Source organism: Solanum pennellii, chromosome 6 (assembly GCF_001406875.1).
Source record: "Solanum pennellii chromosome 6, SPENNV200".
Lineage (NCBI taxonomy): Eukaryota > Viridiplantae > Streptophyta > Magnoliopsida > Solanales > Solanaceae > Solanum > Solanum pennellii.
Window position 1 is genome coordinate 56,449,451 of NC_028642.1, and position 72,089 is coordinate 56,521,539.

General features: G+C 31.9%; 6 protein-coding genes and 1 long non-coding RNA gene across 14 annotated transcripts in view; 4 read left to right on the forward strand and 3 right to left on the reverse strand.

Annotated features, from left to right (window-relative positions):
• The first annotated feature begins 15,773 nt into the window (after positions 1 to 15,773).
• On the forward strand, positions 15,774 to 21,086 carry LOC107023123 (J domain-containing protein spf31-like). Of its 3 annotated transcripts, XR_001457170.2 has the most exons (10): positions 15,775 to 16,024; positions 17,101 to 17,191; positions 17,302 to 17,362; positions 18,897 to 18,974; positions 19,545 to 19,618; positions 20,023 to 20,136; positions 20,213 to 20,320; positions 20,577 to 20,615; positions 20,723 to 20,887; positions 20,965 to 21,086. XR_001457170.2 is itself a non-coding variant. In XM_015223696.2 (9 exons), the coding sequence occupies exons 1-9, from the start codon at positions 15,894 to 15,896 to the stop codon at positions 20,725 to 20,727; spliced, it is 747 nt and encodes a 248-aa protein (XP_015079182.1). In that variant the 5' UTR covers positions 15,774 to 15,893; the 3' UTR covers positions 20,728 to 21,078. The 3 variants fall into 3 exon arrangements, 2 of the variants coding, with proteins under 2 accessions (XP_015079182.1, XP_015079181.1); XM_015223696.2 differs by having other exon boundaries at positions 15,774 to 16,024; positions 20,531 to 20,615; positions 20,723 to 21,078; XM_015223695.2 differs by having other exon boundaries at positions 20,723 to 21,078.
• Positions 21,087 to 21,209: 123 nt separating this feature from the next.
• On the reverse strand, positions 21,210 to 32,991 carry LOC107023122 (serine/threonine-protein phosphatase BSL3). Of its 2 annotated transcripts, XM_015223694.2 has the most exons (22): positions 31,921 to 32,991; positions 31,693 to 31,753; positions 31,522 to 31,600; positions 31,357 to 31,436; positions 31,161 to 31,255; positions 30,981 to 31,080; positions 29,879 to 29,948; positions 28,654 to 28,755; positions 28,485 to 28,566; positions 28,182 to 28,361; positions 25,695 to 25,965; positions 25,351 to 25,591; positions 25,098 to 25,268; positions 24,109 to 24,347; positions 23,524 to 23,608; positions 23,306 to 23,404; positions 23,033 to 23,232; positions 22,881 to 22,956; positions 22,200 to 22,335; positions 21,958 to 22,097; positions 21,813 to 21,876; positions 21,210 to 21,733 (listed from the first exon to the last, which is right to left on the reverse strand). In XM_015223694.2, exons 1-22 carry the CDS (start codon positions 32,324 to 32,326, stop codon positions 21,720 to 21,722), a joined length of 2,991 nt encoding a protein of 996 aa, XP_015079180.1. In that variant the 5' UTR covers positions 32,327 to 32,991; the 3' UTR covers positions 21,210 to 21,719. The 2 variants fall into 2 exon arrangements, with proteins under 2 accessions (XP_015079180.1, XP_015079179.1); XM_015223693.2 differs by having other exon boundaries at positions 21,210 to 21,876.
• A 2,333-nt stretch (positions 32,992 to 35,324) lies between these two features.
• LOC107023648 (glycosyltransferase BC10-like) lies at positions 35,325 to 38,115 on the reverse strand. 2 transcript variants are annotated; one of them, XR_003578956.1, is made up of 3 exons: positions 36,839 to 38,115; positions 36,187 to 36,237; positions 35,325 to 35,926 (listed from the first exon to the last, which is right to left on the reverse strand). XR_003578956.1 is itself a non-coding variant. In XM_015224406.2 (2 exons), exon 1 carries the CDS (start codon positions 37,926 to 37,928, stop codon positions 36,855 to 36,857), a length of 1,074 nt encoding a protein of 357 aa, XP_015079892.1. In that variant the 5' UTR covers positions 37,929 to 38,114; the 3' UTR covers positions 35,325 to 35,926; positions 36,839 to 36,854. The 2 variants fall into 2 exon arrangements, 1 of the variants encoding a protein (XP_015079892.1); XM_015224406.2 differs by lacking the exon at positions 36,187 to 36,237 and having other exon boundaries at positions 36,839 to 38,114.
• Positions 38,116 to 47,616: 9,501 nt separating this feature from the next.
• On the forward strand, positions 47,617 to 50,877 carry LOC107021507 (B3 domain-containing protein REM5-like). Of its 2 annotated transcripts, none has more exons than XM_015222182.2 (5): positions 47,617 to 47,979; positions 48,052 to 48,206; positions 49,225 to 49,531; positions 49,638 to 49,756; positions 50,484 to 50,877. In XM_015222182.2, exons 2-5 carry the CDS (start codon positions 48,081 to 48,083, stop codon positions 50,727 to 50,729), a joined length of 798 nt encoding a protein of 265 aa, XP_015077668.1. In that variant the 5' UTR covers positions 47,617 to 47,979; positions 48,052 to 48,080; the 3' UTR covers positions 50,730 to 50,877. The 2 variants fall into 2 exon arrangements, with proteins under 2 accessions (XP_015077668.1, XP_015077669.1); XM_015222183.2 differs by having other exon boundaries at positions 47,617 to 47,972.
• A 5,582-nt stretch (positions 50,878 to 56,459) lies between these two features.
• On the forward strand, positions 56,460 to 57,706 carry LOC107021638. The gene is made up of 2 exons (XR_001457054.2): positions 56,460 to 56,858; positions 56,978 to 57,706. It is a non-coding gene; the product is annotated as an uncharacterized LOC107021638 (long non-coding RNA).
• A 3,731-nt stretch (positions 57,707 to 61,437) lies between these two features.
• LOC107023907 (probable aspartyl protease At4g16563) lies at positions 61,438 to 63,084 on the reverse strand. The gene has a single exon (XM_015224750.2). The coding sequence runs from the start codon at positions 63,026 to 63,028 to the stop codon at positions 61,643 to 61,645; it is 1,386 nt and encodes a 461-aa protein (XP_015080236.1). The 5' UTR covers positions 63,029 to 63,084; the 3' UTR covers positions 61,438 to 61,642.
• An 8,137-nt stretch (positions 63,085 to 71,221) lies between these two features.
• LOC107023477 (transcription factor E2FB-like) overlaps positions 71,222 to 72,089 on the forward strand; it is a 6,095-nt gene continuing 5,227 nt past the window's right edge. For 2 of the 3 annotated variants that reach the window (XM_027917709.1, XM_027917708.1), the window contains exon 1: positions 71,222 to 71,622. In XM_027917709.1, coding sequence (XP_027773510.1) covers positions 71,479 to 71,622 — 144 coding nt within the window. In that variant the 5' untranslated portion in view covers positions 71,222 to 71,478. The remainder of the gene's footprint in view (positions 71,623 to 72,089) is intronic. The other variant, XM_015224186.2, reaches the window with a different exon arrangement.

Genomic DNA, 72,089 nt, shown 5'->3' on the forward strand with positions numbered 1-72,089 from the left:
AGGAACAATCAAAACAAATATAGTAGGTATAGTAACAATACAATACAATACAATAAATAACAATGATCCAAACATACAGTAAAAGAAAAGATTAAACTAATCAATTTTGAATCATGAAAGTGGAATATTTCATGAGGCAAATAGTATTAAGACACGTGTGCAAGATGAATGAAAATATTATATATATATATTTACAAAACCTAGGCTATAGTGACTTTCACTAACATTTTAATTAATTTCTTAAAAAATGAGTAGAGAGGCTATAAAAAAGTGAGCATAAGGTTCTGTCCACTATAGGTTCCAGCTTTAATAACACAAGTTTCCAACACACGAGGCTCGTTGGTCTGTGATTCCTCAGTCCACTGGCACGCACCACTACAAATGGATAACTAGTTTTATTAATATATACTAAATCGACGATTTATCAAAAATAATTATATATTTCAGCTTCTTACATAAAACTCCCAGCGTCGTTTGTATAGATTCCATGTTCAACAAGTGTGTAAATAATGTACATAGATTATACACTACATACTGGCTAAGTTTTGTGAAAAATAATTATTTATATTTTATTGTTTGTACTGTAAAAATTATCTAATAAAGATATCGTCAAAGCCAGTTGGATTTGGGGTGTTATATTAGTCGACGCGTCATTTTTTGCAGATTCCATATTAACCATTTTAAAAAAATCGGTATTTTAATTGCATATATAGCAAAAGTTTATCTAGAGAAAACTATAGACCAATCAAAAATGAGAAACATGGGTTTCATGAACAATAAAATAATTTTTTTTGTTTGAACGAATTGAATTATAATTTATCATGTAATTTTTAATTTATAATTGATTCAATTCATTTAATTAGTTTAAATTTAATTCAACCAATTGATTTGATAATTTAGTGGCAGACTTAATCTACAGGAAACGTCATTTTAGGAATTAATTAAAGTGTTCCTTACTATATAAGACTATACAGTATGTCGTTAAATTTTTCTCTAACAACATTATTTAATTAATTTGCTTTAACATTTTCATTATTATTATATAACATAATATGATTTAAAAACACAGCCCTATAGATTAGAATAATATTTATAACTGAAAATGACTGATCATATTAGTAATTAAAATTTAGATGTTCTACCTGCTGACTGTAGGATTTCTTCTCCCTTTTGAAATTTCAACTAATGGTCCAAATTGGATGAGGAAAATTAAAATTTTGGACTGTGTCGTTTTGAAAAGAACCACTTTTACAAAGTTTTTTTTTTAAAAAAATATTCTATGTCCGATATTTAGCTTGATTAATTTGAATTCATATCAAAACGTTTTACATTGGAATTAAGTAAAACATTTTTTATTAAAAATACTTTTATATTCAGAGTCGAATTCAAAATTTTACGCTAAAAAAAAAGAGTGATTATCATTTCGAGGGTTACTATTACTAGTTGTGATAAAGCAACTACACAAGCAAAATTCACCAATAGTATGCCCGTTACATGTTAAAAAAGGTAAACACTATAACAAATTTGAACTAACCCTAAGGCCTAAACCTAGCTAACCAAAATCTTTTTGTTCACTTTACATATATATTTTTTTCAATATGTTTGTACCAATGGCAAAGCTTGTTCTTGGCATTTTATGGAATCTACTTGTTTGATCCTTCAACTTTTAACCACCGTCAGCAAATATGTCCATAATTACGTCCATTCTTTTATGGAATAAGGACCACCCCTTTTCTATGTAGGATAAGATTATAAAGCTATATATATACTATACTATATAGGTTTCGTTTTCATTCTCTAATCCTATTTACAGTTTGTTTATCAATCTTCCTTGAATGTGGTCCACTTTTTTATTTCTAGATAAATACCATGGTTAGAGAAGAAGGCATTAGGTTAAAATCAGCGGCTAAATCAAAACTTTTAATGATACATTACTTTTAAAAAGAATATTTTTCGAAAACCAAAACCACATCAATGGCATTCAAAGACTAATTATATATGAATATTAAATTGATCTTATACATATTTTTTCTGTCCACCAATAATTATTCATTACCAACTTGATTCATTCCTTGAGAAACAATAAATAATAGGGATAATATTACTCTCTCCGTTTACTAGTCCACTTTTGAATTGACATATCTATTAAAGAAATAATTGATGACGTAGTGAGTTTATCATTTTATCCCTATTAATTATTATCCGGATGAAAAGTTCTACATTTTTCAAAGGAATTAGTCAATTAACTGAGAGTATAATAGGTAAAAAATATCTTTTCTTGATTTATCAAAATGAACAAGTAATTAGGGATAACTATAAAAGAAAAAATGAACAAGAAATTAAAAATGAAGATAGTATTGTTTTACCTTTTACTTTGTTATAGCAAAGGTAAGATAGAAAGAAAAAATAAATCATATCTTAATTTTTTAAAACAAAAAATTATTATTAAATAACTATTTTTTAATATATAAAAGGTAACGTTCGAATACACCCGAGTTAAAACCAATAGTAAAATTGTACTATAAAATTTATACTGAATTGGAAGTGTAGGACAGCAAGTTATGGATAAAAAGAAGAAAAAAAAGATAATTTTCACATGATCAAAGCTACTAGGCCTTTGGATATTTAGGTAAAATATTCTTGGTATTTGGAACAAGGTTCTCGGATTTCTATCACTTTTTTTTTCATTTTGTGTTGCTTGTATTAATATTAGCAATAATTTTTCTAAATTTAATTTGTCATTCCAAGAAAAATATCTAGTGTTTCAAGTCCCAAGGGAACTGCCACTTCTAATAGTGCTAGCTAGCTAGCTTATTACTCCCTCAGTCCGATTTTATTCGTTATAATTTCTATTTTTGTAGTCAAATTATAAAAATTTCAATTAATATTTTAAGAAATTTTTACATCATATTAATATGAAAAAAATTGTAATTTATAGTATTTTTCATATAATTTTAGAATATATAATTTTTTATTTAAAATATCAAATTAATATAATCTAATTTACCTTTGAAAATTAATCAGATTGACTTTCGATAAACGCAACATGATAAATATTTCTAAACGGAGAGTAATTATTCACAAGAAAATTTGATTAGAATTTGTTAGTAAATTAAAAAAATTATAATATTTTTTATTTAAAATAAATTGATTTTTTTTGTTTTTAATTAAAAGATATTAAATTAAAAGAATAAAAGTATTTACAAAATAAAATAACATGGAAAAAAATTATTCCGATTAAATTCTGACCAAAAATATTTTTTCTAATTATTCCAATAAACACAACAATTGCAATTTTTATAGTAAAAACTTTTGAACAATCAACCCTTATTTTGATAAGATATGTTTTTACATAACTACGAAACACAAGTATTAAAGATATTAGATTTAAATAAGAGTAATTTAGGTAAAACGCGATCTTATTTTTCTAGAAACGAGTAAATTTCATAGAAGAATGTACCTAAGGTAAGAAAATCATATAATGTAGAGAATGAGTGTGTTTATTCTCTCTCTATTTTCCCTTTAATTTTATTTGTGTTGTTTAATATTTCTCTATTAGCTTAAAATACAACAAACTTTAGAAAAATGAGAGGAAAATTATATCAAATGATTTGCAAGCCTTTTCTAGATTAATAGCTACTAAAATTAATATTCTGTTCATACTAGCTAGTTGTTTCAAAAAAAATAAAAAAATATATTGGTCCCTTTTATCTCTATTTTTCACCAAAAAAAAATTGAAAGATTTTCCTCCCCTGTCTATACCAATCTATCTTTACTTAATTGCATCTTCAAAAGGCATCAAATGATAGGCTTATCTTTACTTAGACAATTCATATTCTAACACTTGCATTTGGTAACCAAAAAAATTAAATATAAAAAAATCTCAATAATTTAATTAGCTTTTTGTTCTACCTATCAAAATTTATCCCCCAAAAAGTGAGGAAAAATGATGAAGGAAAGTAGAAGATATTTAAAAGCTTAAATTGTATTTAAAAAAAAAGATGGTCAAACACTATAGTAGTGGGATCATGACCATTTGTATACCCTTTGAGGGTCACTTTAATAAAGTATGATGAATGCATGTGTCTAACAGATCCTCCAATGCATGTTATAACATTTTTTAAAAAAAAAATTCAAGTTTTAACTTTAGTTTTATTTATTTAGAATTATATTTTTTATTATCTTTTTACTTGTCAAATTTTAATTAGTACACCTATAAATAGTATAGTAATTTCACTATTTTGCTCCTATTAATTGATAACATTTCAAAATATATTTATTCAATAAATATTTCAAAGAAATTAACTAAATATTAATAAATTGAAGATATTATAAAGACATGAAAAAAAATTATTCTTCTTTAATTTGTTAAAAATGACGATTAAAAAGGAAAAAAAATTAAATTTATGAAATATTTGATAAATAAACAGAAATGGAGGGAGTATATTCTATTTTATCTTATTATGAATTTATGTGGACCAAAGAATCAAAGAACGTCATCGAAGGCACACTTCTTCATTAAATAAAAATGACAATTTCCCCCTCAATTTAGAAGTTGTTTTATTAGAGCAGAATCAAGGTCATGAAAAATAAAAGAGAAAGTATGGAAAAAAAGGTGATTAAAAAATTAAGAAAGGGGAAAACAGATGTGACCATACACTTACTTGCTTTTTTAAGCTTTTGACACAATGAATTATTCACTCGCATAATGAATAATATAATGATCAATAATTAGTCATAAGAAAATTAATTATTTAGAGCAGGCTCAATGAATAACGGAGATGGAGTAGCGATGAAATAGTAAGTATACCCAATAATATTGATAATATCTTTTGTACGTTATATGCCTACTTATTTTTTTAGGATTAAAAACATAATTTCAAGAATGAAAATTTCAGTAACTAAGACAAAATTAGAAAATCTATATTTTGTTATTCAATGTGCATACCTTTTATATATAGTTATAGGACTAAAGATTTATATATATAAAGAAAAAATATCAAAATAATTTGTATCAAGCCTCGTATCTATTTCACATGCATGAAAATCGACTAATTTTGCTTTACAATAATCTCTGTCATGTGTGCGTATGCCCAATTCATTTTTCTTGATCTTCTCTAGCCTACTAGAAGGATATAGCTCTTTATAAAGTGATACTAATTTCTTCGAATAATATGTTTGTATATAGAGAGAGTAAGTAAGTGAAGAGAAAATGCTAGAATATGTGAAGGAAAAACACATTTCCCTCTTATTTTCGTAATTTTATATGTTAGTCTAATCAAAACTTACTTGAATCAAATGGTTGTACTAAATTGTATCGTATAAATAAATTATGTTTGTGTTAACAAATGACAAAAAGTTCTTTATCGGTGGTTAATAAGATAGGTGGACTCCTTATAAGACTTGGACAATCCTCCTTCCTTTGAGCTAGCTTTTGGAGTATGAGTTATGTCTAAGACCTAATTTAACATGATATCAAAGCAGGCCCGTCTCACCCGATATCGGGGCCCTCAAAATCAAAATTGCTCACGCACCAGATGCTAAGCAAAGAATGAAAAAAGTCTCACATCGGTGGTTAATGAGATGAGTGAACTCCTTATAAGACTTGAGCAATCCTCCTCCCTTAAAATTAACTTTTGAGATGTGTGTTATGCCTAATATCTAATTTAACAGTTTGTATATAATGTTTTTTCCATTTAATAAATTTGATCCAATATGATATGACATGATATAAATACATACTTGATAAAGGTAAATTTAATTTTTTTTTATGAATGAAAGGACCTGAAACCGTTATAATTAACCCTGCTTATAAGTTAGACTCTCCTATTTATCAATTTGCCAACTGAATTTCTGAACTTATCAAAACATAATGAGTCTAAAAATTTAATTGACAAATTAATAAGTAAAAAGGTTTACCTTAGAAATGACGTTAAGTACAAAGATCTTTTAGATTATTGAGCATTTTTCTTGTTTAGGTGTTAATTAGTCTAAACTAAGTAGGATATTGGTGAGAGACATGGAGACAAGTGAATAAGGTTCTCTCACGTTGCAAACAGGTTAATTCGACACGTAGCAACTTTTATAGTTGGGGCAAACATTGGAGCTTTGTCCTTTGATTGTCCTCCTCCAACCCTTTTAACATCAATACTCTCAGTCTTGTTCTCCACTCCACCCTACATTCGTTTTTGGTGACACGTATATTTGAGGGGTGTTGATGTTTTATCATCGATAATTATATTAGAATGAAATAAAAATAACTTATAATCGAAACGAAAACTTACATGAGGTTTTTTAAATCAGAAGCAGTCTTATTTCTACACTAACAACGATCGATATATTTCCTTCGTTTGATTGTATGTCTTATTTTAATCCATTTAAAAAGAATATTATTTTTTGTCGATTCAGTCTTGTTTATTTGTTTTTAAAAATTTGTGTTAAATATACTCGAATGTAATAGCTATTGTTGTTTATATTTCAAAGGTCATATACATAAACAGATTTCTAAACTTATTGAGTTTTTTCTCTCAGGTATCTTAACTATGTTATTTTCCTATTGAGTCATTGAACCACTCATAATTTGTTTCTTTTAAATACCGTTGGTTGATGTGGGACCAGATTTTGTGAGGGGTATTGATAGAAGATATATATGTTCTTTCAAAATTCATTAGTCTAATTGATAGTGAAACTGTTCGAGAATAATTGTATTTTACTTCAATTCATTTGAACAAATTAGAAAACAAATAAGACTAACACACAATAGGATTTTATTTCTTCAATCAAAATCATTACAAATATGAACACAATTGAAGGCATTTATAATAGAAAAGCCGATCAAAATCAGCCAACTGTGTTTAAAAGGAACAAATTATGGGTGATTTAATGATTTAATAAGAAAATAACATAGTTAAGGTACCTGAAGGGAAAAACCCAACAAGTTTAGGGATTAGCTTATGAGTTCGGCCTATTTAAAAACATGTTTGATCTATTATATATCGATATAAAAACATCTTTTGGTACTAAAGATCATAAAAATAAAAATACAATAACACTTAGTAAAAATTGAATGTACAATAAAATCATATCCCATTTTTAGCTTATAATTTCGTCAACAACAACTTTTAAATAAATTATCAATAATTCACTCACTTATTAACTCAATTTATTTGATTCGTTCAAATTCAACTTAATCCATATATTTAAGGTTGTGTATCGATTTCCATGTTGCGCTAGACCAGCGGTTAGATATGATTTTGCTTTTTTAACCATAAGAAGGATTTGATTTTTCGTTGGACTTTTAATTCCCTTGGCTCATCACATCCATCGATCGATCGATCAAACTTTATATTGGTAGACAGCTAACAATTCCAGAACTTTAGTATATTCCTACCAAATATATAACCTCTAAAGTTACATAGCTTAGGGCTCTATAATATGGTACGTGTCGTATTTACATGCGTCCGTTGAAATTTTATTCCAACTTTTCATGCCCTTTTCAGATCTGTATTTACTTTTAATTAAGTGGACATGTGTTTGTGTATATAGACTATAGTCTTTTGAGACTCAAAACGAATAGTATTAATGAAAGATTTTCCTCACGAGGAATTATATTGTACCTATATTTTAAAAGAATATTATTATGTTGTGACTATGAACTACAAACTGAAAATGTTTAGTTAAGTTTTAAGGGAAAGTTAATACTCGAGGTCGAAAATTAAACAAAAGGTGATGAAAAAAATTCTAATGAGGGTAATAAGTAGTTTATATATGTTGTGTGATAATCAATGAAGTACCTAGCTAGCACCAATCGAGGTCATGGTGACTGCTAAGTAGTTCTTCATCGTTAATCAAGAGGTTTCTGGTTCGAGTAAGGCCTGTAATCGTCTTTGTTAGGAAACACAAGTGGGTATCAGACATCGAATGAGAAAAAAAAAGAAATATCTCACACGCTAAACGTTGCTTTTTTCCCCTTTATTTATTACTCCCACTTCTGGTGTGTGTGGTGCTAGCCAGATTTTTGAGGTTTTACTTAGTTTAAAGGAAGATGATTGTCGTAGGTCAATCTGACACAACCCACTATTGTACGATTGGGAGGAGAATTGCATAAGTATATTTTATTCTTTTCAAATCTTACTCGTCAGCATTGAATTTATCATTTGTTGTTGTAATATTCTAGATAAGTTATACTTCAATTGCAATTTTAATTAGATTGTTTTAACGAAAATCTTGTATATTGTGTTTAAAAATACCTGATGGTTTAAATATTTTATTCTAAGCTCAATAAGCTGTCTCTTTTAGAATTAGAATTTAAAAATATAAAATTTTGAATCCGCCTCTAATTATAACGTCAGTTAATACATAAGCTATATCCTTAACAAAATCACATGAACACGATTGATGATACTGTGGAATAATAATAATCGTTTTTTCACTTGAAGAGATTTTTTTATATGATAAATAACGTGTGAGTGAATATAATAAAAACCGTAGAAACTTTATCCTCTATCCTATACTATTTGGTTTTGCGATCCAGAAAAAATGATACCTTGTTTTAATATTTAGTAGATTCTAAAATGACCAGTTAAAATTTCCTAATTAAGTGCATAAATAACAGAATTTTTAAAGTAGTAGCAAAAGACTATTAGTCTAAATGCTATTTATGGAACAACATTCGTTTACCTAAGGAAAAAAACATATGCCTTTGTACCCATGATAAGATAAGGATGCAATTAGGAGGATTCATTTTTTCTTCCTTATATTCTTTTCATTTATTATTTATGAGTAATTACAATTCTTTTGGTTCGTAAGTTACTTGTAAATTTTTATGTTAGATGGTATTTTATCAGGCTTAATATATTTAACCTTTAATTACTTGAAATATTCAGGTTTGATTGTCTTACTTATTTATAATTTTCATAAAATTTTAGAATTATTAATCTTTTTCTTGTTTAATCATCCATGCGTTACGTTTCATTTTGTTTGTGAAAGTTACAAGATTACAAGTTACAAGTGAAAAAAATGAAGAAAATAAATTAACTTTAGGTTGATCGCGAATATCTCGCTCTCTTTAAGGAGATTCAAGTCCCCTGCAACAAATCTTTTCACCAGTTCAATAGTAGTAATCTTGACTCGTCTCCTCCAGAATATAACAAGCTAATCACAAAAAACAACTCAACAAAGTCTGGACAAATATCGAATTCAAAGCTTAAAAAAAAAAATCTTCCTTCAACTAATTAATCAGAATGACTAACTTATTTTATGCACTCTATATTTTCTTGTAGTCAGAATAAAAGAAGAACATGACTATTTACAGCTAAGTAAGTTTTTCTATAATAAATAGGAATATAATAGGACCGTAAAGTAAAATAAATTCTTGGAGAGACTTTTCTTACTAGTCAAGACCTACCTTGGAGAGTGTTTTCAATGAAATTCTTGATTCAAGTAAAACTTGTTTAATATAAGTTTGAAAGATAAAAGAGGATAAAATTATGATAAAAATAAAGAAGAAAGAGAAATGTATTGATAAAACAATAGTAACATAACCAAGGTAAAGAGATCAACTACAAGAACAAAAATTGAGAATATTATTGTTAGAAAAAAGACATAAAGTGATAACCGAAGCTATCTCGAATTTTTAAAAAGAAACTTAAACTATGCAAACATTCTATTCTCCCCCTAAACAATTCTGAACTGATATTATTACATCATTTATTGTCTACCTGGTATGGAGAGTGTATGCACTCTCTTAAAGAGCGTGAACAAACAAAAAAAAACGAATATAATTTTATTTTTGCAAGTATTTTGCTATAAAATACATTTTCTTGTTTTTCTTATTATTTTTTTCTTTTTCTTTCTTCCTTCTTCTTCAAAAAAACATTTTCATCTTAATTGAAGTTCCTCAATTTAAATGTCACTTTTTATCACAACGTCATCTCCCCTTTTTATTACTATTAGTTTAACTATCTCTTTAATTTAAAATTATATCTAAACATTATATTACATTCGAACAATTTGATAAGCACATTAGATTTAATGATGATTAGTAGGTATTATTTATTTTTTTATAATCCAAATTTCAATTAAACTTTTCAAATTTCGGAGAATTATGATTCTTTCAAAATTATCATTTCTAATTTTGAAATTATATGAAAATGAGCTAAATTAATGAGATGATTACGGAGTATCATATAGTTTTTATTTTATCCGATTTCAATTAAATTCTTTCAATTTTCGAAAATTAATTTATTCTTTTAAAATTATGATTCTAATTTTGAATTTAAATGAAAATGAGTAGTTGATGATACTTCAAAATTTTAAATTATTTAGAAAAATAATTAATTTTGTTATCAATAATTTAGTAAAGTATATATAATATTATGAATAGAATTTGACCGTAGAAGAAGAAGAAAAAGAAAAGAAAAGAAAAAAAAATGGGAGTGAAATTCAATTTGACATGAAGGGTGAAAAAAAAGAAAATAAAAAAAGGTGGAAGATGAAATAAAATTTAAAATAAATCAGAATTAAAATTCAAAAAATAAGAGAGAGAGAAACCTAAACAAAAAAGATAAAGGAAAAACTCAAAATGAAAAAAATAATAATACATTTTTAATTAAATTAACACGTATCATGTACTGATTGGTGTGTGAACACACTTTCTTTTTAAAATTTGGGGCTGATAGAAAAATGGTATAATATTACTCGGTCATAATTATTTAGTGGGGTAATAGGACAATCATAAAGATAAAATATTTTTTAAAAATTCGAGACAACTTCAATATTATTTTACGTCTTTTCTCTTATTATTATAAGCTAACTTTTATCTAAGGAGGTTAATTGCCATCTTTACATGATTATCAAATTAACAATTATTATTTTAATTATTTAATAAGTAATCTGATCGTATAAATATTCATCAATTCCGCTACACATACAATTATAACTTTTCAAACAATGAGATGCATCTACTGTTCTTAAATTCCGATTGCTGGCCTTCCGTTAATGAAGGATCTATAATTGATAAAATAAAATAATTAAAAGTGAAGACACTTCCGTACATATTTCTTTTTAAAATTTTCTTTGATTTGATGTATCAACAAATATTCTTCACTGTATTCTCTTTTATTTATTTTTAAAATATATAATTAAAACTTTACAAAAATAGTAATTTTACTGTATTCTCCTTTGTTTGGAGAATTTTATTTTTTTAAATATATTTAACTTTACAAAAAATTAGGAACAAGATGCTTCAATGAAATTACTATTTATTCGGTTGTATTCCAAAATGGGAGAAGCCTTTCAAATCATTAAAGTCGGATAATCAATGGAAAAAGTATGTCTTTTATATTATATTATATAAAAATAATCAACTTTATTAATATAAAAATACATATATCTATATTGTTTATATTTTTTTATTGTCAATATATATGTATATATATATATATATTTTTTTTTGTTGACATTACATATGTATACGTATAGAGCACTACAATGTGCGCGAAACTGGGTACACACATAGAGTTGTAATAGAACTTAAAAAAGTAATCTATTAAGAATTCAACAAGTAAAATAAATATATTGTAATTCAGAGTTTATAAATTTAAAATCTTAATTCTTTGTTTATGTTATTCAGTGCCTATTATATTTCATAATTTGAATAAAATTAATATACATATATATATATAGTTAAATAAATGTAGATAAAATATGAAGCATGTCTTCAAAGAATAAAATTGTGTTGTAAGAGAAAAAAAGATATATGCCAATGGACAAGGAAAAAGTTTAGGACTAATGGTACGTATTAATTAAGCAGTAGGGCACATAAGGAAGCATGACTTGATTTGGTCTGATCTTTGTCTACTAATTATTATTAAGTCTCCAAATATCATATAATATAATGATTACATACTTAAGGAGGATTAACCAAACCAAGCCATTATATAAAGCCATTTTCCAAAATAATATATTTTTTCAAAATTTTACAAAACTAGTATAAACGTATTTCACAGTAACGTTTTAGGATATATTTTTTAAAAAAAAACTAACAACATTAGGTTGATATACGTTACTGTAAGTAACGTTTTACTTCTAAAACGTTACTCATAGTAACGTTTTAGGAGTAAAACGTTACTGAAAATAACGTTTTAGAAGTAAAACGTTACTTACAGTAACGTATATCAACCTAATGTTGTTAGTTTTTTTTTAAAAAATATGTCCTAAAACGTTACCGTGAAATACGTTTATACTAGTTTTGTAAAATTTTAGAAAAATGTATTACTTTGGTAAATTGTTTTATATAATGACTTAATTTGGTTAAAAATTCCATACTTAATTACTCCCTATAATTACTACTAGTTGTTGGGGTACAACACAATAAGAATTGCATGGGATGAGACATCACTTTGTACTTTTTGATTTATCTTTGGCTTACATCACTATCTTTATAATTTAGTAAATTAAACATATACTAGGACTGCATATCGAAAGCTACAAAAAAAATCATATTTTTTTTAGTTTAAAATTTGATTACATTTGAGTGGTCATTTTTAAAAATATTATTTTTGAATAGATGAGAAAAGAAAAAAAATAGTTTTGTTTTCACGTGATAATATTACTAAGCTTCCTATTATTTCAATAATAATAATCTATTTTTCAAATTTTAAATTACACCGTATAATATAACCTTTTCATAAATTAATCGTGAAAATATTTATTCTAATAATGAAACTATTACAGCTAGCCTCGAAAGTCATTCATCTAAAAGTTTTTCCAATCCTTTTTGTTTTAGAGCTTTGTAAACCGCACTGTGCATAAATTTAAGTTTGAGGTTTATATCTAGCTGTTTATAAACCTCATTAAAAGATAGTCAATATCATTGAATTTTACCCCTGAGATTTCAACTTTATAATAACATATGATGCGATTGAAAATATCCCGTGAGCATTATTTCCTATATGTGTTTCTCATAAAGAAATATGGAATAATTGCCAATTTGTATAAAATATTAATATAATGTAACAAATAATATTTGGATCACCATTTGCCCATCAAATTTCTCTCTTTCACTTTTTGGTTCTTATTTCTTCAAGTATAGTAAGTTAAAGCAAAGCCAACGAAACAAAAATTGCAAGTTGTTTGCAACATCTAATTCAAAACAAAAATTCGTGGTTTTGGTTCACAAAGTTTATAAAGTCAAGAAATATTGATGGTCTTTAACAAGAATTTTGTTGTTCGAATTAGAGGGAAAAAATAAATAGTTGGAATTGAATTTGCAGCTTCTTATATGAAGTGTGAGCTTCCTTTCAATGTATTAAATGATTAAAACTAATAAACTATTAATTGAATCATTAAGGGTATCTTAATTTACATTGGTATGTTATTGTTATTGTTATTGCATTAATCGGGGAATAATCAAGTGGTCAAAACCGATAAAGAGAAATTGTTAATAAACCTCCTAAGAGTTGGCATCGAACACTTATTGTGAAGCTACACATTCCTATCTCATTTCGTATACATTTAAAATTTAAATAATAATCCGAGAGCAATGAAAATATTTTAGATTCTTGTAATTGAGAAATTTTTTATACAAGATGTAATTCGGCCCAATAATTTGGGTTGGACTTAAAGCCCACTAAATCAGGCCCGTATTTATCATTGGACAACTTTCACATATAGCAAACAAAAAAGGAAAAATAACTTAAATACACAACTATAAGTTTTATATTCTCTAATTTTTCCTTTTTTTTTAAATATTACATAATTCCCTTTTTTTTTTTAATTTTAGTGTAAGTTTATAGATACATTACATTCTCTCTCCTATAGTACACAATTACCCATTTTAATGCCTATTTTTTCTCCATTAAAACACTCAACCTTTTAAATCAGTTTTTGAATTTTGAATTTTCTCCATTTAAACACTCAACCTTTTAAATCAGTTTTTTAATTTTGAATTATTAATTTTAATTAATTTTAAATAAAAGACCTAATTTTGAAATTTTGAATTTCAAATTTAAAAAATTTCAAATTTCAAGTATGGTGCAGATTGTTGCAGCCTCGGACCAGTTAAAGGGCTCGAGGAGAAAGAGCTACTTGCCCTAGCGGCTAATAAGCACCTATCTTTTGCTTACACACCAAAAACAGAAGAACCAGTGCCTCTTGCCTTAGAAGAAGTTAAGGTGATAAAAACAAGTAGACAATCTTCATCTCATCCCAATACATTCTCCCAGTTACCGCTTCCCCTTCCTCTTCCTCTAGCATCAACTTTGCATAAGGCCAAACAGGACTCAAAGAGTTAAAGTTTGTTAGGCCTACATTGTCTCGGGTTAGTATTTTGGTACTTAAAACTGTTGTTGAAATTAGTAAAAATTTTAAGGAATCTAGTGTGCTTGCCGATACATTGTATATTGTTTTAGATGGTGAATTGATACATGAATTTGTTGTGTATCATAATATTTTATATGTATCATGAAGTTTTGAAAATTGTTATAATGTATCATTCAATAAGTTTAGTAAATGCGTCTTCAACTGTGCTTGATGATACATATAGAATCAGTGTGTACAGTGTTTAGTCAATTCACTGACACATGTAGTAGATATGTATCACATGTTTTGCATATAGTATGAATTTCTGAAAACTGATATCATGGATCAGTAAGGTATTAGTTGTTTAGTTGATGTACTGATACATGTTTTGAAAATTGTTATAATGTATCATTCACTAAGTTTAATAAATGCGTCATCAACTGTACTTGATGATACATATAGAATCAGTGTGTATATTTTTTAGTCGATGTTTCTGATACATGTATTAAATACGAAATTGAATCTCCAACAACGATTCCGTCGATTTTGTAACTTTCATTCTGCAATTCGTTCACCCAAATTCCGGAATGTCTCATCAAAATCAAAGTATTCATCTTGAAAAATCCACTGTAACAACAATAAAATTACTGTAGTTCGAAATTTAACAGATAGTTCAAAAAAATTGTTTTCAAAATAGATGATATAATCTTTGTTTTTCAAAATTTGAAATTAACATCCAATTAAGTGCTGATTTTATGCTGATTAATGATATGTTATCGTAAATTTAGCTGTTTTATTAACAACATTAACTGTACCGTTTTTTCCCCTTTTTTTCTGAACAGTTTAAAATTACCATGTATCATTTACCATGTATCACTAGAGTCTAAAGTATCACGGCTCAACAAATTTAAGGGATTTTTTGTAAATACTAAATTTATCGGGACAGAATGAAATTATTGAATTACACTATGGGATTCCTTAAATTTTCACAACAAAAAATTCATATTTGTATGTTATAGCAAAGTTTGCATAATTGCGCTCCATAGCAAACATAAAACTGTATAATTCGCTATACATATACAATTGTATAATTCGTTGGCCTTTTTCTCTGCAATATTTTGAAGTAAAATGTTTGTAAATTGTATAATTAAGTGTATAACACGAAGATATATATTTTTGCATGTGTATATACATTTCTCTTGCTTTATACAAAACAGAAACAGAATTATACACTTCTGTTTATAAAGCGAGAGAGGTGAGCGAGAATGGAGAGTGGCGAGCAAGATTTCTGGGAGAGAGACGTTGGCAAATTTTAGCTAATGTTTGCTATGGAGCACAATTAAATCAAACCCTAGCTATTCCATTTATTTTAGGTTATTAGTTTGCTATTATATACAACTTTCCCTTTATCATTTGAATAGTAATTTGGCCCAATAATTTGGGTTGGACTTAAAACCCGAATACCCAGTATCAGAACTCTGTGCCCGTTAAGCTGTAAACGTTTTGGGAGTTTTCATCCCCGGTGGCGAAGTGGTTGATACGTATAACAGGAGAGAGATTCGCAGCGGAGCGTGAACTCAACGCTTGATTTGATGGGAGATAACAGCTCTGTCACCGCCGCACCATCTCCGTCGTCGGAAAAAACCTCCGCCATCGAGGACGCACTTCTCAAGCAATTCTTCGCAGAGGTCAGCGAGGTTGAGCGCGACAACGAAGTTATAAGGTTCAGACTCCTTCCCTCCTTATTATATATGCATATACAGATACAAAACAAACAAGACATAGATATAGATGTATGTGTGTGTGTTTACATCTGTTTGTGCCGCGATCCTTTTTGTTTGTGTCAATTATTTGTTCCAAGTTCTTCTCCACTTGTATAGCGCGAATTTTACAACATAATGCTATTCAGGTAACTGTAATTGTATTGTATGATTTATCTGTGAGCTTTGCCGGGAAGAAGATCAATAGTTTCTAACACCTGAAGAGGAAAGTTATATGGGATAAAATGATTTAAAGATTGGTAGGATATTATCTATCCTTTTAGAACTCTCTTTTTTATAAGTTTCGGTCTTTGGAAGGAAAAATCACCTTCTAGACAACTACTTTGGACTATGATTTGTATTTATTGAGGATCGAGCTTAACAACAACTACTACATGCCTAGTGAAATCTACAAGTTGGGTATGGGGAGATTAGAGTGTTACGGAGACCCTAACCCTATGTCGTGGAGGTATAGAGGTTGTTTCTGAAGGACCCTCGGCTCAAGTGCTGCAAATTAGAGTGGTTATGAAAAATGGAAGTGAAGAAAACATAACAAGTAATAAGCAGTCACAGTAAACAGAAAAGGAATAGTAACAACTGCAAAGTAGTGCAATAATTCGGAGGCTAGCCACCACTTCATCCATGCCTCATCAATATGTTGTCTCCAGTCCACACCTCCAACCTAGCATTAACTCCATTGCGTGTCTCATCAATCAGTACTATGTCATCTAACATAAATCATGGCACCTCATCTTGATTATACCACTTTAATTCATCCACTACCAAAACATATAAAAACGGGCTACTTGTTGATTCCTGGTGCAAGTCCATCTTGACTAAGAAGTGCTCCGAGTCTCCTCCCACTGTTCAGTGTTGAGCTTAATAATAGTCATTTATTCTTTTTTGACATGTACTAGTTTCCTTTAGATGTGTATATCTTACCTGTTGATGTTGATAGCTGAATAAATACAAATTCAATATTGTTTATTATTTGCATTATTCTATATTTCATAATTTGGTTCAAACTTAAAATTTACAGGATACTTTCATGCTTCAAGTTGAATCCATTTGAATACCTTAACCTGTCATTTGATTCATCCATTGACGAAGTTAAAAGGCAATATCGTAAGGTATATTTCTTGAAAGTTGAAATTTCCATTGGACTCAAATGATTCCATTTTTTTAATATCAAATTCTCTGACTCAACCCTAATATATTACCATAACTTACATCTATGCAGTTGTCTTTGCTAGTTCACCCTGATAAATGCAAGCATCCACAAGCAAAGGAGGCATTTGGTGGTAAGTAAGCCACTTTATGTTGTTCGTTGTATAAATGAGTATTGTTATTTTAGGTATTTATTGAGCGAAGGACTTCTCTATTCAAACAAAAAATTCATTTCATAATGGATGAACACCAGGTTCGCTTGTTTCTATACTTTGATAAACGGATCTTTGCATTGAGCAGTATTTTGGGAAGGGAGAAGTGGAAAAAAGTGATGAGGGCTCGCTTCAAAGAAGCGCGAAGCGTGATGTGAAGCAGACCTTTTTCAAATAAAGCGGTATTTAGTATAAAAATAAAAAATACTAAATATGTATAGATAAATAATCAAGCGCTGCAGAGGAACAGAAAGAGAAGAAATGAAGAAGAGAAGAGAACTAACCTGTAGCAGCAGTTGCAACAGTCGATCAAGCAGGGAAAATAATTGGAAAGATGTGCTCAAGTATATTTACTGACATTGAAAAAATAATATTACAGAATTTTTTTAAAAAAACCCTAATTAGTGCTTATCTCATTTAAGCGAGCTTCTTCTCGCTTTATAAAAAGCGCGCTTCTCACTTTTGGGACAGAAGCACACACTTTTTCATTATTGTCTCGCTTCAAGGCATTAAAATACAACCCTGTCGCCTCGCTTCGCTTCTCGCTTAACGCGAGCACTTCGGCGTTTTTAACAACACTGGCGTTGAGTATATGGGTTATGCTTTACATGTTATCCCCTGTTCTATTCATTTGGTGGTTTTATGTTAGAAATTGATATCTTTCATCTTTAAGCTATGTTTGATCATTCCATGAAACTTTTAAATTGGAAAGTCACTCAAATTGGATTCTTAATGTCCATGCGGTAGATATATTTGGGAAGTTGTTTTTCTATTGTATTAGATTTGTAGTAGTTATTGACTGCAGTTACTGCCTCTTAGTGACCGGTTTAAAATATTTTGTCTAAGAATGGTTATTCAACTTAGGCAACCCCAGGGCTTTAAAATGGGTACCCTACTGAAGAGAGCAGAAGACTGCAGTTCCTCAGCCATTGATGTGAATCACATAGGTTACTCGCGACATGTATACAGGAAGTATATGTGGAACTACTTGTTATTGTATGCAATTGTAAGACTTTCCATAGATATATCTTGCTTAATGAATGATCTCTTCAGAAATTAGCATATGCCAAGTCTCTGTTGCTATAGCACCAGAAAAAACATATTTTACAACTTCCGAATTCTGGTTTATACTGGGATCTATCTGTTTAACTACCGTACAAAGATTATTTTTACAAGCATCAGTTTTTATTTATTTTGTGTATTGCTTGGAGCGATATTGTTTATGTATATCATTTATGTTGACTCAAAAAGAATTTGAAGAAGCATGGATGAGAGCTGTAAAGGAGCCTAAAAGCATTAATCTCAAAAGATTACTCTTGTAAATGCTTATATGTAGTCTTATTTTGAGATGATTTGTTTTTTTTTTTTTACTGCTCAAGTAAGATTTTATGTTTTATATCTTTCCCCTTCCTGCTCGTGAATTTTATTTTTCAAAATTTTCTCATGTTGTATGCAGCCTTAGCTAAAGCGCAACAGTTATTACTTGATCAACAGGAGAGGGATTACATTCTGAGCCAAGTTGTTGCAGCAAAAGGTCTGTCGCATCCTCGCTATTCATTCTTTTGTTCTCTTTAGTCTTCCTTTCGCCATGTATAGACTGCATTGACATTCTCTCTGTATTTCCAATGGAGCATTTGCACTGTTGCTGCAATTCTTCAGTGTCTGTTTATGATATTCTTTCTTTTTTCAAATGGGACAATTTTGAGAAATGGGGTTTGTTTCAAAATTTGATTTTTTTTGTTTAAGCTGAAGAAGTGCTGAGGAGTTGTTTTTCACCCAAAACTCTTCTTTCACTGAGAAAACACGCATAAATTTTCCCAAACAAATCAGCTTACACAACTTGTTTTTCAAAAACTTCTTCAATATGCTGTCCAAACTAAAGATGATAACATATAGGGTCAAAAAACTTGTTGTTCTGGTATTGTGAGCCGTCTTCTATAACTCAACATGGACGGATGGAGACTGTTCTGTATTTTCATTATGTTGCTCACTCACTGGAACTACTATATCAATTATTCTTCTGGTTTCCTTTATCTCTTTTAATATTTTGTCTCCATATAATACTGAAACTTCTTTGTTTTCCCCTTTTTGTGTATGAGCACAGAAGAATTAAGATCAAAGTGGAAGAAGCAGCTCAAAAAAGATACTGCTAGCAAATTGAAGTCATTAGTTACTGAGGTAAGTCTGCAATTCTCTCAGTTTTTTAAAATTGATCTGAATTTAACTGGAATTATTGCTTCTGGATATTCAGATGGTGAATTTCTTCCTAATGTTGTATCTTCTATTGAGATGACATTATATTTTTACAATGAAACCGTGAACATCTCACATAATCAAAACCACATTAAACCGTGGTTATGTAACTTCATGCGTTTTAGACTTACTCTTGTTTCACCATTCCACTAGTATGTTTTTTATTTAACTCCTTGTGTTTCGTTTTTTGCATGATTATTATTCCACCTTAATGATTTGCGTAGTAAGGAACCTATATGGTTTCAATAGAGCATTTAGGAAAATATATAGCACTATGTAACTTTTGTGTTTCAGATGGTTGATTTCTGTACTCCTGATTGTGCAAACAGGGTAAATATGACCAAGAGCATGAGCAGTCAGAGGAATTCCAGCAGCAGCTGAAGTTAAAGGTTAGAGAAATATTGACAGATCAAGAATGGCGGAGGAGAAAAATGGCAATGAGGGTATGTTCCTTAGCTGTTTTTTTAATATGTCATCTTTTTGGATTTCTTGTTAAACTTACTGTTGGATTTTGCGAAGATATCTGAAGAGGAAGGTCGCTTGAAGAAAGATGAGGAAGAAACAAAAGAGATGTGGAAAAGAAAACGTGAGCATGAGGAGCAGTGGGAAGGAACTAGAGAAAAGAGGGTTAGTTCTCTAGCTCATTTATGGTTATTGTATGTTCAGTGAAGTATGTGATTTATATAACTCGCAGTTGGTGAACTTCTCAGTAGTTTGCCTATTTTTCAGGTTCATAGGATTTATAAAAGATACTGATGGTGTATCCTCAGTTACTATTAACATGTTTATAGCAATAGCAGTACTATAGTTAAATGTTTTCTAAGTTATGATCTACAGGTAGATCTCTTCCTGATAGCTGCTTGCTTTTTCTTCGTCTCATCAGGTGTCCAGTTGGAGGGATTTCATGAAGGGTGGGAAAAAGGTATTTTTGATTTGCTTAGATTGCCGTCAATAACTCTTTTGTGATGTTAAAGAAGGTGTGGATGGCGAACATCTTGTAATGATAAGTTTCATCATGCATTTTTGCAGGCTAAGAAAGGAGAGATTCGGCCTCCAAAGCTTAAGACAGAAGATCCCAACAAATCTTATGTTCAAAGACCAGTTAAAAGAGGTTAACCCATGTACTGTGATGGGTTTTTACTGCTTCCATAGTGCCATGAATCCTCATTGAAAGCTTGAAGTGGCTTCTTGAGTGTAAGCTTCAACCTTGTGTAAAGTTGTATTTGTTAAAAAGCTAATTATTGAGCAGCAAATTACATTTTGCTCTCCAGTGTTGACCAGGTAGTAGAGAGCTTTTGGAATTATGTTCTGTGCACCTTATTAGTTCATCAGACTTCATCGTATGGAATAGAAGAGAGAAAGAGCAGGGCAATTTTACTGCTTTAGAGAATGACTGGATCTGGTATTTCAACACCTAAAACAAAGGGTGAAGCGGTACTGCACCATAGCTTTCTTCAAATGAACTCATCACACATTCTACGCAAAAAAAAGTTTTTAAAAAAGGAGCTTCATGTAATCAACAAGAACCGTTAACTGATCTTTAAAATAGCTTATCTGCAACTTACATAGTAAACAACACACTACAATTTTTGTTGTCTCATTTTCTTGTTCAGGAGGTAGTATATTTTACAAGGCAGCGATACACAAAGCAACGACATCTATGATACATGAATTACAACAGCTCAGGACTATCTATCTCAGCAATCCGCAGACAAAAATGATGATACACCTAAACGATGAAAAGAATATGTAGGGACTAAACAAAGAAAAAAAAATTCAATGAAAACCCAGCACTACACGCCCATGACAATGATCAAAACTCCGTCTACCTGCTTGCGGCTCAATGTACACCTCTATCGAAAACCCCATCTGCTCTGTATCATGATGAAACAGAACTCACGAATTGCCACCTCCAATATCTAATCTGATTTTCTGAAGACCCTTCCATGGAAGAATAACAACGTGGCTCAAGCCTTAAACTTTTCGCGAGGATAAGTATCTCCATTGAACTCTGATTGGTGATCGGCTATGTACATATCACTGGAAATCCGACATGTTAGCATGAGCCTGGAAGTATAGCAAGACAATTGCACTATAATTTAAGTCCAAGCAACAGAACCTCGATCATTGGCTACTTGAGGACGTCCTCTGGTTGGTGTCGGTGGTCTGTTGGCATTTAGTTCCTATCCCAAAAATAACGAGCAAGATCAAAAACACATCAAAGAGAAAAAGAAAAAAAAAGAGAGATCTGGTAAATAACAAACCTGCATCCAAGTGTCTTCTATATGCCGCTCAGGTGAAGTTTCAGGAGAGGAAATTGCTGGCGGCAGTGGGTGAATAAGTTTTGGAACCACAACAAGATCTCTACCCAATACCAAGATAGCACCAGCATTATTGGCAGTACCTGTAGAAAGGATGAGAAAAGAACAAAAAGAATTTGCATAAAGATAAAAGACGTTCCAAGAAATAGAAAACCTCTAAACATCCAAAATTTGCGACATCTTACCACAATAATTTGTGGCTGAGAAAAGTGTTATTAAATGTCCCTGAGCAAATCGTTCAAATCCATCCATCACACATTCATGCGCTCGGACAATCAGTTGAAGATCATTATTGTTGCAGAATTCCATCACACGATCGGGCTGCATGTATGCAAGTGTTAACATTAGTTAAACGAGAAATGCAAGGGAAACTATAACCAACCAAATACCCTGGAGACCAGGATAGCTAGGAGATATCTAATACTGAAGCACCACATAAACTGAAGTACTAAGACTCCAGTCCAGCAAACAGACAATAAATGTCCCAAATAACTGGAAACTTTAAGTAGTGAAAGCCCAACTGGTGAATCAAATAAGTGACTTCAAAGAATCGTGAGTTTAGTATCTTATAAAAGGTCCAAGCTACAAAGATGGAAAAGCTGCAATTGCACAAAGCGAACTCAAGAAAATGACAGCCCATAGAATGTCAAAGTGAAGCAGGGCGGACAAAGCAATCTGGACTTTTTTGTTTGAATTATCATCTCTTTCCATACTGGGTGGGCCCTTTTAAAGAACTCCAGTGAACTGATAAGAATATGCAGCTTCCCAAAATAACAGACAATAGGTTGAGCCAGCATCCATAGTATCGGACATTGCATTTGGAGAGAAAAATATCTCAAAATTGACACGAAATGTAAATTACTCACCCCAAAAGTGACCAACCCAGGGCCTCTTGCATTGGGTCTTAATCCTTCAACACTATCATTTTCTGTAGGGTCAGACCTACAAGCACGCGCCAGCGTGAGAAAGTATGAGGATGTTAAAGTTAATGAAGGAAGCATAGGAGAAGGAGACTAACCACAATAAATCCATAAGAACAATTGAGCCAGCATCCATAGCAATAGGGCGTTGGATATTTTCTATTTGTTCAACATGATTAATTGACCTTCCAATACCACCATGCATACAGATTATCTTTTTCTCGATTAATGCTGCCAGAGGAAGCCAGTTGAACAACCTGTTAAATCGATGCCAAGCCCAAATTCCATCTCGCTCACCCTGTTGCATATATAGACATCAGTGTCTAGCTTGAAAAGCAATTACAAGCTTTAGCCAGTAAATCATAACATACCATGCGTTCAATGCACTCAATTCGAAAGCCGAAAAGCGCATTAATATCAGCAGCTTCATGGTTCCCACGAATTAGATGTACATTGAGGGGATACTCAACCTAAAGCATCAATTTATGTCATCAAAATCACAGGGTAACTAAGAATGTGAAAGCAAAGCAAACATCAAAATATAAGAGGTGCCTTTAAAGCAAGAAGAAGAGTTAGAAACAAGAGGTACCTTTAAAGCGAGAAGAAGGGTCATTGTTTCCAAACTGTGCTGGCCCCTATCAACATAATCTCCTAAGAAGAGGTAGTCAATATACCTGATGGTCACTTATCGAAATTAGTATCAAGACTAAAAGGACAAATATCGACTCCACAAATCAGATCAATCAAAAAATTGGTGCAAGTCTGCAGGAGTCAGAACTACAGGAGAGACAGCAAAGAGACACCAACAAAATATTGTGACACATTTTCTCTGTACTCCTTCAAGGAGTTAGTTTGGTTCTTGTTTTGGTAACAATTACCAAGAAGCTCTCACAAGGGCTTAATTTAGAGAAAGAAAAAAGAAAACATTCCCTTCCATTTCCATAATAGTGTTGCCCCACAAAATCAAAAACAGTATTCTGATAGCCTACTGAGACACCTGACAGTTACAGCAACGAGCTGTGATACACGCAATGTCAATCAAAATATCCATTTCAAAACAAAAATGAGGATTAAGATAGAAATAATACTACAACCCAGGGAACTAAAGACTGTCAAAAGGACAGCTGGAACAGAAAATAAACTAACAGAAGCAAGATTGAGCCAAAGCACTTACGATATATCCCCAGCGGTCGATGGGGAACCATACTCATCGAAAAGACGCATAAGATCCCCAAATTGCCCATGCAAGTCACCAAATATCTTAATAGGAGCCCTAAGCTGTATAACACTAGGTTCACTCGCAAATATCCTTTCAGCACTGTCACAAAGATCAGCTATCTCATTGCAGTCCAAGAAAAACTGTCGCCGAACAGGCGGTTTCCAGCCACGAGGCTTCAGAAGATGGGATATCACCTGAGATAGCAAGGAAAGAAAAATAATATAACTAATATATTGCAGTTATTTGTCTTTACACGATATAAAAGCTTAAGCTATAAAGTTGATCACAGTTACATTTTTTGCAGAGTGGAAGTCTTTGCTCGGGTGTACAGAAAAGTTAGGGGCCTGATTGAATTAAGACAGACAGTCCAGCTCTCATCACATCCCCCCCCCCCAGCTCACCCTAGAACAAGGCCACAACATATACACAAGGAAATATAAATATTATTCTCTCTTTCTTCCCTCCAAAGTACTGTTGCACACTTTTACTCCCCAGTTCTTTATTGAACTTCTTAAAGACCTATAGTTCTATGTTTAAAAAGCACTCTTGAGAAACACTTGCCAAAATCAAGAGGAGAAGAGATAGTTAGAACATATAACCTAGAACGGCAAATGGAAACAGTCAATAAAACACCTATCTTCCTAGTGCAATAGAGCAATGCCAGGAGCAGAACAACCGAATCGGCCATCTTACTATCTAGCTGCTACTCAATGGCCCTTCAAATGGATATGCCAAAAAATAGAGACAAGCCAAATATATTGGATTTAATTAATTCAGCTACTTATTTAGCAAGACTTATGCACTGTTTCCACCATGGGATTTTGAAGTTTCGGTGCAAGCAGTTTACCCTTTTAACTTTCATGAATAACAAATCCGATAAAAATAGTAAGCCATATTGTGGCACTTAATCTGGTAATTCATCTGGAGACAAATCATTGTAGTACCTTTTTAGGAACACTGTTGATGGACATTTGACGATCCAATAGTTTCCTTGCTGCTGTTGCATTTTCTGGTGTTCCATAACTAACTCGCCTGCCTTCATTTTCAAACTGATCAATCGAAAGCTGCCGCACCATGCCACCTAGAGCACCACCAGTCTCTGCAGCTATAACCACCTTCAATGCATTAAGGCACATCATCAGTCAACTTATGAGCAAACTAAGACAAACACATGGTATTAAGGATCTGAACACTGACAGCACGATGATGCAGCCGGACTCCAGCTGGGACAGAATTATTTGATAAGGCAGAGTCAGGCTTGATCACAGTAGACGCCTGTTTTCCACTTGGTGTTGCCTCCGCTCCACGGTCCCTATCTGGAAGTTCAACTTCTCCATTCCCTTGTTGACGAGCTTTTGCAGCTGCTAGTGTAGCAGTAATAGCCTCAGCTTCTGCAGCAGAAGCCTCCACTAAATATTCAACACCTTTAATGAGTCTCCTGCAAACGAAACAAACCGCAAGATATATTTTTAAAAAACTAATCATGCATTAACAAACCAGAGATAGCAGATATTGTTGTTCCTATGCAACTGCAAACTCACCGAGGTCCTTGAAGTGTCGCATTTTCAGTGCTTATATCAGAATACATATCACCATTTACAGGGGGGGCGACAGGAGTTCCCAGTACGACTGAGCCATCATTAACTGCTTCAGGGTCTGTTTGCCTCGTTCTTTCATCACCAAAACCATACCTTCCTGTTAATCTACCCGCTTGTATATTAACTGCAGCTGCAGCTGCTGCATGTGAAGCTGCACTAGTTGTTTCAGCAGCAGCCAAGTCTTCAGCAACAAGTAAGTCATCTAGCAATACCCCTGCAACCAAAAAAACAACAGGATTAAACTTGTTGAAGAAACAAGTGATCTAACTTCTGAGTAACTTCCAAGGTATATTTCATTACACTATTCATATTATTTATAGTTGGAAACATGCCACAGATACATTTGATGTTATCTTTTGACTTTCACATTTGACGGAGTATTTTGCTGCTTATACTTTGAAAATTAAATGAATGCATTGCATGAAGAATAAGGATGTCTACTTGTCCATAATTAAAGAGCTAGGGCAGGGCAGGTTTGAAGTAGCTGACTTGGTTGTTGTGTCATTTTTAAGATGCTGAAGTGTCTGAAGAACGGAGGTGGAGTACTATGATCCCATTGTATAAGAGATATTCAAAACTACGTTAACGAAAGGGGTATCAAGTTGTTAAGCCACACTATGCAAGTTTGTGAGAGAGTGGTGGAGATGAGGGTGAGGAGGTTGTGTCTTTATCCAAGAACCAACTCGAATTCATGTCGGGGCTATCAACTAGAGAGGTCATTCATTCCATGAGGTAGAGCAATATAGGGAAATAAAGAGGGACTTACATATGGTGTTTATTGACCTTGAAAAGGCTTAAGACAAAGTCACAAGGGAGGTTCTATAGGGATGCATGAAGGCTTGAGGTGTACTAATGACTTGGCCCAATTGGAGGTGCAACCCCATCACTAAGGACAAGAGGAGGGTACTAAGAGCACTTGGTAGATAGAGTTGCACCAGGGATCAGCTCTTAGCCCATTTCTATTTGCCTAAGTGATGGAGAAATTGTCGAGCATATCCAAGGCAGGGTGTTATGGTGTATGATATTTGCAAATGACATAGCTAGGCTAGAGGTTTGGGACAAACACAGGAGTCCAAAGGCTTCAGGTTGAGCAAGACCAAGACAAAATACTTGGGAGTGCAAATTCAATGATGTTAAGACATGGGTTGGTGTGGAAGACTTGATACAGTGATCATCCCCACGAGAGGATTTAATCTAAGGAAATGGGGAGATCAATGATGATGTCACATCGTACTGGTGTGGGATAGACGAAATAGAGACATGTGTAATAAGGAAGTGCCACCGAAATTCAAAAGGTATGTTCTACGTAGTAGTGGTTAGTTGTATGGGCATACAAGGAGAAATAAGATTAGAAATGTAGATATCCATGACAAGGTAGGAATGGTCTCGATGGTGGACAAAATGAGGGAGGCAAGGCCAAGATGGTTTGGACATCTAAAGAGGAAATGCATAGATATCCTAATGATGATGAGCGAGAGGTTGGTTATGGTGGGTCCAAGGAGAGGTAGATGTAGGCGAAAGAAGTACTGGGGGAGGTGATTAGATTGGACATGCGCATCTTCAGCTTACCAATGGCATAATTGTAGATATGAAGGTATGGAATTCGCAAACTAGGATAGAGGGTTAGTAGATATGATGGTAGTTGGAGGACCGAATCTATGGTATATGTTCAATTTTTACGGTAGTATTAGCAATAATATCATAGTTTCTTGTCTTCGATTTTTTGTTACCATTGGTGTTTCTTGTGCTTCGATTATCACATTATTTCGTTGTTGTTACTGTTCCTTTTTATTTCTCTTTCAAACTGCTTTGAAATGCTTTACTTGAAGCTACGGTGTCTAGCGCAAACAGTCTCTTTACCTTCCCGAGGTACACCCTACCCTATATGTTCAATTTTTACGGTAGTATTAGCACTAATCTCATAGTTTCTTGTCTTCGATTTTTTGTTACCGTTGGTGTTTCTTGTGCTTCGATTATCACATTGTTTCATTGTTGTTACTGTTCCTTTTTTTTCCTCTTTCAAACTGCTTTGAAATGCTTTACTTGAAACTACGGTGTGTAGCACAAACAGTCTCTTTACCTTCCCGAGGTAGGGGTAAGGATTGTGTACACCCTACCCTACCCTCCCAAGACTTCGCTTGTGGGAGTACACTGGGTATGCTGTGGTTGTTTGCTATATGCATACTAGAGATGGGATTCAAATAGTGAAGACCACTTATGAATGCCTAAAACAAAGCACATCCAGCACCACCCCGGAGACGAAGAAAGATGATAGAAGATACTTTTAGTTACTTTACGGATTCATTTTTCACAGTTCTGATCAGCTAGTTACTTTACAATTCCAAAGAAAAGTAAAAATGGTTGTCATCTGAAAATCAAACTGGAAAGCAAATATAAGAACATTCATTGATGTCTATCTTATAGTCTTACCGCCACGCAGACCACCATAAATAAATATCAAGTCACCAACAGCAACAGCTGCATGTCTACAACGCCTAGTCAATTCAACTGCAGCATCACCGCCAGCTGCATCTGCACTAAATCTGCCAGTTCTAGGACTAGTGACAACAGAAGTTGTGTCACACCACACTCCTGCAGCTGTATCAAGAACTGCCAAAAGGGGGAAAGTAACCATGAGAGTGAGGAATGAACATAACAGTTAACCGGAAGTAAAAATAAAGGAGTTAAACAAACAGCGGCTCCATTGAGTATCATCAGAAGTAAATAAAATACCTGCTATACTGGAGGAGTCCTCCACCATGCGACCACCACCAAGTGCCCCTCCAGATACATGGAGCCGAGCATTAACAAAAACCTATAATACCAGAACATAACAGAAAAATATTATAAGAAGATTTATCTGAAAGATGCAGTTGATAAAAGGCATGAAACAAACACTTACAGCGGCATGTTGATATCTAGAGGATGGTGACACACCAGGAGCAATGGCCCATTCCCAGCGCCCATCTCTATGCTTGGCAAGTCCATATGCGCTGGCTAGTGGCTGTGGATTATCAAGGCATTGGAAGAAGTATAAGTACAATCAACCAATGAGCACAAGGGCACACGAGAACGAAGTAACAGCTCAGATTCCCAAGACAAACCAATTACACCAAGAGAAAGAGGGAAAAAAACAGAAAAAAAAAACAGAACTCTTGAATTCATCACATATGTTACATGGATCATCATATCTGTTCTTGACGAACCCATGTCGAACAGGTGTAGCACTGCATAGGTGTGTGCACGTCATGGTTCTTCAAAATATACCCACATTACAATCACTTGTGCAACCCATATCAGATACATAATCATATACTCGCTACAAAAAAAAATCCACGTATTTGCACTAGACTTACTGACCATTTTGAGAAATCTGAAAAATTATGAGAGCACTCGGTCAATTTTAATTTTTTTAAAGTCGATTTCAGTGAAACTGTCAATGTACACTCTATGTAAATCTGGCCAAAGCTAATGCAGAAGTCATCAAGGTTTACAGTCATAGGCAATAAAATGCACATCCAACTAAACTACAGTTTTCTGAAGTACCGTCCAGCCAAGCTGCATATATTTTTTAACTTCAAGCCCCAGATATCCATTGTTCATTTATCACTAATCAGCTGCATATATCATTGTTATGTTTAAGTGGATGAAGTTCAACACAGCGTCATCTTTCACTGACAGTTTCTTGGGCATAGAGGTCCAGAAAAGACAGTTGTAAGTCTATTATTTTTAAGTTAGTGCACAAAAGCCGAAGTATCTAAAAGACATGATCTGTTAAAAAGATATCATGTTAAAATAAGAATGTTTAAACACAATTCGCCAAGATACAAAAGTGAATGAACAAAAGAGCCCCTTATCTAGCAGTAAAACTTTTTAAGTTGGAGGTGATTTTCATATAAAATATGACAACGACTCTACGTGCGGAAATGGGAATAGAAGAGGAGTTAATGACAAAGATAGGGCTGAGAAAAATAGAGCACCATTTGTTCTAGAAAGAGAGCAAACGTTCTGGCGAGCTACCCTTCTAAGTGCAAGTAAAAAAATGGTAACGACAAACCAAGGAACAAGTAAATCAGCATAAAAAACATCCTTTTTTCTAATTGCATAAAAATATTTGCTTCACTCACCACACTATTGGCATCCCTCCCTCCACAAAGCAGAAGGAGACCATCCGATCTCGCACTTGCAGTTGCGTACCTATCCAAGTAACAAGAGCAGATTAGGATTTAATAACTTTACTGGACGGTTGGACCAGATTAAGACCACAAGAATTTATCTTCAGCTGGACATTATAAGAGGAAACTAGAAGCTCGGCCTCAAAACAGAAAATTAAGAAATTGTTGAAGATTAAAAAGTGTAGAACATTTTCACCAAACACTTGTACAGCTTCAGTTCAATAAACAGTACAGCCTAAAAAAACTTTGCTCAAGAAGATGCAGAAACTCTGAAAATATAAGAGACTAATATATGCTCAATCTGCAATTATTCATCATATAACCATCTTCTAGATAAGAAAAGAATGCATTTCCCACTTCTTGAGCAAATGTTTGTCATTTTTTTTATATATATACAAGTGGTGGTATACGGGCCACCGAACATGCACCTCAGCTAATCCACGACAGCCAGTTATGCAAGCACACATGATGACTCTTCCTTTTATTTCATTGTACCCTATTTTTTCCTCCAAGCCTGCAGACGTTTCAAGAGCTTCTAGGTCTTTGAAACAACTTTCTTCAATGTTAATCTGGAGGTCCACGTAGGATATAACTAAACCAGCTCAAGTGACCTTCTCACATAATGCAATTGTAACTATAACAACCCCAATACTTCTTTTTAGAAGTCAAAGGATCTCATTGCAACTTCCCAAGTTCATGTCCTACCCAACAGTAACTCTTTCCAGTTTCCCCCCCTTGGTGACTCGAAACTCCAACCATATGGTTGGAGAAAAGGGTTTTACCAGCAGGCCATCCCCCCATAGTCAAGGATCAGATTCATTCTTCTAACAGATAAATAGTGACCAAACAGTCATTAAAGATTGCCACTATTTATCACATGCTACTTCTTCAATTGACATGCACAAACAAAATTTTAAGTTCTTCACCATGTAATGAAGCACATAAAGTTCAGAAAAGCAAAATGAATACAGTTGAAGCAAGGACAAAATAGTGAACGTCATGTACAGTGAGGAGTTAAAGTAAACATCTTCAAGAAAGAGATCATGAAATTTACATGCAAGGAGGTGGGCCTTCACCCTCAGGCTCCAATTTGCGCCATTCATATGGCTTGGCAGCTGTGTCCAAAGCCCAAACATCAGCTAGAGGTCGCTTACCTGAAAACAATGGATTAAATTATTAATTCTTTGTATATTATTGCTTAAATTAAATGGAAAGACCTCTTCACGAGACTGACCATCATTTCCACCGATAGCCATGAGATATCTTTGCCCTACCAAAGCCATGACGTGGCCATAACGTGGCCCTGGACCAGGTCCTTGAACGACAACCCTAAAAAGAACAAAATTATTTCAGTAGCTGATCAGCGCACTTCACCAGCGAACACTATGTTCATCGAAACTAAGTTCCTACTTGAACTGCTAGGTGCTAACCTGTGCCATCGTGGGCGTTGTTGTGTAAGGTCCAGAACATGAAGATCCTCAGCTGACAATCCAGCTGGACCAATTCCACCCTGGATGAATAAGATTGAACATATTAACTAGCTGAAGTATATAATCATGCACGATGCAAATGAAATGCTTTCAGTTTCTACCAACCTGAATAACAACCATAGTTCCAACTGCAGTAGCAACATGAGCAGCCCGTGGTGTGGGTGGCTCTCCTATTGGGGTCATCCTGTAATTATTAATAAACAGGCGCATACTTTATCCATTCTAAGTAAACAACAAATTAGATTGTAGCCTACAGTGACACCAATAGCCACTTACCTAGACCATTTATTTGTCAAAACATCATAGCAGTGCACATCAGCAGTAGCCCCAGCTAAACCTGCAATTAAGACCTCTTCTATTAATTGGTCACTTCATTCATTGCTTTTAATCTACACAACTGGAAAGTAAACCATATTCTAATCAAATTCAAAAATTGTCCATGGATTGCCCAAAAAAGAGGTGGTCTGTCAAGTTGGATAATTAGGAGAATTGGAGGAAACATACGAATTCCAGCACTTCCAGCAGAAGAAGGAGTTCCTGAACCAGCAGAATTCCCTTCAAGAGCAGTTGCCCCACCAAAGAGAATAAGCCTAGGACCAATGTAATTGGGGCTACCTTCCTCTCCAACAGCCGGTACAGCCGTTAATGTATGCCCACACCTTGGCCCTGGACCATCCTCCTTCTTCTCCATAACTGCGTGCACCACAGAATATGTAGGAGCACACCTCGGCCCCGCAACCAGAGTACTGCCTTGCTGCTGCTGAGGCTGAGAAGTGGCTGGCTGTTGCTCATCCTTAGGAGTCTCCGGCAGAGATCCCCCGGCTGATGACTGGCCGTTTAGCTGCTCCGGCGCCACGCCTTTATCCTGATCGTGATCGGATTCGGATGACATCGTTGAATCCACATCCATATCCCTCACCTCGAAACCCTAGATTCCTAAGCTTATTGGAGCTACAATCCTCAATCATATCCACTTTGGATCACCATTTCCAATCCAATTCAAACCACAAATGTCGAAAATCACAATTCCCAGTCCCTAGATCCTCTGATTCAAATAAATCCAACTTTTTCGAAAATATTACAGACCAAAAGGAGAAAATTCTAGGTTTCTCTTCTCTCTCTTATTCTCATGAAAAAAAAAAAACTTCAAGACGGTCTTCGAGGAATACAATAGCAGGATCAATCCTAACACTTTCTCTCTCTAAAAGTCCTTCTCTGTCCAATCCTCCATCACTCGTTTTCTCTCTCTATAAGTATTTATATGTATCTATAGATTCATACGTATTTTTCTGCGGATAGTATCTCTGTCTCTCTCATCTGATGTGAATGGTTTAGAAGATATGTGACTACGGTGGACTTCATTCTTTACCCCTCAAGGTACAAGTCCTGATGCATGATGTACCCTTTGTTTTCCCAAATAGTACAAGCATTAATGCATGAGGTACATCAGATTTGTGCCGTCGTCAGATTTTCGCTTTTGTAAAATAACCGGTTCCGATTTCAACGGGAGAAGTGCCCTTGTTGATTGGGTGAAAAAGAAGAACTCCGTCAGACGCGCAGGGGAGGCGCGTGTAGCGCGTGTATGAAACTGATTCAGCCTGACAAATACATATGGGATGAGAGCTGGCTTTGGCTTAAGATGATGCTATTCATGATTGGTTAAGATTTATTCATATTATTTTATTTTATTTTTTAATCGTTTTATTATATATTTTTGTTCCTTTAATTTATCATACATTGTACTTGTATCGAAATGCCAGATCATGAATTGTGAAATCTTCATTGTAGGGATTAAAATGTATGCATATTTGATTATTTTTTAAAAAATTTAGAGCAAATATACTAAATATCAATTATATACGCATACTTGGTTATCTCTTAAAACATCTAAAGCAAAAATATCAAATATCAATTATGTAATGAATTGAAATAATAGTATTTAGAGTATTTCTGTCATTTACGTGCACTAATATATTCATTTGATAAAAGAAGACTGTTATTCTTAAAAACCATGCAAACTCTAAAAATAACGTTAAAAAAACATTTCAATTTTATCGACATCTATTAATTGGAAAATAAGTTTTAGTTTACCATCAGGTTGATTTTCAACCTATTAATATTGTATCCAGAATTATTATCTTATCTAAGATTTATATGGCGATAATATAACAAAATGATAATGACATGAATTTGTACTATTATTATTTATTTTTATTTAACATGACGACGAAATATATCTGAATTTGCTAAGAAATATAACAAAAAGTTGTGATATATAACAATACTCAAAAGAATAATTATGCTTTTAAAATTATAATATTAACTTTTATTTTATATTAAGAATAAAATAATAAATTTAAAATAAATAATTTTACAATAAATTATTTTGCGATAACTTAATTCAAATCGAAGAAGATGTCGGTAGGACATGTTATATGACATGGACAGTGGACACAGTTATCCATTTGGCAAACAGTGATGTAAGAATAAACTTTGAACTACACATGTCGACCCTACAAGTTTTTATGTTTATCGAATACTCCATCATTAAGTTTGTGTTTTGGACCATCGATGTAAAATTATATGTCAAATCATTGTTTAGTATATTGATTTGAAATTGAAATTAAGAAAAATCATAATCCAAAAAAAAAAGGATTTAAAATTTCAAATATCATGCAAATGTGAACTTAATTTAAAAGAAGATTCATGATTTATTTTTTTAATAAAAGAATCATATATAGTAAGAAGAGATTATTTATATTGTGTAAAGATAATATTAAAAATTAACTAACTATAATTATGATTGATATGTGATATTTTTATAAAAATTTGTGTATTGGTCTGTAATTACATATTTTTTTTTTTGTTTAGAAAAGAACATAAAGATGTACTACAATTTATTAATGTGATTCCTTCGAATATTTCAATATCTTGTTTATAAATTATACTTTACTCGTGATAAAACTGAACTTGTTAAATTTCTATATTAATAAAACAAATAAAACTTAAGAAATTTAAATTGCATACTCGATTAAAACATCAAACTTTATATTAATTTAATTTTCTTATGTTATCTGCAAACGGAAGTAGCTACAAAGCTTCAGTTCACATTGAATGTTTACCGTAATTCCATAAATGCATAACATCTTCTCATATACTGTTATACTTGAATTTAAAAGTATAATTAATATAAGTTTTGCCTTAAATTATCACTTGTCCGTAATAAATAAATAAATATAATTTAATGTAACAACGAACTTTAATAAAAAAAATTCCTTTATTGATCCCTCACATGGCGCTTTTCTTTTCTAAATCTTTTTGCAGTCGTGAAGCATGTCTATTAGGGCAAAGATATCATGCTTCAGTTTAGACATTTGGTTTGTTCGTGTACTCTATAATTTGACTTCATTCAATTAGTTAACAAAGTGCAACTCCCACTTATCTCGAACCATAACCTTTTTTTCCGAAATGACATTTCCAACAAAATTTTCTTTATACTAAAAAACTTGAATCAAAACTCTATAATTCAAGATCGTTATTAGTAGCTCAAACTTTAAAAGTTATTTGAACCTTAACTTTGAAAGCTCGCTTCTTTTAGAAGTCATAGAACATATGTACCATTTAATCCGACTTCCAACTTCGGGCATGGGTACACAAATAAAATTAACCAGATAAACACATGTATCTTACGTAACATAATACACTTTTATGTGAATTGCTCCAGGTAATTAATCATACTCGACATTATCAGGGTTGTTTATTTGCTATTGCTTGCTATTATAGTTTAGTTTGGGGAAAAATATTACCTAAAATTATCAACTAGCAAAAAAGAAAACATTCTACAAGTTATAACCAAAGTAAAGAAAATGCTGTATTGAGTGCAAAAGGAGGGAAAAAGAGGCTAAATATGACAGAAAGTAACTTGGAGAAAAAGACTTAGATTTAGCTTTTTCTTTATATGCTTATGACTCAGTTCATCATTGAACATTCACAACAACAACCCTCTAATCATCCACTCATGATTCACCCAAATTTTCTTACTACATATGCACAAGAGAAACAGACACTACACATCAAAGGGAAGGAGCCTAACGGCATCCTCTCCTTGAACCTCGTTGTAGTACATATGCTACAACAAGAAATTTAACCAGATTGGACTCGAGCTCGAGTAGAGATCGATCAGCTTGGTAGAGCTTGGTAAGGAGCGCTTTAACTCCTTCTTAGTCTACCAAATGGAATACTGAACACCTAAATAAAAGTAAAAAAAGAACTTAACCAGATTACACCTCAACAGTACCTTTTGACTATTGATTGTTTTCGGTTGCTTTCTTTGAAAGCTCATCCATAGTTTGTAGTAGTTATATTTAATTTTAGGGTTACTTAGGCTGAGGGCATTCTTTTTGACAAACCCTTCAAGACCTCATTCCCACATGATACTCCTTCTAATATTTGTCTTTTGTCTTCACAACATCAAAATTTGCATTAGAGTTCTCCTCCTCTTCGTCATAAGCTGTAACCAAAAAATAAATGAAAAAGGGAAATGGTTCAGTTCAAATAGCATCAGATCCTAACTCAACAATCACCAATTCGCCAACACATTCGTTATATCTCTAGCTTCATTGATACTTTGGTTTTAATGTTTTAAACCAAAAATCCAACACCTTTTATAAGAAAATTGGCCATAGTTTGTTTCATAGTGATGATTGAGACATCTGGTCTAACTTTCCCAGTCCAAATCCACAATATTCAACAGCAGATGCCATAACTTACCTACTATCTTCTTTATATAAGACATAATCTCCTTCTTGTTCTTTCTTTGTCCTGTGGGAGTTTTTCCATTCAGCCGCCCAAAAGATACCAAAGAAGACTAAAAAGTTGTGTCCAAATTTAACAATTAAATACTAATACAATGGGGGGAACTTTTTCTTTAGGTTGTTAATTGTTATTCAAGACTTGTGAGCGTATGAGTATGCGACAAAGCAAGAAAGAATAAAATTTTCAAGATTTTCTACAATATCTAAGCATTGATTCATAGAATGTTTATAGAAATGGTTACACATGACAGTTCACAATTACTAGTTTAAGAGAAGTTCACATAAAGTTGGTGAAAACATAACTATCTTCACATATTGAACAGCTCCAATTCACCTAATATGCTCAGCAATTTAAAATATCTAGTCTAGATAGATTCTAAAAATGTCTCATCACCATAAAAGGGAAAAAAGAAAGCACCTTGAAAAGATTCACCACTCAAATTGTTCACACTTCGAGTATCTTCAAGCTAACTTTAGTTTAGTGATATTACTAGTAATACTTTCTAAAACACTATAACAGCCGTCAATCTCAAATCACCAATTCTACCAAGTAAATTCACCAAAACTTAACTGAAAAAAATCACAAAAAGGGAAAGAAGAGAACTTACCAAGAAAAAGAAGTTTTTAGTCCTTAAAAATGACGGAATCCGCCATTGCCATCAACAATTTCAAGCTATCCGGAGAGAATTTTCTTGCAAACATGTAAGGATAAGTTGAATTCGACTCTCGGAGCTTGAAAATCAGCTCAGGGGAAACTTCAGGTGGCTGATAAGTATGGGGATGTCCACCAACTGAGTCGGTCCAATTCACCCGAGTCAATGTGTGACGAGTACAGCCATTAGGATCCTCCATTGATAACAAAGTAGGAAAATAGTGTTCTTCAGGATAACAAGACTGGATTTTGACACAAGGTTTCTTAAATTTCCTCCATAGCTTACTATCCTTAATCACCATCAATGAATGTTTTCTTGTAATAACAAAAAACTGTGACCCAACACGGAATTTATCAAAACTCACTTCTGGTTCCATCACATTTTCCCCTCTAGCATTATACCTATCTAATAACGAAGGAGATTCCGTAAGAATCTCTATATAACTAGGGAACTCCATCTTCCTAGATAATTTCTGGGTATCCAACAGAAAATTGTAAAAGTAATTAAACGAGTGCAAAGGTATACAATGCTGAGAGATAAGAGCAAAATAAACATTATCTGGGTCATCAAGCAAAGCGTGAGCTAGAAGGCGACGCGTGGCTGAGATAAGTGTCGGTGATGAGCGTTGAGTTCTCTTGGCATGTATAAATCTGTCGGCGAAAACACCCACCGGAGGATTAATCTTCACTGTAGGATCAGCGTGAATGTAGATATTATAGAGATGTGGATCAGACGCATAGAAGAACTTGTGCCACAAGGGTTCAAAGTGTAAATCTGAATTCGTTAAAAAGAGAAAAGCGATTTTAGGGCGGCGAACGGTGGTGGACCCGAGACGGAATTTGTTGGAAGGGTGTTTCCGGGATGGTTTTTTGAGAAAAGTAGCATCGGCGGCGATGGCTTTGTGAAAAAGGGAAAGATCGTCGAGTTCATCAGGGAGAGAAATGGGTATTTGTCGTTGAGGAAGAATTGATGGTGCTAAGTAAAAGATGATTGGGATAGAGATGAGAAGTGTAAGAGATGGGACAAGGATGTAGTATTTGAACATTGTGCACAAAAGGGGAAATGGGTTTAGAGTGAAAGTACCATTGAAAGGAGCTTAAAAATGGGGAGAAGAAGAAAGGGGGTTTGGGGATTAGGGTTTGGGGGAGAGATTAGAGGTGAAGATGAAGAAGTGAGCATTTGGATTGAGATTTGAGAAGAGAGAGATGTAGGAGATAATGGTGAAATAGCTTTGCTTGAATAGAGTTAAGTAGAGAAGTTGGGGGGGGGAGGTTAGGTATGGTGGGTTTGGGTGGGGGTGGGGTGTACTGTGGGTCCTTTCTTATTTATTTTTCCGGTTATTTGACGTAAAGGACTATATCATTTACACAAAGTTGATATTAATAAATACTATGGTATATGGTCCATAGCTACTAATTTTAATTTTACTATAATATTTAATTTAATTATATGAAATTTTTTATGGTAGTCCAAATTAGCCATTAAATTTTTAAATAATTATTTTTAGAACTTACGTAAGATAAAAAGGTATATCTAGGCTATTTATAAAGGGAAAATTGTATATAATAGTAAACTAATAACCTAAAATAAATGGAGTAGCTAGGGTTTGATTTAATTGTGCTCCATAGCAAACGTTTTGCAAAAAAATTGTCAGACGCCTCACTCCCAAATATCTCGCTCGCCACTCTCCTCCAAACTCTCGCTCGCGTCCTCACTTTTAATACAAACACAAGTGTATAAAAATTGTTTCTAATTGTATAAAACAAAGAAAATTGTATAAATACATATATTTTTGTTCCCTTCTCTCCCCTCTTCCAGATCTCGCTCGCCACCCTCGCCTCAAACAGAAGCGAAATGCGTTTCTGTTTGTATAAAGCGTGAAAAAATTGTATATACACATGCAAGTACATGTATTTTCGTCCTACACACTTATAATTATACAATAAAATACTCTCCTGCCCAGTTTCTTTTGCCTTTCTCTCTTTCTCGTTTTATACAATTTTCAAATTGTATCTAATTTATCTCTTTCTCGTTTTATACAATTCGATTCAATTGTATATTCCTTGTCAAGTCTCTTTTGTCTTTCTCTCTTTCTCATTTTATACAAATTCAAATTGTATATAATCGTTCTATACACTTATAATAATACAATTCGCTTTATACACTTTGTTTTTATACAATTCTCTGCCCAAGTGTCTTTCTCTTTCTTGTTTTATACACTTCGTTTTATACAATTTACTTCAACGCTATATGTATAGCGAATTATACAGTTTCTATGTTTGCTATGGAGCGCAATCATGCAAACTTTGCTATAGCATACAAATATGAATTTTTTATTTGATATATGTGAAAGTTGCCCATTTATAAAATACTAAAGATATATGTCGATCATTTTTTAAGGTCAAATTAAAGAAATCACATATTTTTTAAGATAAAATTACAATCTATCGTTTAAAAGTTTATAAGTATTGAAATCCCTCAAACGGATACAATAATATAAGTGTTAATATATTAAAAGGAGGTCGGATAAATTAATGGTCATAAAATCAAAGCGCTGATACATTAAAAAAAGGGTCAGATACATTAATTGAGGGTCCAGATAAATTAATGGACAAAAAATCACAGCATTCATACTTTAAAAAGAGGGTCAAATACTTTAATAACATTTTTGACTTAAGAGAAAAATAAAAGATTTTGTAAATTTGTAAAACTTATAAGGAATAATGGTAATAAGTAAATTAAAAGATAAAAACTTTATTTTTCTCGGAAAGTATTCTATTTTTAGGAATTTAAGAATGAACTCACACTTACGTGAAACTATTCATTCTCCTCTACCTAAATACAAACTTGTCTACAATCGAATATATTACATGAATATTTAGGACATTTTATGCTACTTTTATTCTTTAAATCTTTGATAATTTTTTTATATGAGTTAAACTGTAAAGGAGTTTGTAAGGCTAGTAAACTACTTTACCTTGTTAAGCATTGAAATAAAAGAGATTCAAATTTAATGTGAATATCGAGTATTGAATGAAAAATAAAATAAATATAAATAAAATAACACAATAAATAAAAACTTATATAAATGATCTTAATAATTGTACAATTGAGACTTAATTCTCGTTGTTATATAAATGTTACATTAAAAAAGGTTAAAATTAAAATACACCGTTAAAAAAATTCAATAAAACAGTAATTCTTTTAATTTGTCGGAATGTAATTACTTCTTTAGTATTATGCTGATTGAAATTAAGAAATACTTTAAATTAGACAAGATCTTGCAGCATGGTTTAATATTATATTTTATATTTGATCAATTATAAAGTATAAATCAGGAATAACGCATCATTACATGCTATTATTATTTTAATCCATGGCAATTAAATTTCCATTTTCATGTCTTGTAAGGTATGTGATGACAAACTTAATTAATATAGTATAGTATTAGGTCATCCAATAAGCAATCTTCAAGTTGTTTAATGTTAATTATTATTAAAGAAGGCATTACTTAAAGCTTTAGTAGTAGGTTCATTGTGTAAATAATTGTAACTAAGAGGGCTATTCATTAAAGAAGTTGTTAAAGTTAGTTAGAAGTTGGTTTATTATTTTTGTATATATGTTCAAGTTGTGTGTACAGAATGGGCATTAGAAAATATATACAGAAGAGAGGTTCACGTTTTTCTCTCATCTTCTTCCTCACTACATCTTCTTCCTCACTACTTCTTCTTCCTAACTCTCTATCTCTTCTCTGTTTCTTCACTTCTACTTCTTCTCTACAAGAAGATTAACATGGTATCAAAGCCTACACAGTAGAGCTTCAAGATCTCAGCCAAAAACCATGGCAACTGTCGATAATGAGTTGCCTGAGAAGCTGAGCCATAATCATCCATTGTTCTTACATTCAATAGATAATTCAGGTGTATTACTTAGTTCAATTCAACTAACAGGAGCTGATAATTTTTCAGTATGGAGTCGAGCTATGAAAATTGCAATTATAGGTCGAAACAAACTTGGATTCATTGATGGATCATGCAGAAAAGAGTTATATGGTCCTAACTTGACAAATCTGTGGGAAAGATGCAATGCGATAGTACTTTCGTGGATTATGAACTGTGTTTCGAAGGAGTTACTTGCAGGCATTGTTTATTCTACTAATGCAGCAGCTGTGTGGAAGGACTTGTGTGAAAGATATGACAAGATTGATGGATCACGTATTTTTCAACTACACAAAGAGATTGCTACAGTTAGCCAAGGTACAAGCTCAATCTCAACCTATTTCTCTAAGCTACGTGAGTTGTGGGTAGAATATGATAGTTTGGCACCTGTTCCTAGTTGTGAGTGTGTGAATTCAAGGGAATTTGTAGTGTTCATGCATAATCAGAAGTTACTACAGTTTCTCATGGGATTAAATGACTCATATGAACAAGCTAGAAGCCAAATACTAATGATGGTACCTTTGCCTACTATAAACAAGGCATACTCACTGCTTATTGAAAGAGAAAGCCAACGTATCATGTCACAGACCTCTCACAGTTCAAATTCATCAGATCTAAATGCCCTGTTTACTGCTCAATCATCAGTTCCCAAACCAAGGTTTAATACAGGTTCAAGCTATGATCCAAATGCATTTTGTGATTATTGTAAAAGAACAGGACACATGCAAGCTGTGTGTTACAAACTTCATGGATATCCACCTGGTTATGAGAGAAAGAAGAGAGGTTCTACTGGTCCTACTTACAATCAAGGTAGAGGAAGATCAAGTAATGATAGGAGGTCATATCCATCTGCTAACAATGCAATTAGTGATACTGATCATGCTGAGTTTAATAGAGTTGAGAATCCAAGAAGTCAAGGTTATGGCAGAGATGATAGACAAGATTCTGGTGACTATCACAAAGGGTTGAATGCATTGCAGGAACAATATAATCAAATACTGCAGATACTTGGACAATCAAATAAGCAAAACACCACTGAAAGAGACTCAACTTCACATTCCAGTGCAAATCTAGCTCAAGAGAACTATCCTGCATCAGGTAATGTTACTGCTCTTTCAGCTAGTATAGCACATACAGGATGGATTATAGACTCTGGTGCAACAAATCACATGACTCCTCACTCACAATTATTGATTAATAAACATCCATTGCCTATTGATGCACCTAGAAGTGTACAACTACCAAATGGAGATAGTACAGTGATCACACATACAGGTTCTAGTAGTATGACCTCACAAGACATTATCAATAATGTGCTTCTTATCCCTGACTTTAAGTTCAGTCTGTTGTCAGTCTCAAAAATTACAAAGGATCTACAATGTGCAGTATGTTTCTATCCTGATTTTGTGACTATTCAGGATCTCTCCAGTGGGCAGGTGAAGGTGATTGGTAGAGAACAAGCTGGACTTTATCTCATTCCTCATCCTTCATCTTCTGCAGATAATACTCAAACATACTCTCATTTGGTTCATGATGGTTCTCCAAGCTCACAAACTGTGTCAAGCTCACAAACTGTCCTATGGCACCAAAGACTTGGTCATACTTCATCTAATGTTTTAGCTAAAACTCTCAATTTTCCAGTTACAAAGTGTTCAAATGAGGTTCACAACTGTACAATATGTCCTCTAGCTAAACAACCAAGACTTCCTTTTCCAAATAGCTCTACTATATCTTCTAGTCCATTCCAGTTGATACATATAGATGTTTGGGGTCCATTTCATACTCCTACATATGATGGTAATAGATTCTTTGTCACTATAGTGGATGATTGTACTAGAATGTTGTGGCTGTTTCTAATAAAGTTGAAGAGTGATGTTTGTGTTGTATTGAAGAACTTCTTTACTCTAGTCAAAACTCAGTTCAACTTATTAGTTAAAAGCATTCGTACTGATAATGGTTCTGAGTTTGTTAACACTGAGTGTACACATTTGTATACAAGCTTGGGTATTGTTCATCAAAGAACCTGCATACACACTCCTCAACAGAATGGTATAGCTGAAAGAAAACACAGACATATACTTGAGGTTGCAAGAGCTATCAAATTCCAAGGTCACATTCCTATTAGATTTTGGGGACACTGCATTCTTAATGCTGTATATATTATAAACAGATTGCCTACAACTGTTTTGCATGGTCAATCTCCATATGAAGTGTTTCACAAGTGCAAACCTTCCTTACAGCATATGAGGGTGATAGGCTGTCTTTGTTTTGCTAAGAATATGCACATTAAGGACAAATTTCATCCTAGGAGTGTCATTGCTGTACACATGGGATATAGCACACATACAAAGGGATATATGTTGTACAATATCAAGGACAAAACATTCTTCATCAGCAGAGATGTACTATTTAGAGAAACTATATTTCCATTTGCTTCTCCTTCATCTACTGCATGGCAAATGTTTCCTAAGGTTGATGAATCTTCAGAGGTTGCACCTTTGTTCCAGCCTAATCCAACCACAGCTGTACATACAGATGTAGCTCCAGCACAAGCTACTCCTTCTGTAAGAAGATCACAAAGAAGTACAAAAGCTCCTATATGGCTACAGGATTATGTGGCATCTGCTCAGCTTCAATCCAATAGACCTTTGTATTCCATTGATAAGTACATTGGCTATGACAACTTGTCTTCTTCTTATCAAGCCTTCCTTACTTCATTTGGTACTGTAGTTGAACCTACTTCTTTTGAGGAAGCCTGTAAGGATCCAAGGTGGGTTGAAGCAATGCAAGCTGAAATATCAGCTTTGGAGTCTAATCAAACATGGCAGGTGGTTCCTTTACCTCACAACAAGAAGGCTATTGGGTGCAAATGGATTTTTAAAATCAAGTATCATGCCTCAGGTGAGATTGACAGGTTTAAGGCACGTCTAGTGGCAAAAGGATTTAATCAAAGAGAGGGGCTGGATTATCAGGAGACCTTTTCTCCAGTGGTGAAAATGGTGACTGTTAGAAGTGTGCTGTCCTTAGCTGCTAAAGAACATTGGCATGTTCATCAGATGGATGTGTCTAATGCATTTCTTCAGGGAGATTTACATGATGAGGTTTATATGGTTCTTCCTTTTGGTTTTAAGCTTCCAAAGGGCTTTAGTGTGCAGGGGGAGAAACCAGTGTGTAGGCTCACTAAATCCCTTTATGGATTGAAACAAGCACCTAGGCAATGGAATGCAAAACTCACTGAAGTTCTTGTCAAATTGGGATTTGTACAAAGTCATCTTGATTACTCACTATTCATCAAGAAAACTAGTACATCTCTGGTTATACTTTTAGTATATGTAGATGACTTGATGATCACTGGAAGTGATATCAATCTCATTCAAGAAACCAAAAGCACCCTACAAGAAAACTTCAAAATGAAAGATCTAGGGAATCTCAGGTATTTCCTTGGAATTGAATTTGCAAGATCACAAGAGGGAATTGTAATGCATCAAAGGAAATATTCACTGGAGATCATTTCTGAGGCAGGTCTCAGTGCTGCAAAACCTGCTGCTACTCCACTAGATCCCTATGTACAATTAACTACTAAAGAGTATGATGAGATAAATGGAATAAACAAAGATGATATGTTGTTGACAGAGCCATCAGTGTACAGAAGATTAGTTGGAAAACTAATATATCTAAATGTCACTAGACCAGACATTGCATTTGCTACACAGACACTAAGTCAGTTTCTACATCAGCCTAAACAATCTCATCTAAATGCTGCTCTCAAAGTGGTGAGATATATCAAAAAGGAAGCTGGACTGGGAGTTCTATTATCAAGTGCAAAGAGTAAAGAACTTCAAGTTTACTGTGATTCAGACTGGGGTAGCTGTTTACATACAAGGAGATCAGTTACAGGTTTCATGGTTAAGTTGGGAGGTTCACTAATATCATGGAAGTCTAAGAAACAAGCAACCATCTCTCGAAGCTCAACTGAAGCTGAGTACAGGAGTATGGCAAGTGCAGTGGCTGAAGTTGTGTGGTTAGTGAAGCTGTTCAAGGAGCTTGGAGTGGAAGTACAAACTCCAGTAACTATATATAGTGACAGCAAGTCAGCTATCCAAATAGCTGCTAATCCTGTGCTGCATGAAAGGACAAAGCATATAGAATTGGATTGCCATTTTATAAGAGAAAAGATACAGAATGGTTTAGTGCAAACTCAATACTTGAGCACCAAAGAACAAGAAGCAGACATGTTAACAAAAGGCTTGGGAAGAACTCAACATGAACATCTACTATCCAAGTTTGGTGTATTGAATCTATTCATACCTACAAACTTGAGGGGGAGTATTAAAGAAGGCATTACTTAAAGCTTTAGTAGTAGGTTCATTGTGTAAATAATTGTAACTAAGAGGGCTATTCATTAAAGAAGTTGTTAAAGTTAGTTAGAAGTTGTTAAAGTTAGTTAGAAGTTGGTTTATTATTTTTGTATATATGTTCAAGTTGTGTGTACAGAATGGGCATTAGAAAATATATACAGAAGAGAGGTTCACGTTTTTCTCTCATCTTCTTCCTCACTCTCTATCTCTTCTCTGTTTCTTCACTTCTACTTCTTCTCTACAAGAAGATTAACAATTATCATAAATTAAAGATGTTTCATTGACATAACCTAATTAATAATCCTATATAAAGATTAGTGCAGACGCCACGGGTTTACCCTTATCTAACCAAAAACCCACCAACCCTAATCCCCTATTTAAAAGAAATAGAGATGCCAAATTATGTGCATCACCTATAAGTACTACATATTTGTATTTTTTTAATCGATGATTATGATAGAGTGATAAAAATATTTTCGTTTTTAACTAGATACTCATGTTCGAATATTAAATATAAAATATATCTTATAAGAAATGTTTTACTTTTAACATTATTATTATTATGATAAAAATTACGATTAATTGAACCTGAATGAAATTTTATTAAAATATATTCTTGGTTACATTCTTATCATTTTTATTATTTTATAATTTTATTTTTGTTTGGTTAGGATGGGGCTAACAAAAGTGAGCAAGGAAAAGTAAAAGAAGGATGCTCTTTTATGAAATTAGAACCCTACATTTTAAGCTAAAGAGTGCTATTAAAAAACCCAACAAACCCATTAATTTCTTTTTCAACTAAGCAAAATCCTAGCTTTTACTTTTGGTTTATTTATTAATAATAAGTAAAATAAAACTTATGATGTAACGTTTTTTGAAAATAAATCTACATTTAAAAGTGGTTTAGGTATCCCAACCACCTTTCCAAAATACAAAAAATAAAGATAGGTGACTAATGTATGCATCAAGTAATAAAGCGGGGACGCCATCGATATAATATTGATGATCTTATAAAATAAAATAATATAATCAAGTAAAAGTAAATTTAACTCATTCTCCTTTCTATTGCGAATTTATGAGTTAATTTTACGTAAATATTGCTTTCTTAGATCATCATTTAGGTCTCGACCTCACCTAAGTGATGGTAGTTTATCACGTATATAATCTCTTTAATTTTATAAGATAAAAGAATAAGATATTTATACATAGCACTCTATCTATTGTTATTATTTAAAATTTTAAGAAAATTGATAAATAGATATTTTTTCAAAAATTCTTCCGAATGATGTTAAATTTGAGTTTAGTTGGCTCATATATTTGTCATCTAAAATACTGTTAAGTTACAATTGTTTATTAAATAGTTATTTAATAAATAAGGTCAAAATGATAAAATTAAATATTATTTTGCTTATCGTGTATATTTAAAATTTATGTTTTTACAATCTATTATAAAATTATTTTTGTTATTAAAAGTAACTAAATAAAATAATTATAATTACATTTAAAATTCTAAAATATAACTAAATAAAAACATTTCAATTAAATAATCTATAATAAAGTATTATTTATTGGTAAGGTTTGCATACACTTCATTATGTAAAAAATAATATGTTGAGATGAGGTTTACATGCATTCTATCATATTTGATATTACGAAGTAGGGGTAAGATTGAAACACTTTATTAAACTCGATATTTAATTTATTTGTTCTATTGTTTTTAGAGAACATCACACGGTTAAACAAATTTAAACTATTTACATAGTCATCATATCTATAGTTTGCTATAATTACCATTCGCGACTACCACTGAATGTTAATTCCACGAGTTGGGTTCGAGTTTATATAATTCACAACTAACAATTCTCGTTTGATTTGTATTTATATACAATGAGTTGTATTTGTATATGACATTGATTTCCTTTCATTTTTTCAGTTTTATCGTCAGATACATTTAATTGTTTTTGTATATAACCTTTTAATGTATGTATAAACGTGTAGTTTTCAGATTTTCTATAACTGTTTAAAGTTTAAATGTTTGTGTTTGTAAAAATTTAGTATTTCGAGTTTTATAATATTTGTATAATTTCAAAATTTATATTACTCAATCATATAAATACACACGAATTATACAAACGTATCCGTGCATTATACAATAAATAAATTATTGCTTTCTTTCGCTCGCATCTCTCCTCCCTCTTCCAGTCTCGTTTGATCACTCCTTCCTATCTCATTCTCGCTCACTTCTCTCCTTCCCTAACATATGGCTACGAATAGTGATTATCCAGTTATAACTATAGAACCTAATTAAATTATTCAAATGACTCTATGCGAAAACTTCCTTATTTTTAAATCATTTTTTTAAAAAAACATCTCTTTTTAAAATGTCATAGTAATATTTATATTTTGATTTTCTTAAATTTGATGCCAAACCATTCAAAAACTGCATTTCATTTATTTTGGGTAAAACTTAACTCAACGATAAATTCTGGTTATCTTCTCTTCCTTTCCCCTTTCATGAAATGCCGTCGCTGTCGTCCGGTCTCGTCACCGGCGGATTCTCCGCCGCCTCTGTCAGTTATCTCTATTTCCTTTGTCATGTTTAGTCTTCTCCATTGTTTATTCTTCACCTTTTTCTCACATCCCATTTTTGTGAAACCCAAAATCCCCCCTACCCAATGCTTCTACCTCGTGAAGAAAAAGAAGGCGATTCGGGTCTCAAAATGGGTCGACCCCATCTCCTTCCTCTATAAATCTGAGCAATAATGAAAGCTACAATACAAAGAGTGAACTACGGTAACAAGTATGATTCCTTTTGTTTTTGCTGCTCATATATATTCTCCATTTTCTTACTTTTTTGTCTATTGTTTTGTAGATTGAGCTAATCATTTTAGGTTTATAAGTATGAGATTTAGGCAGAGAAAGAAAGTGAACAACAAAATGGTGACCCCAGTGGAGCATGTATCTATCCCTCATGACCTCCCTGAGTTCTTTAAGATTTTTCACCCTGAAATATGCTACCCCCAACTGGTAATCTCTTCTTTCCCTTCTGCTAATTGTGGAAAAAAAACTAATGATTCATGTAATAATGTCAAAGTTTTCATGTATAGAGAGAATCAGTCTTGCAGGAATTTGTACTTAACTACTCATTTGATTGATTGAATCTCTGGGAATATGCTTTTGGAGAAATAACTAACAAAGGAGCTTTTTCCTCCTTCCTATAATGCCCATCTTTCGGGATGATACACATTAGTGCATTTGGTTGTATCGTGTGGCGGAACCAAGATTTTCACTGTTTGGTTCAAAATATGAAAAGTAATCACACAAAGAAGCTAAAGGGTTCAACATATACTATATATACATAAAAAAAAAGAAGACAATTTTAACCATGTATAAACGATGTAAGTTCCCATGGAAGGGGTTCATCCCTTGGCTCTACCTGGCTGTCTGCTATTGACTTGTATTAAGATAATTTGGATGAAATTAAGGAGCATTCCACTAGTTGAACTTTAACTTACTCCAACTTTCCCGTCTGTTCTTAATCTCTTATGTAAGAGATAAATCTATATATCATGCAGCTATGTTCTCTTATAGCTTTTGGTTCTTGTTTGCATGTTCACAGTTCATAATGGATCCTTTAAGATGATTGAGGTGTATTGAGTTTTAATTGAAAGCGTTGAGGAAAGTAATGTTCAAAACTTGCAATAAGTATCTCGTATTTAGACCGGTGTTTATCATCATACTAAGCAATGTATATTCGTATAGTTGTGTAAAAATTACACTTTATGCATCTGCCAAGGGAATGTCAATTAGATACTTCCTTACTGACTTCAGAGTGGACGAATGGAATAATAAACGATCTAATGGTGGTTAAGGTTCTAGATTTAGAAGACTATATTGGACATAATCTGGCCATCCATTTAGAAATTAGCTCTGGACTTAGAATTTCTATTTGTGTTGAAAGCTTTTCTGTCTTATTGTATTGTTTATATTGCATTAACTTTATTTCACCGGAAATTAAGCGAAGTTTTGTGTCTCCGTCTCTTAGAGAATTCCACCTGCCTTTATCAAGTTTTTCAATGGAGATATTCCTTCAATATGTGTGCTTGAAGATCTAGCTGCGAGAACTTGGAAGGTGGTTGTAGAAAAGAACGACAGTGATTTCTTTTTCATGGAAAGTTGGCCAGACTTTGTGTTGTATAATAATTTGGAATATGGAGATTTTCTAACATTTTCATATGCTGGAAACTCGAAGTTTTATGTTAAGATATATGGGAAAAACGGTTGCCTAAAGGAGGATGTAACAGCTCTCAAAGAGCCTGAGCTGCTTCCATTGGTAGAAGAAAAAGCACGGGGTAAGTTTCTTTGGAGATCTTCAATTTGTAGCTAGTTTGGTGTCAACACATTTGTCTCCATGTTTAACCTATAATGGTCAACTTACAAAGTTTGGAACCGATGCAGGAAAAAGCATTGTAGCTGAGCCTGCTGATCAAACAGATAATGGGTCAGGAGACATGGCTTCTTCAGTCACTTCATTTGAAATTGTCATTAAGGCATCCCACTTGAACAGAGCACGCTTGGTAAGTTTATTAGTCACAAAAATATTTTGTGTATGCATAAATCATTAAACACAACCTATTCTTGAAAATGTCATTAATCAAAACAGCTTTACCGTCCAAAAGGTGAACAATTTTGAGCTTTCCAAGGAAATGCTGGTAGGAATTTCAAGCCAGTTTTGCACTCTTAACAGTGAAGTGGGTGTTTGGCCATAAAAAAACCAAATGTTTTCCGGAAAAAAAGTGAATTTCTCATGGCTAAATGCGTCCTAACTATCTGCGACTCACTAAAATCTCTTCTTAACTGAATGTTCCAACCTCTAACATCATCTGAGTCTTCAGTAACACAATTGACTTTTGTATAGTTGTTATTGAAGATGTAATTATGTCAAGTTGTGCAACATCTTCTCTGCGTATGATATACAGATGATGATTACAGGGCGTTTAACTGTATAGTTGTTACTGAAGGTTTAATTGTGTCAATTGTTGTGCGATATCTTCTCTGCGTATGATATGCAAAAGATGATAACAGGGCGTCTAACTATTGTATAGCTGTACTTTGTGTGTCTTCACAATAACATCAGATAGGTAAAATCATAGTGGTCAAATGGTATTGCTTGAATTAGTTAAATATACTTTGATGGGAAATTGTATGTAGAACTTTTTAATTCATAGCATTTGTTACTAACCACTAGATTATTAAATGTATATTGGTGTCTGTACATGTTTTTGAATGTATATACTTGTGCAGAATTTTCCAGCTCCATTTGGCAATTGTTACTTAAAGAGGAAGAAGCGGCCACTTATGGCTACTCTTCGAACTGATAGTGGTAGCTGGACGATTGTTCCTCAATATTATGATAGATTGGAACTTCGGGAAGGGATGCAGAAATTTATAGACGACAATGCTTTGCGCGTAAATGATGTTTGCCGATTTAAGCTGATTGATGATGAGAAGTTAATACTGAAAGTTCGCATTAAGCGTCAGCCCAAGTAAATTAGTCAAATCTACAAGCAATATCTCGTTTTTGGACCAAATGTTTCTGCCTGAGAAAGGCATTAGTTGATGTTTTAGAGCTTTTATGTCGATGAATTTACAACGTTCTATGGTATGGTATTAAAACTATTAACTATTCCCTCCGTCCCATTTTATATGTCACTTTTTATCGGATGAAATTATTTGTAGTTGAGTATTAAACGGAAAAAGGCTAAAAATACTCATAACGTGTGGAAAACAGCGAACTAATATGTTTGATTTACCTGTTGGTTAAAAAATACCCTTTATTGAAACAGGTCGTTTGCCCAACCTTGGGCGAACTGTAATTTCTGTTGAATAATTAAACGGAAAATGGCAACTATTAAAACTGATAGAGCTAGCTGACATTAAAAATAGAGGCAATTCCCTTTAATTATTCAGCTTAGTATTTGGTTCAAATATTTGTACTACTAAACATTTTATGGGAATAGAAGGTCTTTGCAAATTCAAACTTAACTATTTTTTAAGTCTCATATTTAGAGTAGAGCTGTCAATACGAGCTTGCTCACTAGATCAACTCAACCCGTTCTATACGTGATTTGATAGGATTAAGTTATAATTTTTGGAGCTAATTTAAAATTGAGTCTTTCAGCCTGGTACAAGTAAGCTCACTAACATGTGAGGTTTGAACAAGGTAGGGTTGGTCAGCTTGTAAACAGGGGTGTAGCTATCTTTTTTTGGTGAAAAATTATATTATTTATACATCGTTAAAATAAGTTTATATGTATATATAGTAGATGTGAATCCCCTTCGGCTACCTACTTCTACAGATTTTGAACCCCCTTATTAAATTCTTGCTCTGCCTCTGCTTGTAAACCAAATAAATATAATAATACATAAAATGATATAGAGCACTTAGAGGGCGTTTGATCATAAAAATTGTGAAGTTATAAGTTTTTTGCATTGTTAGTGGACACACTTCTGACATTGGATTATTTTTTCTGAAATAGTAAAGTCAAACAAATTTTGCTGCCTTCTTTTCAAAGTGGAAGTTGATAAACCTAAATTAGCTACCAATTAATCATATTGCAAAGGTCAACTTAAATTAATTTTAATTGCTTAATAATGAAAGTTAATAAAGGGCATTGTTTGAGTTTGAACTTTGGTTTGAATTTAAGATTGTGTACTTGGACATTTGAAATGGGATACTAATCTTTTCAAGATGATGGTATGTTTTAGTACCACAAAAGTATACTTCGATAAAAATACGTGAAAATTCTATCAAAAAATTATGATGGGATGAATATGATTTTTCTATCCTTAATCGCCAAATAATGAATTCGATTAACAACAATCATGAATGAAAGGTTTTTTGGTGGGGAACACTTATCGTTAAGTAAACCTTACGTGAGAAATCTGAATTAGTCAAACCCAAAGAAACAGAAACGAATTTGGTGTTTTGGTGTCTAACATTTAATCCCAAACATTATGTGATTCTAATTAATACAATTACACGTTAGGAAGACAAGGCTTTAACATTTAAGCAGGTACATATATTTGATGTCAAGGACTTGATCTGTTGTGTAAATGTTCAATTTGGAGTAGTAATTAGGAAATAAGAGATGTTTTCAAAGATGATTTGGTGAGGAAAAAGATATATATCTGCCATTTATATTTCTAAGATTAGTTTTCCTTGGAATTTTTATTTTGAAGTGTGTGATTTAATGACTTTGGATTGTGACCTTTAAATCAAAATATAGTCAAATACTTGGTGAAGGATTATTATTATTCTAGAGGTGAAGTCCATGAAGTAAAAATATCATTCTGGTCCAAAAAAATTTTTTCCACAAAATATTTTATCATTGAAGTAGGGATGGTAATTTCAATTCATACAAGTGAAATAAAATTACTTTGTCCATATTAAATTAAATGGATCATTCTTTTTTTTTTTTTTCTTAAATGGGTTAATATGATCTTCAACCTATTTAAATTCATACAAACATGAACAAAATGAGTTAACATGAGAATTGAAATTCAGCCCATATTAAGCCCATATAAATGAGAAATGAAATACTTTTCTTTTTCTTTTTGGAAACAAAAAAATTTAGGAGTCGGTCGATGAAAAATGAGGGCCACGGGGGTTGTAGGGGGAGGGAGGAAGGGGGTAAATTTTTTTTTTTTGAAAAAATAGATTTTCTTTTGTTTCGAAAATAAAATTTTTTTAGGGGTAGGTCTGGAAGGTCGCGGGTAGGTGCCTGTAGGAGGAATAATTTTTTTTTTTGAAAAATAAATTTTATTTAAATGGATTAGAACCACTTTGTCCAAATTATATTTTGATGGATTGTAATCCAAATCATTTTTTCTCAATTCATATTCAACCCATTCAAATTCGGTCCAATCCAACTATTTAATATCTCCTTGAAATACAATTTTTCGACACAAATATAAATTGACCAACTTCAAAATAAATATCAAAACGGCTGCGAAAAAAAAAAGAAAAAAAAAGAGGAGGTAATACGTACTGTGTTACCTAAATATTTCCAAACTGGCCTAGCAAAAATTTCCCATTATTAATGAATATGATTTGAACATTTAATGTTATTAAATTTGGACCGCTCGTAGTACAGCACTTGCAGAGTTATTATATCATCTTGGCATAATCGTATATGTGCAACACACCATTTTTTAGATGGATAAGGCTGCATTAATTATTAATACAAGGGAAAATATATATTAAAAAAAAAAACTTAAATTTGGTAGCAAAATTCATTTTAGTACTTAAATTATACGGACGTTTAAATACCTCTCTTATCATCTTTGAAGTGATTATTTTGCCACTCTGAGACTGTAACACCACTCTCACTCGCCACATCATATTCATGTAAGTGCCACATCATAACCATGTAGTTACCACGTCATTAATTTTTAGTTCTTTCTTACTTATTCACTATTTTCTATTTAAACACTTTTAATATTAATTATATCAATTAATTAATTTATAAATGCATACCTTCACCCCCTCTATTTCATCTTCCTTGTTGTTCACCATTTCAACTTTCAATACTTACTTTTCTTCTACACTATTCAACATTTTTTTAAATAACTAGAATGAAAATTATTCACTATAATATTCACGTTATCTTCTTCGAATCCACCCCACACATTTACCCTTTTGGAGGAAGATTTTTTTTTTGAAAGCCAAGACTTTATTGTTAACTCAAATAAGAAATGAAGATTACATAAAGAAAGTTGATAAAACTATGGAGGAGGAGGTGTTTCAATAAAGAAAAAAGTGTATTAGGGAAGACAACAAAATGAAAAGAAAAAAATTAAAGAAATTAAAAGGGACCCACTATTCTATATATCTCTAAATAATTTTTTTACATATTTTTAGAGAGTTAATGTATCAAGAATAAGTATTTAAAATATTAATTATATATCGACCAATAAAAAAAGGCCATGTGTAGGACTTCAAAAGATTTAATTTTTTTTTCTTTTTTCACGCGCTTTAAGGAGAGTACACTCACTTTCCCTGCCATGTCATCCCTAAGGGGGTGTTTAAATCACTTGAAAAATGTTAAGAGGATATTTTAACGTCCGTATAATTTAAGGGTTGAAGTAAATTCTGCTGTTAAGTTTAAGAGGGTTTTTATGTATTTTCCCTAAATACTATGATCTTTTTTTTAAATTTTATAGAGAACTAATTTTCGACTGATAAATTCTTTTCCTTTCATCACGAACACATTCATATTTACAAGAACTTCTTGAGAGACTATAATATTAATTTATCAAATTAATAATGCTTATAAGTTGAGTCTTTCATTAATTATAACTTGTAAACACTTAATTTTGTAAGGACTTTTGGTGTGCCCTAAACGTGTAAATGCTTATTATTTACTTCTTTGGCTTACATGAATTTTGTTTAAATATACAAACACATTATAATAATAACAATATCTTAATTCTGTGTAAGTTAGAAACCAGCTATATAAATTCTTACCGTATTATTTCTTTCTTTAAGATAAAATATAATCTAATACAAGACATAAAAACTAAAACTGGGGTCAGTATAACAATGGCTAAAAAACAAATCTGAGAAGTACGTACAAGCTATATATAGTACTAATCAGCATTCAATAAAAAGTTGATGAAAAAACATTTAATGTTGTAGTAGATTTAACGACACAAAGTTAATAAATTATTTCACCAGAGCCTACAAAATGTTTGTTTAATATATAGTTTTGTTACAGGTTTATTGGTAAAACTATTCAAAGTTTACTGAGAAGAATTAAATACGGAAACATATCAGGAGTTAGGATAAAAAATAACACTCTCTTTCTAAGTGTTATTTTTAATTTGAAATAATCTCATACTCAATCATATTTCAAATTCGAGCCTAGAGAGAAAATTTTATTAGAAACGTCACCTCAAATAAGCTATACAATGTTCAATTTAAATTTTATCAAAAATTCAATACGTATAACAAACGCCAAACAAAAAATCTAAGAAGAAGAACTTAAATGTCTTAAAAAGGATAGTTCTTTAAATAAGGCTAAAAAGAAACATGAGACTACTTTCTTAACTTTATAATAACAATAACATATTTAGTAAAATTTAAAAAAGACAAATTGTATACAAATTTTACTATTATCTCATGAAGATAGAGCAATCGTTTCCGACTAATTGATTTTGGAAGGAGTAAAAGAATTCAAAAATAGGTAAAAACATTAAATGATGTGAGCAGCTAACATTAGTATATTAGCTTTAACTAGGTTAGGTTTCAGAGCAAAATTAACTGTACCTCAGGCAACAACTACAGTTGGTCGTGTTGGACCCCTTCTTGAAAATAATCGTTATATCAATTTAAAGATATTCTTAATACAATATATGATATAATAATAATTTTAACGAAATTTCCTCTTTAATTTAGCGAACCTTATAGAAAAAACTGAATAGACTGTTGGTGGGAGAAGCATAGATTTGAAAAGGAATAATTAGTTATCTTTTTTATTTCCTAAACTGAATATTATTCTTGACCTAATTTATTTGACTAAAATGAGGTTTAAAACCAATGTAACGGCGGTAGTATTAACTTTGGTTGTATAGGGGGTTAAATAAGTTATTAATATTCAATAATGTTAGTTTGACAACTAAAAGATATAAATGAAATCTCAAGAACAGTTGTAAAATATTTATGCTAAATTAAACACGGTGCTTAAAAGATATAAATATGTAATATATATTTCATATTTTTCGTATAATTTTTAAATATTTAAATTCTAATTTTTAAAATATTGCATTAACTTAATCTAATTGAGTTATAAAATATACTCAAATTGACTCTTATAATACACAACATGAAAAATAATATCCTTTCGTCTAAAAAATAAGTGTTACCTTAGAAATTAAGGATAATGCTAAATAGCCAGAACTAGGCCAGAAATTTTAAAAAAATTATAATATTTATTTATTTATTAAGATTTTTTTTTTAATTAAAAAATATTAAAGTTAAAAGAGTAAAAATGTTCAAAATGATAAAATATCATTCTAGCCAAAATGATTTTTCTGTCTAATAATCTACCTATTGCATTTATTGAATTTTTAATGAACGTACATTTTTCACTAAAAATAATACTTATTTTGAAATAAAGAAATCATGAGTTATTTTTTTAGGTGAAACTTTTCGATATGAATTATTATTAGATTTAATGAGAATTGTCTTATGCTTCATGAAATTAAATTTGGTTAGCCGTTAGATTTTTATGAGGATTTTTAGTTCTCTAATCTTAGTACTACACCTAGATTTTTTACTTGTAAAAGAATACTAGGAGAAATATATCCAACAATAAAGCATTGATTGATAGCTTTCTCATCACTTTTTAGTTGAAGCTATTTACTATATTCTCAAAGTTCCATCAAACTTTATTCAATGCAATATATTAAATTCAAGAAACTAACTCTATTTTTCAGGCTTCAAATTAACTCCTCTCATCTAATTCTACACCAAATTCTTCTCTATTTTTTCCCCCTGTTATAATCACACAATTAATTCTGCACTTAATTTCCCTTTCTCCTACACATTATATAAATCTTGTCAAACTTTTTCATTTTCTCCAAACAACTCCCTTTTGCCTATACAAAAAAATTCAGGTAATTTTTTTTATCTAATTACTTTCATGATTAGACTTTTTCTTTTTAATATTGTTTTTCTTTTCCTTCTAAAAATGACTTTTTCTAACTATTTTTGCTCTGTTTTACTATAAATACAGGGGATTATTGTCTTGTTGATAAAAAAAAAAATGAACTACAGGAGGGAGAGTAGTCATGATCCAAAGCTTGATTTGAAGCTGAATTTATCACCCCCTAGGGAAAATAATAATAATAATATCTTTCCAATATTATCACCAAGCAGATCATCGACTTCGTATACTTCTTCAATGGAGAGATCACCAGCAAGTTCATGTGTTTCAAGGGAACCAACTCCAGATCATCAAGAATTTTTTGGTAGCCCTGAAGCAACAACAACTTCTATGATGTTAGTAGGATGTCCAAGATGTTTAATGTATGTTATGTTATCAGTGGAAGATCCAAAATGCCCCAAATGTAAGAGCTCTGTTTTGCTTGATTTTTTCCGCGAGGATCGAATCAATAATCCAAAGAATTGATGATGATCATGAAGAGATGCGAGGAATTTTAGTAGTTCAGTTGATTGACTTTCTGAATTATCATCTTGCTGGTGACTATTTGACTGAACTGTCACCTTATATAACCAATTAGGTTTTAGTAGTATTAAATTTCTTTATATATGTTGTAATCCCTTTTGTCCTTTTTTTTTTTGAGAGTTTGTTGAGGTAATTGAATGGATTTGATGAAAATCTTGAGTGTAACCAAAGAGGCTAGTATGGTTGATATTATGTTCATCATATTAATTCATTCATGTTTTAGTAGCTCTAAGTTGCTATCTTTACTAAATGCATGCAATTAATATGTTGTTGTAACCACCTTGTTATATTTCGGTTTAATTAGTCATATAATATTCACAAATCATTAACTGGATTGATTTAAATTTGTATCAAATCAAAGTACTATAAATTAAGCGAAACGCTTCGTATTAACTTCATTCATAGAACTCTAAGGTCGAATTTCTTGTCATTAAGTGTACATGCAAGTTACAACACATGTTAGGTGTTCATAATAATTGCTTGGGAGACCTTTCACATGGTTTTAGGTGCAATTCGAAGAAATTATGCGATTTAATTAGGTTAAATTAAAGCATTTATTTAGAAATTTACTCAATGTTCAAACATAAAATTGAATACGAATTTGAGGAGGGGAGAAGAAGCAAAGCATCATCGACATTAACTTGCGGTATTCATTTAAAAGTTTGATTAATTCAATTTTTTATCAAAAAAATCTCATTCTTGAAAGTAAAATGTTCTATATCTAAAGTCAAAATTTAAAATTTCTAATAAAATAAAAAAATACTATTCGCCGCGATCTTTAATGATTGAACTGCCGTCCTCGTGCCCAAAAGGATCATCATTAATTAGATTAATACTTACTTAAAATTTACGTAGTTTTAAAATAAAGATAAATTACACACATTCCACAAACAATATCAATTAAGTATCAAGTATTCATATTTCAAATTTTAAAACATTTTAAACATCATTTTGAATGTCACTAGTGGGGTTATAAATTAATTGGGACATTATTACGTAAAATATGAGTCAATTAATTTTAATTGATGAAAGTGACACAAACAGGTTCATATAGTAATCGTAGTCTTAATTACTTGCGTGGACAAGTTTTAAACTTCAACTTATAATTAATTAGCAATTGTCAAAAGGGCGGCGAAATTGTGTTAATAACATCTTTATCAATTCATGAACAATAAACGGTGGGTGAGCTAATTAGCTACATTACCATGTATTGTCATTTAATGAAAAGCTACCATTTTTGGATTGTTCACATGTGACACTTCGAAAACTTCCACAGTTGGATTTATTTCCTAATTTAATTTTAAGACTTGTATTTCTTCACCTATATAGTTATCTATATATTATTCTTATTAGCTGGTTCTTCGTGAAGCTTGTTGAGTCTAAGTTTTTAGGCGTAACTCACACCCCAAAAGATAACTCAAAGAGAGGAGGATTGTCCGAGCCTTATAAGAATTTCACCCTATTTTATTAACCATTGATGTAGGACTTTTGTCATTCTTTAACACCTCACCTCACGCCCAGTGCTTAACATTTGGTGCGGGGACAATTTTGATTTTTGGAGACCTTAACATCGGATGAGACGGACCCTGCTCTGATACCATGTGAAATTAGGTCTTAGGCCTAACTCACGCCCCAAAAGCTAATTCAAAGGGAGGAGGATTGTCCAAGCCTTATGAGGAGTCCACCCATCTCATTAAGATATAAAATAACGTAATTAATTTAATTTAACTCGTAAAACACACCCAAGCAATGTCTAGCCTTGATATTTGTTTATCTAACTCAAATAAAATGAATAACCATGGCCTATCCTTTTAAATTCGCAGGAATAGCACTAGGTAGTGGATTATAATGATATCATTAAAAACATAGCCGTTTATTTAAAGTTGAATTAATATTAATAAATTCACCTTCAATTTATTAAATCTGAATTTAACTATTTTGCATTTAAATCCTTTTTAAAATCATAAAATTTATATATACTTGACTCTTCTTAAAATAGAGCTCATAAAACGGCTATTTTTTCAAGTTGTCCCTTCAACGGCAAGTATAGCAGCTTAAACTTTTTAAAAGCCCATTACAGTTCTTATCACGGCCCAACAAAGAATACACTATCCCCTGGGCTTCTTAGTTGGACTTGGATTAAGTAGACAAAAGGAAAAATTACTTTAATAAATAATTATCGATTTTAACGATATTTTTTATTTTTATCATCATTTATAGCAATAATATGTTAAATCTGTAATATGTATTAAAATGAATTATGTATGCAATAAATATGTATTATAACTATTTTTAAAAATATATTATGCTTGTCTTCTAAGGAATTGACACATTGTATTATAAGTGTATTAAAATGTGCGACACATGTATTAATCATCAATAAAATTTGTATTATATGTGAATAATAAATTATTCTTTGTAATATGTATTAAATTTGTATTATAAATATACTAAAAGTGATCAAGTGAAAAAAACGTTATTGCTATAAATGGTAAATATTTTCTTAATATATTATATTTATGCAAGTTTCCTTTGTATATTATATGCATATATTTATCTGTAATAGTTAAGTCAAACTAGATGTTTTTTATGATTAAAAAAAAAAGAAACTAAGCGATATCGAAATATTTGATCTCTTCGATTCAAAATTTTGAAATGCTTCTTGATTTTAGTGGTAAATTCATAAATTGTTATACTAACTTACTCAAAAGTGTTTGGAAAAGGAAAAAAAAAAAAAACTATATGAACACTATATAATTAAAGGTGCAAGATAAATTAGCCCACGAAATATAATCCACCCAAATAGGTTGATTATTTATCTGTCTATCTATTAAGTTAATATCCCTTTTGTCTTTTCGTATGATTTTGCTTAGCTCAATCAATGAAAAAGTAAGCAACGTAACTCAAATTAGTCGATGAGAAATCTTATTAAAATATTTTAAGATATTTATTTTATCAAATACGATAAAGGTATAAATAAACAACCAAGACAATAAAAACCAATAAAAATTTAAATAGATTGAAATATGATCCGCATTTAAACTTATTTCAACGTAGTTTATTTTAGTCCAAATAATTTATTAATACAAATTTATATTAATCCGCTCAAATTTAACTAATTGTGATCACCACTATCATATTGATGCAATGCAGCTGGAGGAAGACTTGCGCCTCCTAAAAGCACTAAGAATTTTAATTCTAGACTTTAAAACATGATTAACAATTGCAACAACCTATAAACACTGCAATTTTTTTAAAAAAATTATTATATCAAAGGAAGCACAAGTCCATAATTTTTGACCAGAAAATGCACATGGGAAGGGAAGAAGTAGTAGAAGTTGTCAAAATTGTATTGGCAACTGTCAAGCAAGTGTCATGATTCATGAACTATATTTATTATGTTACAATCATGTCCTACAAAAGCACAAAAGATTACTGCTTTTAGTGGGCAAAATATCATATGCCAACCATATTATTAAATGTTACTATCATTCTACAACTATTACAAGAAAGCCTACATAATATTACTATTACCGCCCATTAGATATGGAATCACTTTTATCGAGCAGCGTTTTATTTTAATATGAGATTTTTTATATTATTCGTGTATTTTATATATAACGTGGGACTTTTACTCATTCTAACACCCACATCACATTCATGCCTGACTAGTACGTGGACCTGGAGCCCAAACGACCACTCTAACATCCCATCACATTCAGACCTGACTTGTGCGTGGACTTGAAACCCAAACGAAAATGAATCTAATATGACATTTAGATCTAATTCAACCTAAAAAATTAGCTCATGAGGGGAGGATTGTCCAAGTCCATCTAAGGAGATCAACAGTCCATTCTCCAATCAATGTGAGACTTTTACCTACTATAACGACAAAAGAAAGAGAAATGTTACAACCATGAACCAACAAGTACAACTCTTCTTTAGTCAAATTCATCTTAAGCTACTGAGGATATATTCCTTACCTAAGATTAACATACAATATCTCATAAATATAAATGTTGGTTCTTGTTATATATGATTAAGCATAGAAAATAAGTAACATTTATTTTCATTAGACAAGTAAAAAGTTAACATTCCTCTTAATGTTATCATCTACTACCCCCATTGGCCACTAGACCATAGGCCTCAAAAGGGCAAATCTTTGAGTGATTAGCCTCAATTATGTAGAGCAAAACTACAAGAAAAAAAAGGTCATTTGCACATTTGCTGCTTGAATCCAAACTTTTCATTTTTGAGATCAAATTCAACTAAGTAATTCTGCATCTGAAAATTGCCCAGAATTATCGATGGACCGGTAGATAATTCAGGGCCAAAAGCACTATCTGTAACCATTGTTAAGCAAATGACATCAGTTTCACCTGCAAATGAGAAGTAATTTGCTATTGGCAATGTCATCTCTGCACCACCTTTGTAATGAAACTTTAGCTCTGGTAAAGACACTGTTTCTTGCCTGGAAATATTGAAACATGGCTTTAAACCTGTTATTATCTCAATACTCTCACTTCTTGGAATACCCTTTACTTGTTTCACAAATGCATCAAGTACTGGTTCAAAAACACCGCGATTCATGAATGTGAAAGTCGTGCCTGAATCCACAATACTCCCACCATTTCCATTGGAATCTGGTGTTAAATACTTGTATGGAATCTTCACTTTCTTCCCTCCAACTGTAATTTTCCTCAAACTAACATAGTAATACACTGACAATGCATTTTTTTCAGACGCCACTGGATTTTTCAGCAACGGGGTATAGCTTAAACCTGCAGTTTTTTCACCACTAGCATTGAAATCCAAAACAAGATTGCTACTTTTACCAGTATCATCAAATTTATGTGAAACAAGGCAATAAGAGAACTTCTTGACACCTAATTGATTTGGTAATGATGCAAGTCCCCGGCCTAAACCAGCAATTCCAGCAGGCTGTTTTGATGAAAACAGAGAACAACCAACGAGAAAATTGGGAACTTTCTTGTTAGACAGATCAAGTGTGTCAACAAGAGCAAGACCCCCTGTTGAGCCTGAACCATAAAGTATAATATATGGTGGACAGACCTGTTTACAATTAGTAGTCGATTCGCAATCTTGGCAACGAGAATTTGGATTATTGCTATGAATCCAACCACATTTTGGATTCAAACAGCCAACAACTCGTGCGGAGGATGAAGATTTGGGAATGAAGGTAGGAATGGACTGTGAAGTAGCTGAAGAAACAGAGCAATTGGTACATAAGTACCTTGTAGTACATGGGAACCAAACAAAGCTACTGCCAGTGTCCATAATGAAAGGGATTTTCTGTGGAGGTGTACCAAAGCTAAGAGTAATGGAGTAGCCTCCATAGCTTTGAGGATACAAAGGGGTTGTGGAAACAGGGGAATCTTGAGATTTCTTGATGTAATTTGCTCTTGCTAAGGATATGGAAGCTAAATGTGTGAGCTTTTCATATAAATCTTGAGATGGGTGTTTTGTGTTGAAAAGTGAAAGTGGAACGGTAGAAGTGGTAGAGTTTGATGAAGAAATGAAGGAAAAGAGGAGAGAAAGCAAAGAGAAAAACAGAGCAAAAGAAAGTGAAGAAGGCATTGTGTTAGTTTTTTGGGAAATGTGCCTTTGGACCCAAATTAAATAGCTCAAGTAGCATTAGTAAAGACAAAGCATCAACATGATTGCAGTGGAATGTCAGTATTAGAGATTTTTGGTTCGAATTTTCTTAGAGAAAAAGTTATTTTTATCAAAAAAATGTTTTATTTTAATGTGGAGTTTTTAATTTGTACGATTATAAATTTAGTTAAATTTTAATATAAATGCGATGATAGATAGAAAAGAATATGAATTTGGAGCCAGTTTTGCGTCTAACGTGACTCTACTTTCACTGTGACATGTGATTCTTGCACTTTATTGTAGATATCATATGAGCAATAAGTTTCCACAAAGTGTATATAATAAGGGTCGGTGGGGGACTTTTTGGGCCAAGTTGTTCAAAACTGTAGGTAGTAACCGTTGCACAGTATTACTTATTTTTATATGTTATTAAAAGTTTTGAGTTCGAGCTTTAAATATGGAGCTATCAATAGAGAAGCGTTTTATCTATAAAATTAGATTTTACAACGTAAATATGAATTAGTGAAATCAAAATAGAAGGAGAACGGCATAAACTAAAATAATGGATAATTTCCTGACATAAATCTACTATAGTGAAATATATATTGAGTGAGAAATCTAAGAAAAGTACGAGAGAAGAAAAGGAGAGACGAAAAAATTTACAAAGTGAAAAATCAAAACTACCAAGATAAAATATTAGTAAATGAACTACTTATATAATATCAATATATATAACTTAAATTCACTCTTTTTACCCATCACTTCATTAAGTAATCAGGTTGAACCAAAAGTTCATTTTTATTTATATTTAGGTAGAAGATTGGGTCATGATTCAACCACCCCATACGATTGGGTAGAGAGATGTGATGATTCTTGATCTGATTATAAAGTAATAATAAGCATTTGTACTAGTTGAAAAAGGGTAAATATTCTTAAAAACTAGGCCTACATTGCAATAAGATATTTATTTTACTTGACATGATGTAGGGTACAATGGCATCATTTCTTTGAGAAATTGCCAAATAGAAATCATCATGGTTTTCCTCCATCACTCAACAATAATCATGTTCTCTTGCATTAGAGCTTGAAATATTTAATAATAAAGGATGTTGAAGTTTGTTTAATGGTATTTGGTGGGAGATAGTTGTGATATAAAAAAAAAAGTTATCCTTTTGAAAAAAATGAAAGAAATAATTAATTTATACTTAATTTCTAATTTATATTCTTAATAGTATTATTAACTATAATCATTTACTAAAATATTAAATTTACTAATTAGTATATAAAAAAGGTGATATATTCAATCTATCATTATATTAATAAAAAGACGTATCAAAATTAAATATGGACAAATAAAAATGAAACGAGGAAGTAATGTAAAAAGCCAAAAGTAATTATTTTGTATTCTTGGAAGCTAAAAAGTAACTTTTTCCATATATACTTTGAAATCTCCATCAAACACAAATTTAATATAATCTTTTTTAAGATATAAATTCCAACCATATAACATGTGAGTCTTTTGTGAAATTAGGTCTTAGGGTCCACCCATCTCATTAATCACCAATGTAGAATTTTTTGTCATTCTTTAACACCACACCTCACGCCCAGTGCTTAGCATCTGGTGCGTGGGCAGGGATACCATGTGAAATTAGGTCTTAGGCGTAACTTACACCCCAAAAGCTAGCTCAAAGGGAGGAGGATTGCCCAAGCCTTATAAAGAGTCCACCCATCTCATTAATCATGTGGGACTTTTTGTCATTCTTTAACATCTTTCACATGCATGGTGTGCAAAGTTTTAGATGAATCGACATTTCCATATTTTGGTATATAGTAACAAAAACATATATATGGGTCCTAAAGCTACATATATAACATATATATTGCTTTGCTAGCTGTATGATTGAGAAATCTCTCTTCAACTATATAGACAGAAAAGCGAAAGCACAATAAATTAAATACCAAATGCCAGCAGCGTACAACTCTTTAAATTAATCTTATAGTATATATAACTCTCATTAAAATCATTGATTAATATCTAATATCTACCGCTATTTTATCTTAAATATAAAATCACGAGCTTCAATTAAAGAAAAATTATGAACTCCAACAATATGTTAATATATGGGGCCAATAGCCTGCTAAAGAATGAACATTCAATCGTCTTTTCTGGCATTAGCAGACAAATTGATACGAGGGCCTATGGGTTCTCATTGAACGTGAAATTTAAGAAAGGAAAAGAAAATTTTCTGATAAATATCGATTCGTAGACTTTGTGACTCTAAATATATCAAGACAATTTTATAACAACAAAAACATATTATTAAAGTAAAAAAAGGTGTATTATTAAAATATTATTTATTTCTGTTCAAATACTTTTATTAAAAAATATTTAATGGTTATTTCCGTAGATATTTTGATTGAAATGATGAAAAAATAAAATATACTAGTGTTCTCTCACAGAAAAACTAGAAATCTTCTTAATATTGTAGTGAGAAATTGTTTACCATCATACGTGTTGGTTCAATACTGGAAAATGAATAAGAAAATCATGTTCCATATATAACACACATTTTTCATTGCTTCGTGCTAAAAAAACCTTAATTTCTAGCAACACCTCAGGAAATGTGATGTAGACAACCTAAGCTAGTCTTGTGTAAGCACTAGTTACTGTCTTAATGTCAATAACGGTGATATAGACAACTTAATCTTGAATTGTCCTTTTTTTTTTTCAACATGAGATTGAAAAGAAAAATATATCAGATAGATTTACGATTTTTTAAATTATAAGAGAATGATGAAGATTGATGGTTGTCAACGTCCAACAAAAAGAGAATTAGATTGGAGTTTGGAGAGTGGCAAATGAGTGTATATATATATAAATGTTTAACCATGTGCTATGGTGGGGAAAGCAAAGCAAAAAGGGTAGTACAAGCAAAGCTGGATTCCTCCTGGTTTAGGTTCCTTCATCACCATCATCTCCACATAATTAATTGATATCTAGACCTTTTGGTCCACACTTGAGATCGACTAGTACTAGTTCAACTTATATAGCTTTATTTATCATTATCTATCACTATTATAGACAAATTCATAATTTTTATAAAATTCGAAAATAAAAATATAATGCGTATATAGAGTTTAAACCTAGGTTAATTATAATTTTTTTAAATTACTGAATCAACATCTAGTTTGCGTTTAGAGTATAGTGTTTGGCCTGCTGAGTTAATTGAACTTCTAGTCCACACAAGAGAGTAGAGAGTAGAGACTAGTAGTGGAGCATGGCTTTAATTACCATTATCAACTACTACTACTATAGCATCTAACTTTTACGATTTATCTGCCAGGAATTGAAGGAGCCTTATCTTCATCATGTCTTTTTTTTTTTTTACTATTAATTTATAAGGTTTAACTTTAAAGTAAATGTCACTGATGTTAATAATCTGACAATATATTAAAAGCAATAAGACTATTTCCAAATAGGTATAACTCTCATGTTAAATATATAGTAGAAAATTGTATTACATGCAGAGAGAATTTATATTGATTTTTCATATGGCATTAAATTGAATGAGAATATATATATATATATATATATATATAAAATTAAGGATTTTCTCTTTCTTAGCGCTCTACCCCCTTTATAGCAAGGGTTATTTTGGTTGTGCGGTTTTCTCTTGTAAGGTGACTTGACTTAATTTAATTTATTTGACTCAGCAGCTAACGTATCGATTTTATACGGTGAGAGTCAATTCAATAGTAGGTAAAACTGATTGAAATTTCCGCCTTTGCCAGCTTGACAGCAAGCATGGATTGGCAGCAAGGAGTCAATTGAATGATCAAAACATCGATTGCTTCCAACTGTGGCCTTCTTCGACCACCTTGACACCTTAAGGCTGATAGGCTTTGTACTTGACGTCCATCGCAACGTTTCATGGTGCAATTAGTATTAATTGCAACAAAATAGATATTTAGCGATAACGGCTTTTTAGGGACAATTGATAGAGATAATTAATGTCATTGCATCTAGAATCACCAAAGTTTTTTAACAATAATTATATATAGTGTTAGTTATAAATACTCATATTTATTACATAAAATATAACGATAATTATATTACTCCCTCCGTTCGGTATTGTATTGTCATGTTTTCTATTTTAGAGTCAAACTATAAAAACTTTGACTTACATTTTAAGTTGTATTTTTTTCATCATATTAATATGTAAAAAATTGTAATTTATATTACTTTTTATATAGTTTTAAAATATTTAATTTTTTTGTTTAAAATATCAAATTAATATGATGTAATTTAACTTTGAAAATTAGCCAAATTAACTTTTGAAAAGCGTAACATGTCAAATAATACCGAAAGAAGGAGTATTATGCATGGTAGTGAATATGGAAACTTAAATATAAGCTCATTTTTATCCTTTTAGTTTATTCTATGTTGTGCCTTTTGCACTGGTTAAACTTACTTTTTCAAGCCAATTGAAGTCCTCTAATTAATTCATTTTCACCTCATTTACTGCAGATAACTTTTATAAAATGTACAGATATTTTTAAGACAAACAAAAACGACTATACTTTCTATAATTCTTATATATTATATGGTGATATAGATTTGTTACCTTATTAGGGCCGATAAGATAAAGTTTATCTAGCCCCACCCTTTATACTTATTCAAGTTAAGATTTTTAATGTATTACTGTTAATTAATGTATGATGGAGATTCCGTCTGGTAGTATAAATTAATATTTTGAAAAAAGAGATATGTGACATTGTACTATAGCATATATTCTTAGTAAAAGTAGTGAGTTTTACCAACTTTAAACTAAAGCAAGAATATATTCTTCGTAAAATGATAATTCGAAATTCTGTAGATTGAAAATGTAAACATCAAGTTTCCAGCTGCGGTTCAACAAGATTTCTGGCATTAATTAAGTTTTTAACTTCCAAAACTAAACGTCACAGAAAAAATTATTGAATTACTCCTTTCGTTTCATTTTATATGTCACCTTTTTATTTTATCTTTCTACCCTTATTCAATGTTTTCTTCACACAACTTCATGATAAATGATGAATACATTTTCAAGATGAATACAAATATAATTTTTCAAAAAGTTGGCTGGCCCGGCAAGCCTGTAGCCCACGTACTTGTAGGTTAGGCCGACCGTTTTCTAGCCCACACCAAAAATGGGCTAGTCCGGCATGATCCATAAAATATCAAAGCTTATATGGATTAGCCTGGATGGGATGGGCTAGCCTATATTGACGGCTCTAGCGACATTCAATACACCAAAAAGAAAATTCATGATAGATTCCCCTAAATGTTCGAATTTAAATAAAAATTCGTAGATTTTTTTCCCCATAGTTTAGCATTCAGAATTTATTTTACGTATTAGAAATGACGAAACACTGAATAAAAAAAATTGTCTTAAGCCTCATTTGTTTGCACTTAATGGAGGTATGAATCTTAATCATTCAGATTCAGTCTATTAAGTACGTTTGTTTTTTAGGTCTGCATCTGAATCATTCAGATTCAACCCATTAAGTTCATTTGTTTTATTTTTTAAAAAGTCTCTTAATGGGTCTGAAGAGGTCGGAACGAATCAGATCTGTATGAAACTCTTAACAAAATTCAGACTCATTTAATAAGTTATCAAACAATAAATCATCGCTTCAATTTTTTGCCCTTTGGGCGTGCCTTTTTATCTCATAACTAGAAAGTTTCTTTCACTCTTTTCTCATTCAAACACCATTTTTTCCCTCTTGAACTGGTAAGTTTTCATAAATCCTTTCAAGTATTTCTTTTTATATCAATAATTTTCTTGTATTGACGTGTGTCAAGAACAATGGTTGCAATAATATTTTTAGTGTATTATTGTTTATCATGATTTTTGAATGAAAAATAGTACTTCAAATTTTTAAGACTTTTTTTTAAATTAAAAGTGATATATTTTGTTGAAAAGAAAATTTTATAATATGTTATTAATATAATGTTCAATTTCACATGCACATTCAGATATTGAAAACATACAACATGAATTATTTATTATTCAGATTAAGAGACCACATCTTAATATTTAGATGTGTATTCAAATCAAAACACCTAAATTTAATACAAATCTTAGTATTCAGATGTGTATACAGATTCAGACCTCTTAATCTTAATGGGAAAAAATGAGGTCTTAAGCTTGATTAGCAATTCAAACGATGACTATTTATCTATTTGTAATTTGTAAAAAGAAAAAAGAAGAAAAAAAAAAAGAAGGCGAGAAGTCTTTACACAAATAGCCCCTCAGATTCATTTCTTACTTCTTTTTTAGTTGATATACATATATTATAATATTCTCTGTTCTCTTTAAGTTGTTAGACGTGCTTTTTAAAAATTAATTTGATTAATTTTTAAAATTAAAATAGATTACATTAGTTCAATATTTAAAATAAAAAATTTAGATGTTTAAAAACTACATAGAAAGTACAATAAATTGTAACTTTTTTCATATCAATATAATAAAAGAATACATTTAAAATGTTAATTAAAATTCATATTGTTTGACTCTAAAAAAACTATTTACAATTAAAAAGGAACGGAGGGAGTATGAAAAATGGTTCAATGGGACTACATTATAAATTAGTTATATATTTTGATTAAATTATTAGAAATGATGTAATATAGTTCAAAGGGGCTAGTTTTTAAACATGTCCAGCCCATTTATAGACAATTGTTTTTTTGTCGTGTTACTAGTAAGTGTTTGTTAGCGTTTTGGGCTGTATTGGAGTTAGGTGCAAAAATGTGGAGCTTCTACGCGCCAAATAGTAACCCCACTTCAACGGTGTCCTCTCTTAGGCGCCAATTCCCTATTTAATTTCTTCTTTTCCTTTTTTTTTTTCCATTCACGATACGATAAGAGTGACCTCGCTAGAAAATAAGAAGTTAGAAATAGGGTTGGGATGATTTGAGCATGTGTGGAGGAAATGTACGGATATCTTATTGCGGCAGAGGCGTATTGAGAATTTCGAAAAGATGGGTACATTTATACACCTGAGATATAAATTTAATTGATTTGATCTTTACGTTCTTGATATTGAACCATATTTTTTAAAAATTATAGTTCCAACATATATAATATATTTGTCTTAAATTTTGATATACATATGTGATTTAATTATATAAAAATTATACCGTGCTAATTTTTTTTTTAGGAATTTCCAATATTACACACTTGAAAATTTGAAAAAAAAACAAAAGAAAATTGATTGAAACGTCAAAAGTGTTATCCATAACCATTTGGAGGGGTGTTACTAACAAAAATAAGACATATTTAAGGTTTAAATGTTATAGTTGCCTTGAGAGATGCACACAATCATAATCATATTATTATATGCTATTTTTGACATGATTTCACTCCTTAATATTTAAAGAAATTCAAAAAACGTAACACTATTATATATAATTTAAAGAGGGAAGCATCGATTCACGTGAACCCACAGAACCCCCTCTAAATACGTCTTCTCATTGCGGAGGTGTGAGAAGTTTGTTGTGGATGAATTAAAAAAAACTAGATGTAGATCGAATAAGTATGGGAGAAAGGTGATTAAACATGATATGACGCAATTTCAACTTACTAATGCGATGACCTTAATAGGAAAGTACGGAGGATAGAAATTTTAAGGTAGTGGTAACTCTTGTAGCCTCTTGTCCTTTGAGTTTAATTAATATCTATGACGTTTTTACACTTCTATTATTGATGTATCGTATTATGACTATTGCTTTGGATAATTTGATAGGTTATCTACTTATCTATATTATTTTGTTAGAACTTTTTCCATTTTTCGTATTTTTTTCTTTCTATATTATATTGCTTTGGTCAGTCTATATTTTTCTCAAGGTTAATGTCTATTCAAAATAATTTTTTTAACTCTAATATAATGATAAGATCGATATACTTTCTGAAATTGTACGAGATTTGTTGTTTTTATTTACAAATTTAATACTATTACTTCTCCACTCACAATCTTGTTACCGTTATTACTATTTTGGGGGGTTTAATCACAAAATGATCAATAATTTTCTAACTTTTTTAAGACTAATGATGAGTTGAGTTTAATTAAATCCCATAATTAATTCTTCTTTAAATTACCATGTAAGTACTTGTGCTTCCCTCCATATACATATGTGAACCTTTTTGTTTCTTTGTTCGTTTCCTTTCCCTCGTTTTCTCCCCTTTCTCTCTCCGCTTAACTCAGATCTCATCTTCTTCCCTTTCCCCTCTGAAGAAACCCCTCAAAACTCAACAATTTTAGCCAAGAGGGGTTTCCAATTCAATCGATTCTTGAATTTCGTTTTCCCTCTTCTTCTTCAATTGAAAATAAGAAAAAAAAATTGGGATTTTTCTCAGCTGGGTGTGCTGGGAAAGAAGTTTAGTAAGATCATGCAGCCAAATCAACAGCGGCCTTCGAAGCGTCAGCTCCCATTTACGTCGAGTAAACCGCCGTTAGGGGACTACCACCGGTTCTCCACTGACCCACTTCATCCTTCTTCTCAAGAGCTTGAAGGAATCGCTGTAAAGTCTACTGTAAGTGTTCTGATTTTTCCACACTACTATGGGTCTTTTTTGTGATGCATAATTTTTTCATTTGAGTGAATTGGACAAATTCTTTGAAAATTTAATCTGCTGTATGATTTTTGCAATAGCGAAGGGAAGTAACTGTATTGAATAGAGAATTTCGATGATGGAATATGTGGTTGTGTTGTTTAGGTCTCTAATTGGGTTTGGCTTGAATTTTAGTTGTACCAGTGTGTGGAAATTTTCACAATTGTATACATCTGTAATAGAGGAATTTGGTGGAACTTCTTTCTTTTGCTCTAAGAGAACTTACATTTCTAGCATGCTATCCTTCTTGATTTAGCCTGTACTCTTTATTAATTTAGTTGTGAATTCTGAACTTTGTGCCCTTTGATTTCAGAATTACTTGATTATCTGGTCTTATGAATGTCATGATTTCCATAAGTTGGAGATACTATTTTGAAATCGATTTATAA

Coding starts and splice junctions, on each gene's coding strand:
- LOC107023907 (XM_015224750.2), bottom strand. CDS start 63,028: ATGCCTTCTTCACTTTCTTTTGCTCTGTTTTTCTCTTTGCTTTCTCTC.
- LOC107023122 (XM_015223693.2), bottom strand. CDS start 32,326: ATGGATGTGGATTCAACGATGTCATCCGAATCCGATCACGATCAGGAT. Junction 28,362..28,484: donor GGACTCCTCCAGTATAGCAG/GTATTTTATTTA, acceptor CCCTTTTGGCAG/TTCTTGATACAGCTGCAGGA. Junction 22,336..22,880: donor CTGGGTTGGTCACTTTTGGG/GTGAGTAATTTA, acceptor GCATACATGCAG/CCCGATCGTGTGATGGAATT.
- LOC107023648 (XM_015224406.2), bottom strand. CDS start 37,928: ATGTTCAAATACTACATCCTTGTCCCATCTCTTACACTTCTCATCTCT.
- LOC107023123 (XM_015223695.2), top strand. CDS start 15,894: ATGGGAGATAACAGCTCTGTCACCGCCGCACCATCTCCGTCGTCGGAA. Junction 16,025..17,100: donor CGCGACAACGAAGTTATAAG/GTTCAGACTCCT, acceptor TAAAATTTACAG/GATACTTTCATGCTTCAAGT. Junction 19,619..20,022: donor TGAAGTCATTAGTTACTGAG/GTAAGTCTGCAA, acceptor TTGTGCAAACAG/GGTAAATATGACCAAGAGCA.
- LOC107021507 (XM_015222182.2), top strand. CDS start 48,081: ATGAGATTTAGGCAGAGAAAGAAAGTGAACAACAAAATGGTGACCCCA. Junction 48,207..49,224: donor AAATATGCTACCCCCAACTG/GTAATCTCTTCT, acceptor TCCGTCTCTTAG/AGAATTCCACCTGCCTTTAT. Junction 49,532..49,637: donor GGTAGAAGAAAAAGCACGGG/GTAAGTTTCTTT, acceptor GAACCGATGCAG/GAAAAAGCATTGTAGCTGAG.